Genomic DNA, 72089 nt, shown 5'->3' on the forward strand with positions numbered 1-72089 from the left:
ATCCAGCCTTTTTCTTGGGACCTCAGTCTCCTCTGTCACATCAGCAGCCTAGGTTGGCACAGTGAGTTTTCAAAATGTGCTTTCAGAAACATTAAGGTTTGCACCAAGGTGCCAAGGGGACAAAGCTAAGTATATCCCATGACCTGGGTAGTGGGACCCTCCCCTTGTAAGGGAGAGAGGGATTTCCTGTTCTTATATGGTGTCTTAGTCCATTTTCTGTTGCTATCACTGAATACCAAAGACTAGGTACTTTATAAAGAATAGAGGTTTATTTAGTTCCTAGTTCTGGAAGCTGGGAAGTTCAAGAGCAAGGTGCCAGCATCTGGCAAGGCCCTCTTTGCTATAACATAACATGGCAGAAGACATCACATTGTGAGACAGAGCCAGTGTGCCAGCTCAGCTCTCTCTTCTTCTTCTTATGAAGTCACTAATGCCATCGTGAGGGCCCTACCCTCATGGTTCCATCTAATCCTAATTACCTCCCAGAGGCCCCCTCCAGACACCATCAACATGAATTTGGAGATTAAGTTTCCAACACATGAACTTTTGGGGGAATACCTTCAAACCATAGCATAGCGTTTTTCTATACTGGGCTTCTATATAAAATTTCATTTGCAGAAATTATTCAATTGCTTTTAACACTTGAAGAAACATCGAATGAGATTATTTCCAAGAACTTTTGGGGACCAAATACTGAGTAAGTCAGAAGTTTGCTTTTATATAAGATCTTGCCACAAAGACACAGGATATGCTTGTGACCAAAGTCCCCAAGGGCTTCTCAGGGAGCTGTGGAACATGCCTATGTGTGACTGGTCCTCAGAGTGAGGACAGGACAGGCCTTTGTTGTTCAAGACAATTCATTTGGAGGACCACCCCTGGCGGGTTCTCAGTCAGGTCCTGCTAGGCTCAGACTTGGTTTCATCCATGAGATGGGGAGGGCTTGGAGCAAGCCTTCTGCTGTGGAACAGAAGTGAAGACTTTTTGGAAATTATTTTAGAAAGCTGTGTGTTTGTGTCAGGATGCATGTGGATTTATCCCAGTATTCATCTCATCCTGCCTGTCAATATGCAGATGTCTGAGGACATGCACACTCTCAAGGGGCTGGGGAGCCTTGCAGATGGACAGTTCAGCCCAGAGGCCCTGCCCAGGCATGCAGCACCAGCCTCCTCCTGTGTGGTCACCTCCCAGAGGCCTCTCCCTCTGTCTCCTCCCTGTGTCCTGACACCTCTTTCTCTTTACCTGACTCAGAAGAGCACAGCGAGGGTGTGAGGACCCAGGAACACAGCTCTGATCAGAATTCCACCTCATGCCTTACATGCAACATTTCATCACATTCACACTACAGCCCTCTTAGATGGAGACCGTTTACCTCCAGGCTACAAATGAGAAAAAGGCACCTGAATGGTTCAGTGAAGTGACCCGGATCAGCCAGCTGCAGCTGGATGAGTGTGGCTCCTTTTGAGTTCCTAATAAGAGCACAATAGAGAGTGGGTCCTTGGGGCTTTGCAGGTGGGTGCTCATGCATCCCTGAACTCCCCAGCATCCTATGGGTCCACAGCCTCTCTTCAAAAGTACGAGATCCATCCCAGACTTTGCAGGAAGTGACGGGCAGTATAAAATGACACTTTATGATCCATTGACCTCCCATTTTATTGATATCGGGAAAGCACACCTGAGTGAGCCCTGGCCATGCGACTGTCTCTTCTTTGACGGGAACAGTTGGGGGTCTACCACAGTGCCCCAGCCACTGGCTGTCCGGCTGCTTCAGTTTCCTGGCTCTGATGATCACAGCAGCCTGCCACCCTTACCATTCTCTGTCCACTTTCTCAGTCACACGACTTTTGTTAAAGATCCCAGGGGGCCCCTTGAGCCTGCAGATACCAGCGGGGACCCAGCGAGTCAGCCTCCCCATCTCTCACCTGAGTGGAATCTTGTCTTCACACTTAAAGATTAAGGTTTTTTTTTTTTTTCCTTCTTCCCTCTGTTTCTCCAATCCTTCCTCCCTCCCTTTGCTTTGTACTATTTCTGTGACCTCGGGCTGGGCCAGATTCTGGTCCTTTGCAGCAGCCTCTGCAGCTGTCTGAGGGACGGCAGGGAGGACTCTCCCCCCGCAGGTCTGTGCTTGGTGCTCGCAGCATCCTGAGATGGGATTGACTGAGGAACTACACTCGAGTCAGGAACCATGAAACCAGGATGTAAAATATGGAAAATATGCCGCTCTTTTCATGGAAAATGACTCCAAAACGGTTGCCTTGTCCAACTGAAGCTGAGGATTTTCCCGAATGAGGGTATAAAGAGGAGAAAAGGGAGCAGCCTGTTCTGAGCCCCAGCCAGGCTGGGTCCCCACCAGATGGGGGCCTCCCTGCTGGGCCACCCACTTCCCAGGGGCCATCACATCTCTCCATTTCATATTTTAAGTTTTCTTCTTTGCTTCCATTGCTGGATTATCTGAATCTGCATTGTTCATAGAAGCATCTCTAAACCCTCCGCTCGTTCTGTGGTTTAGGACTGGCTGTAGCTAATAAGATCCTTAAAACTGCACTTGGTGCTGTTGCGCGGCACAACAGGAAAGATTCCTTTCCTCTCTGTTTCTTTAGAAGGCCTTAGGTGGAGAGTTCGTCTCCTGCCCCTGGATGACCACCATGGCAGACTTGCCCTTCTCTTGCTGTTCTTTTGAACTCTTGATGGCTGTATTTTGGTTATTCTCAAGCCACCAAAAGTCTTAGAACACAGTCTCAACTTATAATTCGTGCATCCTAAATTCATTTGCAGCAAATGAGAGACTGGACTTCCTTCTCCCTGAGGCCCAGTGTGGGTAGCCAGCCAGTGTGGGGTGAGTTTCTCTTCTCCAGGACCTTTTCCCACCTGCTACTGAGTCCTGAGTGAGAGTCTGGAGAGGGACAGCTGGCCTGGGGCACCTCCGGTTGGCTTCCACTCCAGCTTCTGGTTGGACAGAGCTCAGCTGGCCTCCGTGCCACTGCCTCCAACATCAGGCCCACCTCTGTCCAGGGGCCTCTGCATGCTGAGCTGCAGCAGGTGCTGGTGGGTCCATCTGCCTGGCTCAGTGAGCCTCTGATTCCCTAACTGCCCTGGTGGCCAGCACCTGGTTCAAGTTCCTGCTCTTACCTGGCCGTGGGCAGGGTCGGCTCTCCACCAGCTCTCAGGAAGCCTCCTGGGCTTGAGGTCAAAGGGGAAACACCCTCCACCCTGCCAAGGGGCTGGGTCCACCACCCAGATGATCCCCCTTCCAATGACCTTCCAGCTGAGGTGGTCCAGCAGTCCTCAAGTGTAAGATGGCTCTCTGACGAGTTTCTTTGTAAGTTCTGTGTCAGATCCAGCCCTGCATTTGAAATTCAGTCATTAAATCACCTGGCTTTTTCGGGAGTGGCTGGCGGTTTCATTCTGACATCTCTAGAAAAGAATTGTTTTCAACTGAAGGAGAAGCAGTGGGATTTATCATTCTTTTTAACCAGCATGACAATGAGAGCACAGGACCCTCTGGAAGGATTATGTGGGGTTTCTCCACACTGAGCCCAGCTGGAGCCCAGGGCACTCATCTCACCCTGACCAAGGACAGAGCCTCCAGGTCCCCAAAGTGACTTCGTTGTCCTATGCCAACAGTCCTCTGTGTGAGGGCACTTTCAGGCAACCTATCGAACGTATCCTTTTAAAAGGTGGATCGGCTTTTAGATTTAGTTGAAAAATCTAGAAAACGAGCCACGAGAAAAAGCAGTCTGCAAATGGGTGATCTGAGACCCTCTGAAAGTGTGATACATCTTGAGGGCTGAGAGGAAGTCTAAATCACTCTCCCTGCCCCCACGGTTCCTTCCCTGCAAATGTGGTTTTAATCCAGAGCAATGAATTCTGCAAACTCACGTCTCAGGCCTGTCCCTAATAATAGACGGCTCCCCGCCCCCACACTTGCAGTCCAATGTGGCAGGTCCCCAGGAGCGCTCCGGCATGATGCAATTTGCTTGTCAGGCCTGGTCCCCGCAGCAGCTGCAACTGATTAAGGCCCGGCTGTGGGCTCTGTTTTATTTATGACCCATGTCCTCCGCCCCCTCAAAATCCATCAGGCACACTCATGGAAGTAAAATTAGAGGCCCTGGATAGGGATCGAGCTTGGGAATTGCACTTTACCCTCCTTCTTTCCAGGACAGCCCTGTCCAGGGAAGCCAGCAGAGGGGCCAGGCGCAGGAGAAGGCCCATCCTGGCCCCATATGTGTCTCCATGGCACGCTAACACTGAGAAAAAAAATATTCTCTGAGACTTACAATCCTTGCTTTTCCCCGCTGAAATTGACGGCCTTCTTTACCCTCTTTTCTGCGCCGACTAGACCCCCAGTTCTTGGCAGATTTTTCAGTTCTTGCCTTCACCTTCTGACCTTGCTTATTTCTGTTTGGGGGTGTTTGCAGGCAAGAGCAGGTCCTTCCAAGCTGTGGGCTATCTCAACGTGCCTTTAGTCACTGCCCCCATTTCTGCCGTTTTTTTCTAATAGATGAGCATCATCCTTGTCTATCATGTGACCCCCTGGCCTGCTGTCTTGGGGGTGTCCCTTAGCTGGCTCCCTGTCCTCTGATTGCTTCTTGGATGATCTGTCATTTTGACTTCCCAACATGACATTTGCATGAGCTAAGCGTCCTTTTTCCCTCTCTGGAGCTCAATATTTATTTTCAAGAGCTTTTGGCTCCCAATTAAAATAAAGAGAGTGGTTTGGTTAAGGACTTTATGGAAAAGACATTATTAGCTGAAGTATTCTGTTCCCCATGGAGGCAGAGAAACTACTTTCTAATTAGGGCTCCGTCTCCAACCCTCGCCTTCATTCACATTGAAGAGGCCTGTACCGGATGCTCACACATACCTCAAAATGTGCTCATACGCATTCAAAGGAGGGAGAGCCAGGCCGATCAGCAGCAAATTAGAGAAAGAACTGGAGGAAAATTGAGAAATGAGAGCATTCGGATGCCAGCACAGAAAAATGACAGAATGATGTAGTGATAGTATCTGCCTCGAAGCCTGAATTTGTGCATAAGGATACTCACCGCAGCAGGAGGTAATATGTTTGCTCCAGTGCGTGCTTTTTATGGATTAATATAAAACTGGTTGTTCTAACAAGAATTTAACAAGCATTTCCTGCAGGTCACTCAAGGGAGAGAGGACTCTGTAGCCTTCCTGGCCCAGCGTCTTGCTGGGTGTCCCAGAGAGAGAGCCTTTCTGATCTGCTTGCTCCAAGTTCAGGATAATCCCAGAGCCTTGTGCTATTTCTTTTCTCAGGTGATACCTCTTGAAGACAGCACTCACAAAGGAGCTGCTGGGCCAGCTGCATCTAAATACCATGCACCTTCCGTACCTGCCATGGCCAGAGAAATCTAGGCAAGATCTCTTCCTTCCTTCCCTACCCTCCTACCAGTTATTTTGAGTGTGCTGCTCCCAAGGTACAGACCGTGCATAGGAAGAGTGAGACCAGCCAGCTTCTTCCCAAAGGTTACATGGGACTGGACGTTGGTGCCTTCCTAGTTTGATGGAGTGCTTCACAGACTTCTCTGGTTTCTCTGCCTATCTCTTTGGCTGAGATCTGCACTTCACGACAGATGTTCAGCCTTGCTGGTGGGTCCCTGGAGGCAGTTCCTGGGTTGGGTTGGGGCAGATGTGCAAGCCCATCTTTAACAGAGGGTGGCCTGACTCTGGAATTTCCCTCTGTTAGTCTCTGAAGCAGGAGTAATGGCCGCTGGGTTGGAAGAGTTAGATAACAACCAAGTCTGAAAAGGGAAGTGCGGATGGGATCCAGCTCCAGGGCCTTCAAGCTGTGATCTTTCTGGAGCTGAGAGGTGGTCGTGGTGTGTGAGACTAAGGTCTTACAATTAAGTGTGAAAAGCAATGCATTAGATAACTTTTCTGTGTTTGGGTTGCCTTTTGAGTCCCTGCTGGTTCCAGGAAAAGTGTATCTGCTCCACCAGCTCACCTTCTGAATGGGCAGTTCCGTGGGACAAATCCCCGTGCCAGGTGTGCCAGGGTCAGGAGGTATTAGCACTGTGTGGCTGGAAATGCACTTTATTTTCCTTTGAAATACAAAATTTGTTCTCATCTCATACCCAAAATGTTTCTTTTTTGTTGTTCTTCTAGTTAGTTGCACATGACAGTGGATTGCATTTATACATTTTGATGAATCACATACAAATGGAGTATAATTTCTCATTTTTTTTGATTGTACATATTGTAGGGTCACATCAGTCATGCAGTCACACATGTACATAAGGTAATCATGTCTGTTTCACTCTACTATTCTTCCTACCCCCAGACCCCTCCCCTCCTTTCACTACCCTCTACCTAATCAAAAGTAACTTTATTGCTCCCAACCTACCCTGCCCCATTGTGAATTAGCATCCACATTATCAGAGAAAACATTCAATTTTGTTTTTTTTGGGATTGGCTTATTTCACTTAGCATGGTATTCTCCAGCTCCATCCATTTACTGGCAAATGGAGGAAAAAAATATTTTATAGTTTTTCTTTTGCAAAAAGAAAAACAAAACTATCCATAACTCCCCATTCAGGAATAACCACTTTAAATACTTTGATGTAGGTCTTTCAACATTTTCTTGGTGTACGAACACAAAGATGTGTATGAATACAAATGCCTACACTTTCTAACTATAGGGATCACCCAACCTCAACACCTGTCAGTCAGATAACCTGGTATTGCCAACGTCTTTCTGTGTCACTGAGTGCATTCTTATGATATCATCTTCAATGGCATTTGGGGATAGTATTATGAATGTACATAATAATGCACAAAAAAATAATGAATGTACAAAAACTTTTTCAACTAAATTCTTGGTTTTGAACTTTTCAATTATTCCTCTACATATTGATAGACTTTGCAAGGTTAAGAAGACAAGCTGCTGGATCATCGTTTTTGTATTTTTGCTACCAGGGTTTGAACCAGAGGCCCTGAACCACATAGTGGTTGCTGAGGCTGGCTTTGAACTCACGGTCCTCCTGCCTCAACCTCCCAAGTTGCTGGGATTACAGGTGTGTGCCACCACGCCGGCTGGCTCATTGTTTTAATTTGCACATTTGTGTGTGGATCGCCCTTTCATTTCCTTTCCATCGGTGTCTGAGTATTAGGCCTTCAGTTTTAGGGCATAAATGCTTCATCATGGAGAGTGAAAAACATGGTTCCTTTTTCCTCGTTAGCTTGGTGCTCAAGCACCACACCATTTCTACTCAGGTGTGTTTTGGGTGGGAGGAAGGTTGGGTCCATTATTCTTTAACCTCTGGTCTCTGCCTTTGAGGCCCTGTTTCCATGACCACTTTCATATTGAGATGTATCTACAGGCTCATCTAGAGATTCTTTTATTACTTTTACTTTTTAAAAATAAAGTCCTTCATCCATTTGCAATTTATTTATTTGTACAGTATATGGTCTTCACCATTTTTTAAAATGGGTTAGCAAATTTTCTCAATTCTTTTTTAAAAATTAATAAAAAATTGGAATGCTTCCTTTCTTGTATGTTACATTCTTATTTTCCAAGATCTGTTCCTAGAATTTATGTTCTGTTTTGTCTACCTATCCATTCATGAGCCATTATCACAGTTTTAAATTATCATAGTTTTTAAATATGATTCCATTTCTTGTATATTAGGTGATTCCATATATATATATGAACATTTTTTTTTTCCTCCCAGGTAAAATTTCATGTGAAAGAAAAGCATTGTGGACAGTGTTTCCAGCAAACCCCTACTGTGCTCCCAGCGGGGGATGTGGAGGGAAGGCATTGATCCTGTATTGCTGTCACAGTGCCTATCACAGGTACAAATGGCAGGTCCTCCCTGCTCTTTTGGGTGGGTGCTTCCCTTCCTCCACTTGCAGAATTGGAAGAAAAGAAGAGCAGACTGTGCCTCGCATCACCCAGAGCGACCCCTGGCCTGTGAGCCAGCTCAGAGCGCAATCACAGCTTGGTAGAAGGCAGCCCACAGGGACTTTCTGTGCACACAGAGCTATCAGCAGCCAAGCAAAGACAACTTCCCCAAAATGCCATCCACAGGAGGGACATTGCCCAAGGGTCAGAAGGACAGATCCTCTGTGGGGACTTGTCAAAATTCTTCCCAGGTCTGAAGGCAGGAAGTTGAGCTCTGTGGGTCAGGAGGTGAATTCAACAGGAGAGACTTTGGAGGTGCTGCCAGGGGCACACAGAGTGGAAGCCCCAGTGTGGAGACGGAGGCGTCCACTCCCCTCAGCTCACAGGTACCTGGTTCTTCCTCGTGCTGCAATAGCGATGACCATTTCCTGGGGCTCAAAATAGAGCTTGCAGAGACAACCCACTTATTATATGAGAACAATCAGCACTAAGAGCAGGAAAAAAATAGAGAAGAGTCTGTTTTATGGGTTATGGTTTGAATATGAGGTGTCGTCCTCAAATCTCCTGCTGATGCAAGAATATTCAGGGGTGAGATGATCAGCTTATGAGAGGTGTAACCTAAGCAGTCCATCCTAGTTTTTGTGGGCTGACTGAAGGCAGATGGGGCATGGCTGGAGGAGGTGGGCCACTGGGGGCATGTCCCGGAAGGGTTCCTCTTCCTCAGGCCCCTTCCCCACTCTCTCTTCCTCTGTTCTCGATCAGCCATGAGTCAGCAGCTTTCTTTTGCTGGGGCTCCCTCTCAGTGTGCTGCCTCTCCTTGGGCCCAGAGCAATGGAGTCGGCTATCTATGAACTGAGACCTCTGAAATTGTGAACTTCAAATAAACTCTTCTACCTGTAAGTCGTTCCTGTGGGTATTTGGGTCCCAGTGATGCAAAAGTTGGTTAAAACAGTTGGTGACCTACGTGGGCACCCAGAACTCTGCATTCAGAAGGGCCCATAGTTGGTTCAATGCTCTGCCATCACTGTCTTGAAATTCTCAATAATTTTGAGCAAGGGGCCTGCTCTTTTGTTTCGCGTGAAGTCTACAAATTATTATTAGATTATTATCTGACTCTCATGAACAGCATAGGAAAAAAAAATAGGGAACCAATCCCTCTCAGATACCAGGGGACGATTGTTTTCTTATAATTATCCTGTGTTATTAATTCTTTGATTCTAGCCAACCTGCTGGAGTCTTATCAAATTCAGCTCCTTTCCCTTATATATCAAGAGATGGAGTCTATACTTTAGCAACATGACCTTGGCTATTTTTATTCAGAGAGTTAGTCTGCCATTCCTAGTATTAATGAGACTCTGAGACCTGCCGTAGAATTGGTCTAATCAGTTGTACAGTAGTCCTCCACTTATCCTCAGTTTTACTTTCCACAGTTTGAGTTACCAATGGAATTCTGATAAAATTCCAGATATAAATAATTCATAAGTTTTAAACTGCATGCCATTCATCTAGTGGTGAAATCTCACAATGTCTCACTGCATCCCACCTGGGATGTGAATCAACCCTGTATCCAGTGTATCCATGATATATATGCTACCCTCCCATTAGTTACCTAATAGTCATCTCAATTGTCATATTGAACAGAATGCTTGTGTTCAAGTAAGTTTTTTAAAAATTTGGCAATAGCCCAAAAGCACAAGAATAATGATGCTAGTAATTGGACATGTCAAGAGAAGCCATAAAGTGCTTCCTTTAAATAAAAGAAACTACAATAAGATATTTGGAGGGAGTGAGGAAGAGAGAGTGTAAGAGAATATACAGCTGACCATCCACATATGAGGGTTCCATTCATATACACCCATGGATGGAAAATATATTTTAAAGAATTACATCTACACTGAACATATACAGACTTTTTTCTTGTCATTAATCCCTAAACAATAAAATATAACAATTATTTGCATAGCATTTATATTGTTCCAGGTGTTGTAAGTAATCTAGAAATGATTGCAAGTGTATGGGGGAATGTGCACAGGTTACATGCAAACTCTACACCATTGTGTCCAAGAGACTCAAACTTCCATGAATTGTGGAACTCCACAGTGAGTTCTGGTACCAGTCCCTCTTAGCTATCAAGGGATGACTGTAGTGTTATAATTTTTCTATTTTATTATTAGTTATAACTGTTAATTTTTCTATGCCTAATGTATAAATTAAACTTTATCATAGATACATGTGCAGAAAATAGCATAATACCTGTAGGGTTCATTACTATCCGTGGTTTCAGGTATCCACTGGGGTTCTGGAACATATTCTCCAATGGATGAAGGGGGACGCTGTATAATTTGTAAAGACTGAAACAAGGAGCATCTGAGTTTAGATTTAACATTTTTATTTCATTTTAATTCAACTAACAGAACTAACAAAGTTCTAATGTAGTCCTGTGGAGATTCTCATAAGGACAGTAGATTTTCCTTCTTCCCTCACTCTTCTGCTCTTTCTTTTCTTTCTTTTTCTTTTTTTTTGTTGTTGTTGTTGTTTACCTTCTGTCCTTCTTTGGCTCCTTTACTACCTTCTCTCCTTTTCTTCCTTGATGTCCTCATCCATTTAAGATCTTTGTGTTGCCCCCCCACACCCATGTGCACCATAGCCTCGGATTTACACAAACACATGGGACCCTGACATTTCCTCAGTGACGTGTCAGTATAGCGGCAGGGAGAGGGTGGCCTGCCCCAAGAGACCCCTGGTCCTTAGACACAAGTCTTGTTGCTCAGAGCTGGAGGTTTAGCCAGTGCCTAGATCTTGGATTTAGAGCCTCCATAAGTGTGAGAAATTTCCTTGGTTTACAAGTCATCCAGTACATTGCAGAGTCATAAGCCACATAACGACTTTTGGTCAATGATAGCATGTATGATGGTGGTCCTGTAAGAGTACACAGGGGTTGAAATTTTCCTGTCACCCAGTGACACTGTAGCTATAGCGATGTCATAGTGCAATGTGTCACTGTGTGGTGATGCTAGTATAGACCAACCTCCTGCATTGCCAGTCACACACTAAAAGGTATAGCACCTATAATCATGTTCAGCACATAATATTTGGATGATGCAAATAAACAACAATGCTACAGGTTTCTATTTACTATCCTACTTTTTAAAAAAATCATTTGAGTGTACTCCTTCTATTTATTGAAAAAAAAAGGTGTGTCAGGTGGGGTGGAGACTGTGCCACTCTAACAAATACCTAAAGATGCTGAAGTGGCTTTGGAACAGGGTAACAGGTAGAGGCTGAAAGAGTTTGGAGAACATGCTAGAAAAGGTCTTAATGGAGTGTTATGGGTGATTTCAGTGAAGGCTCAGAAGAAAAGGAAAAGAGGTCTAGAGAAAGTCTCCATTTTGTCAGAGAATAGCTCAATAGTCATGAACAAACAGCAGAAATTTGAACAGTGAGGGCCATTCTGATGTCATCTCAGACAGAAATAAGGACCACATTAGTGGACAGTGAAAGAAGGGTCATCCTTCCACACGCTGAGGAGGAACTTGGCTGGATCTCGTTCCCGTCCTAGAGTTCTGTGGAAGGTAGAACTTGTGAGCAATGAATGCGAACATTTGGATAAAGATTCAGTTATCTGGAAATTTCTAAGCAGAATGTTGAAGGGGGGGTTGCTTCGCTTCTCTTGAGAACTCATTAAAATGTGAGAAGAAGTGACTTAAAGGTGGACTTGTTAAGCAAAAGAGAAGCAGAACTTAAAGATTTTGGAAGGTTCACATCCTCCTATCCATATTGTAAAGAATGAGAGAGCAGGTCCTGGACAGAACAGCAGGGTGTGGTCAGGCAACCACTGGAAGAGACTGGGGGGGACTGGCCGGCTCCCTGGAAGTCAGTGCCAGCCACCAGGACAATGGGAGAATGACCCACTGTCAGTCACTGGGGCTGCGCTTCCATGGCAGGCCTAGAGGTCAGGGTCCTGGCGGGCAGGACCACACAGCGGAACTCACAGTGTGGGCTCCCACTCTGCACTCCCCTGCTGAGACCCTCAGCCCCTCCAGGCCCAGGAGCATTCTGCTGGCTCCAGTACAGTGCGCACATGCTCAGTAATGAGGTGTGCGGGGTGCGGCTGCCTCCACCTAGATTCCACAGGAACCCCAGCAAGCCGCGGGGCCCAGGCAGGCAACTGCCTCAGGGTCTGCACTGCCCAAAGCCCGGGTGGCAAGGTCACCACACAGTGCACCCAGAGGGCAGAGCACCCGGTCACAGATGATTAATATGGGGCTTATTTGGAAACTGTTACCCCTTTTCCTTTTCTTTCCCCTTTGAAATGGAAATGTCTATGCTAAACCTACAATAGAATTGTATTTTGGAGGCACATAACTTATTTGACTTCACAGGGTCACAGCTGGAGGGCAATTTGTCTCAGGATGCAATATACCTTTGAGTCTCACCCCTGTCTGATTTAGCTTTTTAGATGAGACTCTGGACTTGATAGACTGTTCAGTTGATGCTAGAATGAGTTAAGACTCTGGGGGTTATTGGGAGGGAGGGGATATATTTTGCATTTGAAAAGGGCATGTGTTTTGGCAGCAGGGTCAGAATGCTAAGTCTGAATGTGTCCTCCAGTGCAGTATTTTGATTCCTAACTCCTGGTAGGGTGGTACTAGAAGGTGGAGCCTTCAGCAGGTTAAGTTGGGAGGGTGGAGCCCTCATGAATGAGATTAGTGCCCTTATGAGAGAGACCTCAGAGAGCTCTCTCATTGATCCAGCACACAGACAGAAGGTGTAACCTATGAACCAGGAAGAGGACCCTCCGAAGACCTTGACCTTGGGTGTCTTGACCTTGGACTTGCAGCCTCCAGAACTGGGGGAAATAAATTTCTGTGATCACTCAGCCAGTTTGTGGCATTCTGTGTTGGCAGCCCAAGCAGACATAAGACAATGGACAGACTTTTTGGAAATAAGGGTTGTAAGATTTGAAACCTCTGATGTGCATATATAATTAGATAATATAGTTATGAAAAAACAAAGAAGCAAAACAAAGCAAAGCAGCCTTTACAGGAATATGAGCTCGGTTGGTGGGGTGGGAAGCTGCCTGCCTTGGTCCCAGGCTACCCCCTGCTCACCACAGGCCTGTCCTCCCAAGAAACAGATGGGAAGTCTCATCCCCAGCAGAGACTGCCAATCAGGCCTCTGCTAAAACTCTTCGTTCTCTTTCTGTATTTCCTGTTAGACAAACAGTAAGGGCAAAAAAAAAATTGTGTAAGTAATGATTAGGTCACTTGCTGTGGTTACTTCTGTTTGTTTGTTTTTCAGAAAAATATATGTTGACAAAGTCAGGATTTGGGAACTGCAATGGAGGAGAGAGATCATGGTTTCTTCATGGTCTGAGTCTGCCTGGAGGTGCTTGGACCCACTGGTAGTCTGTGGGGGCACAGGCCCAGGAACCCCTGATTTTTAATGGTTAAAGTCTCTTCAACATGGGTATGCTGGGGGTAAAATTTTAAAACTCTCCTTGAGACAAGAAACCCAGGGCCTTCAGGCCTGCTAGAAATTTTCCCAGCTGTCTTTTAAGTCACTTGTGTTGGGCTATGACCTGTTTGGCCTCCTCAGCAGAAGCAGCCTTGTTTCAACACTATTAGCAAATGGACACTTTTGTAGATGTGGATATTGATGGAAGGACTTGAGGGATGTACGTGACCACATCCAAGCGTTTGTGTGTAAAACAAGGAAATTTGTTCACACTCATATTTAATTCCATCTGCTTGCTTGGGTGTTTCACGATGCTTAGAATAATCAATGCCTCATAATACAGTATTTAATATCTATAGACACAAGTAAAAACAAACATATATTTCTCATAAATTAGTATACTAGCTTACAAACATCTATCAATTGATGTATATATGTATAAAAATCCCCAAAACAAAATACATTAAGAAACAATGAATAAAAGAAACTCTTGTTATTTATTTCTTCTAAGCAATGGACTTCCATAAGGAACAGACCTACAACTGGAGGAAGTAGTCACAGTCTTTAGAGACAAGGCCAGAAAGAATGAACTACCCACCTGGCCTAGGAATGTTGGTTAAGAAAATATCTTCCCTTCTTCATTCATTCGGAAAACATTTCCTGGGTTGAGCCCACACATGGTCCTGGCTCTGTCAAGGACTGGAGTCCAGGAAGATTAGCCTGCAGCTGTGGTTTGAACTGGTAGGCAGGGAAAGATGAGCAGATGGACTTGGGGGGTTTCCAGCTTCTCATGCTGGGACTGTGATGCTCAGGGAGCTAACGAAGGGACCCAAGCCCTCTTCGACCTGGAGGAGGCCAGGGAGGCTCAGGGGCTTTTCCAGGGTCAGTGAGACTGTCCACAGTGGATGGAGAGAAGGGCCTGGGGGCCATATTCAGGAGGAGCAGGCCCGTAGGGGATGGAGACCCAGAAGTGAGAGACCACACATATGGAGGGTCCCCATGGCCATGAGTATCCCATTTTCAGCAAGTGGGTACTTAAGAGCCAGGATGAGGAGAGTGTGCAGAGGCCAGGAGATGACATGAGAGCCATGCTGAGGACCAGGTGTGAAGTGATGGGACTTGAGTGTGTCCCCAATGGTTTACATGCTGGAAGCTGGTCCCAGTGTGATGACATTGAGGTGGTGGGACCTTTAAGAGGTGGGATCTAATTGGAGGTAGTTAGGTCACTGGGTGAGCTGCCCTTAGAGGGAATTCATGTAATTTTTGAAGGACCCTTGTGAGATCAAGTTATTATTAAAAGATCAAGCCTGGCCCCTGAATCCCTCTGGCTTCCTGTATCATCCTCTGATACGGTTCTGAACCTCCAGAACTGTGAGCCAAATAATCCTTTTTTGTTTATAACAAGACTCTGGCATTTTGTTATAGCAACAGAAAATGGACTAGTGTGGAGGAGTCTGAGTATGAGATTTGACTCAGACAAGAACAAGGGGTGAATAAAAGGGAGGGACTGGTGGGCACTGAGGGCAAGCTGCTTCACATGCCCTCAGTGTACTTTGGCATACACCTGGGTTAGCCAAGACCCTATCCTGGAGCACTTGAAGTCTTAAATACAAGTGACACTCACCAAAGAGGGTGGAGGGAGATAAGAAACCAGGCAAAAACTTGGCCTCTGAGAGCAGTACTCTCCCCACATGTGGGGGAAGAAGTAGCTTGAGAGGCAGGGGCAGAACATCCATGCAGATGGCGGCGAGCCCATTCAGGCCTCCAGGTAGTGTGACTGAATGAGAGGAGATGGCCATTGCTCCCATGGAACTGAGTTCCATGAATTGTGTGCTAAAGCTGGAGGACCAGTCAGGGGTAGGAGGGTGGCTTCAGAGCAATGGGAGGAGAGAAGTGAGAGAGGATGGGATTCAAAATTTAGGAATGCAAACTTCCCCAGGGCAGAAGGTGGTTGGCGAGCACCACTCTGAAGTTCTTGCTGAGATGGAAGACAAGCCAGCGGCCAGGACAGCTGGAGAGGTTTCCAAGTGCACCAGAGTGCCACCCCTGCAGAAGGCAGTGTGAGCTCACGTCGTGTTACCATCCAGGGGACCTCTTCCTCTTCTGCACACAGGTGCTGCATGGGTCAGGAGTCCAGGGATTCTACCCCGTGGGAAGGGAGGGGGCAGGTGGAATCTTCAAGGAAGAGGTTGATAAAACCTGGGAACTAACTTGAAAGAGATGGAGAAAGGAAACATTGAAAAACTGTCAACAGCTCTCTCCCTTTTTCCCTTTTCCCAAGTGATAACAGGATGTGCTTGAGATTGGTATCATCCCAGAGTATTATCCAAGAGTCCAAGTTCCCTGGGGACAGGGAGGAACTAACAAGAAACCTTGATTTGAACCTGTGCTATTTTTATAAAACCTGACAGGCCAGACAGAGCTTCATTCTTCTAAAAATCATCAACACAAAGTATTCAATTCCCTGGTTATTCCAAAATACTCAGCAAACCTATTTCCTTTTATACCTGTGAGATTTTTTTTTTTTTTTTTTTTAAGTCCTGAGGAAATGTAGGACTTTTGTCAACTTCTGTTTAATCCAAGCCCAGAAGGAAGAACCAGCAGCTTGCAGCAGGTGGCTGATGCAGGACGCGGAAGGCCATCTGATGGTCGAGTCATCAGGTTCATCTGTCTAGTCAGCAGCCCTCCATCCTGCTGGGGATTCCAGCACCCATCTGTGCTCATCCTGGTCTGACGTGGGAAAGGCAATGGCAACGCGTGTTTGTTGGCTTCCACTGAAATCCAACATGGCAGCAGGGAGCCATGTGCATTGTTTCCCATGTAGGCTCCTCAGGACAGATGTGGCTGCATAGCCGATTTCTCTTCTTTGTTTCTCATGAGATAAAGGAGGGATGCAAGCCTTGTAAGCTGGTCTCCCAGGTCAGTGACCATTACCACTCGCTCTTCTTTAGCATTTCCTCAGATGTCATGTGATTATTATGTGAAAGAAAAAGAGCCTTCTGATCCCAGGTCGTGGCTGAGGCACGGCAGGTCTTGCCACAGTTCCCGGGCACGGCGAGGTCCCCCCGCCTCCGATGGGGTTTAGTGCTATACATGACTCCCCAGGCTGCAGCAGAGTGAGCTGAGACCCTGTGCCCCATGGAACCACATCTAGGGCAGGACGCGAGCTCATGCTTCAGAGGCGTGGCAACTGGGGCTTATTAGATCACATTCCTCTGGTTCCACTGAGTGTCAGGGGATGAGACACCTAGAACACCGTTACCATGGGAACCACAGGAACAGGAGCCAACCACACAGCAGACAAGCCTATGCCCTGCTTCCCTGGGAAGCCCCCCCAAGCAGAATCCCCTCCCCTGAAGCTGGAGTTCTGGGACAGGGACTCTGTAATCTCCTGCATCCACTGACTCATCCAGTTGCTCAGAATCAATGTGGGGACCCCAGATTTCTTTCCTGCCACCCCTACTGTGGATGACCCAGGAGAAGGACTCATGAATGCTGGGCCATCACTATGCCAAGGTCTATTCCTCTGGGGCAGTGAACCACAAGACCCAGCCTCTCTGTGGGGAGGAAGGGCACAGAAACAGGCAAAGTGGAGTAGACCGTGTGACCTGGGGATCGTGAGAGACAGAAAGTTTGCTGGTCCATTTTCAGAATATAGTATTGAGCCTGAATTGGGTGTTAAGAGCCAATCCTGGTCATTTTGTGATCCAGTTGGAGCCCTTCCCTTTGCCCACCCCAACTTTAAATGTAGCCAGCTGCATAGGTTGTGACCCTGAGCCCCTCCTAGCAGAACCAGGCCGGTGCTGCCCAGGGGTGAACACATGGACCGCCTGCCCCAGGGTGCTGGCTTGCCAGACTTTGTTGGGTAGCACGCCCTTCTGCAGAAGTCAAGTTTGCCTGGCTGAGCTGTTTCTGAGCCCCTGTTTGATTCCCTGTGGCACCCCAGTATGTCTAACAGTACTTCCTGTTCCGCCCTCACCGCTTCTGGAGGGCACCCAGTGCTGCACTGTCCCCAGGCCCTCGAGGGCTGGGACACAGTGTTTCCCATCTTTCTTCTTATCCTCAGGGGCTGACATCTGCTCCCCACTTCCGCTCTCTCCAACCTGACCTCTTCCTGCCTCAGACTCTTCCTCATGCAAATGCCCTCTGGGCCCTGTTCTCGCTGTCCACATGGAACACACCTCCTGTCCTCTCTCCTCCAGTGGGCCCCCTGAGTCTCCTCTGCCTACCTCTGTCTGAGACCACCACCCTCATTATTGTACAACAAAGCCCTTTATACATCGAAAAGACTGGGATGTGGAGGTCTGGCTGGGCTGTGCATCCCATTTCTGTGACTCTGTCATGGTCTTTGAGACCCTTGTTCATTAGGGTTTTGCCACACTGATCTCAGAGTTTAAGTGCATGATTCTATCTCCATTCCACAGATGAGGAAACCAGCATGGTTTTGCAGGCTGGCCCAACCTGTGGAGCTGTATGGGTGAAGTTCAGACCCAGACTTCTGAGCTTCTAGACAGGCTTCTCTAGGACATGGGTGATATTTATGGCCTTGGCTCTTCCTGAATGAGGTGGGGGTAATAATTACTGCCTTTCAGAGCTGTTATGAGGAGCGAATGAGACTTATACCCTACCAAGCTGTGGTGTGTAGGAGGAATACATGTCTCATCCACTGCAGTTTCCCTAGCACCCCAAACTGGGGTGATGCATAGAGTAAGTACTAAATAAATATTTATTTGAGGGTACCACATAAACAAGCTCCTAGCTCAGTACCTGGCTAAAGGTATTCTGTAAACCATAGTCATAGGAGGAGGAATTTATGATATTATAAATTTATATATATAAATTACATATTCAACCACGTTATTCATCATCTGTTTTCATCGACATCACCACCTTTGTGGTCAGAGACCCCCAGTGCTCTGTATGGGATCTGACTCACCTCTGTCACTTACTGGCGTTGCTGATAAGGATGGGGTGGCCACATGGACTATAAGAAGGGCAGGCTAGCCCTAACCCTCAGCAGTGCTGGACAAAGACCCACACAAGGGACATCCAGGCATCCGACGGGTGTTCTTTGTGAACTTATTTTTTTTCTGATTCATTTAATTCTCTTAAAAACAAAGGCCTTGGTACTCTTGCCAGGCCCATTGTGTAGAGGAAGAAACCGTCACCCTGAGCATGACCACAGGCATGAGGATTCACTGAATCACAGAACAACAGTTTTGCAATACCTGACGCAAAGAGCACATTCAACAAACGTTTTGATTTTCCTTGTGTGGAAAAGTGTGTTTGCTCCCCTTCACTCCCCCATGTATCCACCGAGGAAGCAAAGGGACAGGGACACCACTCCCATGTGTAGACAGAAGGCCATGTCCCCAGGAGACCTTCTCCCAGCTTCTCTCCTGCACACGAAGAAATATCCCATGAACAGCTTAAAGGAGGCTGTATCTGCTGCACTGAAGCCCAGAACGAACAACAGCTGGGATTCTTCCTCCTTTTCCAAGCACAACAGAGACTGCAATTTCTCTTTCTTTCTCTTTTTTTAAGTTAATAAGAGGGAGAAAAAAAATCCTATCAATTCTTAGGGGAAATCCAAAGACAGTTATTCCCATCATGTTTTGAGGAAATCTTGAAGCCTTTACCAGATGACACCAGATTCTCAGAAAGCCGCTGACCTGCAGAAGCCGTTCTACAGCCTCCTCTGGACGTGGGTCTCAAGAATGAACCACTGTAGCCCCACTGGCCACTGGAGCCTTGGATAGGGACCTCACGGAGTCCACACAGACGGAGGGCAGGTCCTGAGGCCTCTCCACGCTCCCCTGGAGGGTCCTGGGTTCTGGAAAGCCGTGCACTCCCGTGCAGCAGGCCAAGGTGAAGCCCAGAGGGATGTCTAATTTCCTGAATGGGACACTTCCTTTCTAATGGGAGGAGGCCCCTGCTGGAATACGCTTCTAGGCGCTTTCACTAAAGTAAGATTTCTCCTTAATAATTGCAAGATAATGAACTCACCTTTGCCAATTTTTCTGGATCATTTTTTTTTACGACATTCTTAGCATTATTTACAACTGTGGGAAATAAGATGTGGAGAGATAAGGAACTTGTCCAGGTCCACCGAAGGAATAGGTGGAACCTGAACGAGGACTCAAATCCACCCTGAAGCCCAGGTCTTTCACCCCCGGCCACGTGGCCCACACTGATACAATGCCCTGCCAACATCATGGGCAGGTACTGTGTCATCTACTGACAAAATGTCACATTGATATTTTGGAAACTCACATCTGATTTTGCTACTTCCTTGCTGAGACACTTCCGTCCCTGTGAACCCAGATAAAGTCTGAGCATCTTCTGTGGCTTATGGGTTCTGAACTGGGAACACACACACCACTCAGAGCAAGTGATAAAGGATAGTCCACTTTGTGTGTGACATTTTGAAGCCTGGGTCCTAGCCCTGTCCTCAACCCAAAGGAACCTTCTTTGTGTCCAGGCATTCAGTACTCAGGTACCCAGGCACTCGGGCCAATGCATGTGGACATGCGGCGTGGAGAGCCAACCTCTGTCTACGCACACGTGCTTAGCCACCCCTGGGGTACATATCAGACGGGTGGTCAGCCTTGGGAAGATGCATAGTGGAAGTGAGCTTGGTAGGCTTGGGAAAGGAATTCTGGGGTCCAAGCATCTGTAGGAGGAGGAATCCAGACACCACATGGGTGCATCCTTTTGAGCCTGTGGATGTCCCCACAGGAGAGCCTGTGGACCCAGGAGGGCAAACCTGTGTGGACCCTCCAAAGACCAGGCCTCCCCTTCCTGGCTGAGGGCCTAAGGGCCAGGCCCATGTCTGCTGGCCCAGCCTCATGTGCTACCATGATGGCACCCTGGGCAGGCCACTTTGCCATTCCCAAGAGCCACCTCTGCTTGGTATTCCTGTGATCCTCCTGCCCAGCATCCCCTGCCCCTGTTCCTCTGCTGCAACCCCAACCCCTAAAGTTCCAGTCTGGCTCCTCCCACATTGATGCACAGCATCACTATACATCAAACCTTCCAGACCAGGGATGTCCTCAGTCCAAGCCAACACCCAGCACAGGGCTCGTGTTTAGTCGACACACTGTCCAAATGGATGCCTTTGCTTTACTCACACGTTACAAAAAATGAGAGCTCAGCTTTTCTTCAGAGTCACAGATGTCTGGGGAAAAGAAGGAAGACGAGAGCAACGGCTGCTTAGATTGCCCTCTTCCCAGCAGGCTTCAGGCAGAGGGACCACAAGCTCAATACTGGGTTTTCTAATCTGGGAGAAATGTGTAAATTTCATTTATCGTCATCCAACAAATAGATATTGAGCACTTTCTACTTGGTCTGGATACATGAGTGCCAGGTGCAGACAATGGGCACAAATCCTCCCTCGGGACTTGCCTGGGAAGGAGCAGGCACCGACACCACCCAGGCATATGCACCGTGTGACCACACCGACGGATGCTGTCCAGGGATGGATCCATAGTCGGATAGGGCAGGGCTGGCTGGAGGCCAGGGTGAGGAGGTAACGCTCACATGCAGCCCCAGTAGAAATAGCCACACACACACAGGAAGTGGAAAGAGCCAGTGCTGCATGTGGTGTTGAAGCACAGTCCCAAGAACAAATCGAAACTTCATGGGAACAGGGAGGCAGAGAGCTCAAAGAAGTGACCAGTGGCCAGTGGCCAGCTGCTGTATGTGTGGAAACAGGTAAAGAAACTGTGCCTTATCTTTGATCAGAGCTGGTGCAGGAACTGGAGAGGGGAGCAATAGCAAAGGAATCATGTTTCCAAATAGCTGTCCTGGCCAAATGACCTGAAGCTCATTCCAAGGCGACTCAAGAGTTCAGAGACTTCACTGGGATAGTTGAAATGAAAATACCATAGAGGTGGGTTGGTTTTGAAATACCTCATCAGCAAGACTCAGTGGTGGGCTTTTGAGAAGGGCAAGGGCAGAAGTCATCAAAGGGAACCTGTGAATGTGACTTGAACACCAGGCCCTGGAGCCACTGACTGAGATGGGACAGCGAAGGACAGGGTCCAGTTCCTGGGATTCCAGGTTTGGGGAAAGCCAGATAATGAGGCATTCTGGGTGGCTGGACATAGAGGCGAAAAGATGCTTTCTGAATTTTCATGCTTTCTGAATCATCTGTCATTCGGAATTTGAAACGCATTTTCCTTTTAGTATGATAAAAGCCATGAGGGTCTCAAGCCAGGCCATAAACTCCAGTTTAATCCACAGTGCACGGATCCCAGGACTGATGAGCCCAGGACCATGGAGATCCAGGGTGGGGGGCTGGTCATGGTTCCCTCCTGCCCAGGGCCCCCTCTCTTCTGAGGCCTGGATTCACAGGCAGGGGAGGGCTGGAGCCCCAGAGAGCAGGGCTGGAATTCCTCCCTGGAGGAGAGAGGCTGAGCTAACCCCTCAATGATCAGCAGTTAAATAATAATAATGATAATACTAATAATAAAAACAATAGAAACTATTTAGAGTTATGGAGATCATTACTCAGATAGCTAAAAAAAAGATTAAAAATTGGTTGTCAGTGGGAAATCTGATACATTTTTTTGGGCAAGACTTGTTTTTTAAATCTCTGTGTGAACATATTTTAAAAATCTCTATGATATCACTTTGATAGGAATACTTTGAATTTATTTTTAAATACAATTTAACTTGGATCCTTTTCGTATTCTATTTCAGAAATGAAGCTATAGCTGCCTTACCTGAATGGACCACATGAATCTACAAAAAGACCTGGGCAGTTTGCCTGAGCTTCATCAAATGAAGCTGTTTTACTTTCTAAATCCAATTATTCCATCTCTAAATTGCTCCCTGCCCATTTCCTTTTTGCCATGATCTCTTCATACGACTTAGCCTTTCTTTCCCTTCGTGGCCTCTTGGTCCAAACCATCAGTCCCTGGGTACTTAGCTCAACATCCTGTGATCTCATTCATGACTTTGAGTGCAGAGAGCTACAGCTTCTTCCTGTAGGTTAGGAGTTCTCAACATTTTTTTCTTTTTTCTTTCAGAAAAAAGTAAGTAGGAGGAAATAAGGCAAATGAGGACCAGAAGGAAATAATTTCCTTTGGAAAATTCCAAACATCAGGAAAGTTTTCTGAAGCCTAAATATTCTCTGCAACTCTTTCCCCCATCCACCCACTCATCGTCCATCCACTGAACACTGAGCCTCAAACACGTGACGTGCTCTCTGTTGACATCAGAGTGACAACGGGAAGAGGGAATGGGAACAACTTGACAGGGCCCTTTCCTGGGGGCTCATGGGAAAGCCCACCCGGGTCTCTTCATGGTAGTCACCTTGTTCAGACTCACAGACCTCCTTATACACACACCCCTTTTTGGAGAGTGACTTTTGCATTAAGGTTTTGAATTTCTAAATTCTCAATATGGTTTCCTTCCTACTTGAGACTTAATAAGTTCACTGTAGGAAAAAACTAGAAATAAACTGTTTACTTATTAATAAATAAAATTTTATTTATTTATTGACTTGCTAATTTACTTAATAATAAATAAACTTATTACTTACTAGTGGTTTTTCCTAGGTCCATTAAAAATGAAGGAAAATGGAAATTATTGAAATGCTTCAAATTCTATACGATTAACCAAGCAGGAGTTAATCTAGGTAGCTGTTAGGGAGAAAAAAATCACAACAAATCTTGAGCTGAATCCCTGATTTCACCAATGTATAAAGAGTTTAGAATTCATTAATTTAAAAAAAAATCAAATATTTATTGATGAGAAAGTGGATGACCCTGGCCCAAATATTTTGGTGATGGTTGCCATTTCTCTTCTTTTTAGGTGAAAACTGAGTTTCTTGACACATTCGAAGCTTCTCGATCTTTTCACTTCAACTTTTGAAAATGGACTCCCAACCCCTGTAACCCTCCAGAATGTCAGAGCTGAAATGCAGGGAACAATGATTCATTTACGAATTCACGCAAGCCTTGAAGTCTTGGGAAGAAAGCTGTATAAGCGTCAAAGCCGTCATAGCCGTGCAGTGGACGGCGGGGGCTGAGGTATTTGCAAATGCAGTGACTTACATAGTTCACCAGCAACCATCATGTCCATGCCCATAAGTGCTTAAGGGAGACAGAGCCAGCGACTATGGGGGCGACTGCCTGGTTCAAAGGGAAAGACTGCTGCAAAATTAGGCCACCCCTTTTATGGGAAGAACCTCCCAATGCACTTTTTGCTCCAGCCATTCTTATCACCTCCAGGAGGAGGATTCTAGCCCATGATAATTAGGTTTAAACCCCAGCACTGGGAGTGGGATTCATTCCCTAGGCGTTGCTCCATGCTAGCTGATGTCAGCATGGACAGCCATGACATCCAATAGCCATACAAAAGGACAAAATTCTATTTTGAGATCATTAAGATGTTATTTCTCTCCTCTTGGCTTTTCCCTTTCTCCTGGCATGAAGAATGTTTGGAATTTTGAAAAGCAAGGGAACAAAGAGCAGTAATCTCAGCTTCCTTTCCTTCACTTATTCATTCACTGAATAAAGTGATTATTAAGTGCATCCCATGTGCCAGCAGGCTCAGGAGGAAGAGAGAAAGCTGGGCAAATAGGGAAATGGGCCTCTGGGCAACTTCTTAAGTGGCAGAACACACACAGCTGCTACCTGTTTTTGCTTAGAAACTTGCAAAAAGGTTATTTTTAAATTGGGACATACATGACCTGGAGTCTACAGCCTCTCCAAAGAAGGAAAAATGCCTGATCAATATTTTGATTGGACTAAAGTCTGCATAAAGGCCTTGTGGACACTGAGTGCCTTCCCCAGGACTGGGCAGGGGGCGGGGGGCTGGCTTCCTTAAATCTATAGATTCACATAAACTCCTACACAACAGGCATTTGCTGGCAATCCCCAGCCACAGGAGCTTTGCTTTAATGAATTCCTACACTTCGCTTGCACTCTCTACTGTCCATGAATCTCATTCTTTGAATTCATGGGACAAAGAACTCACCCAACTCCACACACCAGGATTGCACCAGGATTGATGCACGAAGCTGGGAAGATCCTGGCGAGCAATGCAATCTTGATATTAAGTCGTTTGCTGTCTCAGATGCTTTCCTATTGCTCACCTGTGCTTCCTGGTTTGAAAAAAAAAAATGTGCAAATATGCCAGTAAGTGACAGGCAGCTACTAGAAAAATGTTCCAAACACAGGTCCTTGTGAATTATATTAAGGAAAGGAGATACTGAAAGTTCTAGTGTTATGAGTGCTCACCCTTCCACCTGCTGTTTGTTTAAACCCTTCAGATTCTTTTTAAAAATTTTTTAATTATTTATTTATTTATTTTATATTTTACAGACTGCATTTTGATCCATTGTACACAAATGGTGTATATCACTTTGTTTCTGTGGTTGTGCACCATGTAGGTTCATACCATTTGTGTAATCGAACATGTACATAGGGTAATGATGTCTGTCTCAATTAAAGGGATATGAATAGGAAAAGAAGAACTCGATCTGTCACTATTTGCTGATGACATGATTCTATATCTAGAGGATACAAAAAACTCCACTAGAAAACTTCCATAACTAATAAATGAATTCAGCAAAGTAGCAGGATATAAAATCAATATGCATAAATCTAAAGCATTTCTATTCATAAGTGATGAATCCTCTGAAAGAGAAATTAGGAAAACCAGTCCATTCACAATAGCCTCAAAAAAAGAAAACTTGGGAATCAATCTAACAAAAGAGGTGAAAGACCTCTACAATGAAAACTACAGATCACTAAAGAAAGAAATTGAAGAAAACCTTAGAAGATGGAAGGATCTCCCATGTTCTTGGATAGGCAGAGTTAATATTGTCAAAATGGCCATACTACCAAACGCACTACACAGATTTAATGCAATTCCAATTAAAATCCCAATGACATTCCTCATAGAAATAGAGAAAGCAATCATGAACTTCATCTGAAAGAATAAGAGACCTTGAATAGCCAAAACAATCCTGAGCAGATTTTTTTTATATGCCAACTGTTTACTAGCAGGTCAGAAGATAAATTTATGTTTCTTTGGCTACTATTGTTACTGCTACGAAATTATAGACAGGGAGAAGAAATCTCCTGAAACTTATCTTCCATTTTTATTGATTTATAGATCATTTATAATCTAAATTCCCGGGGAAGAACTTTGAAGCATTACACAAAATCTCAAGGTAAAAACATATATATACTTGTCTTAAGGTTCCAGGGCTTCTTAGGAACTCCAGAGTTCCCCATAAGATTGTCCACTAAGAGGAGGTCTCTCAGCGGGACACTTAGGAAAGAGCAGCATTCGCACACAAGACGATTCCTAGGAAATCATCAAGAAAGATCACCTGGAATTGCCAACAAGATAGACGATCCTTGAAGAGGAATCATCTTGGTAAAGATGCTGTGCACCTTCAGAATCATAAAAAGTTAGGGCCTCCTGAGTGTGTGGAAATTGTAACTGAACACAATAGTTGGGCCCTTGAGTGCAAAACCAGGAAGCACCATCAGGAGACAAGGGTGAAGAAGGGGTCATTGCAGCAAGTAAGGAGAGCAGCACTGGGGACATTTCCCAAAGCATCATCTCTCTGAACACAGAAGGCAAGGGGATTTTTTTGGAGGGGGATAGACTCCTGCATATTCATCCTGGAAAGGCATGGTCACAATCAGAGGTGAGCAGGTTCCTGTGCGTACTCAGTGCAACGTCACCCTTCTTTATACATTGTGTGTGCAAAGGCGATGGACAGGAACATCCCAGGGGGAGAATTTAGCATCATAATGAGATTATAAGGAACACAATTTACTCTAGGTCACTGAGAAGAGTGACTCAGCAATTCGGACTGCTTTAAACTGGTTTCTTGTGGTTTTCTCCAGAAAGTCTTATCTAAAACAAAAACTAAACAAAAACTTGAAAAGATGTTCGCAGTCCTTCAAAGGGATAGGAGCTTGCTCCATCAGCACAGGTGCGTGCCTTTAGAAGTTCCTGTCCAGCAGCTGACTAACACAACCAACTGGATTTAAACAGACACCTAGTTTTTCTTTTCCTTCCTTCCTTCCTTCCTTTCTCTCTCTCTCTCTCTCTCTCTCTCTCTCTCTCTCTCTCTCTCTCTCTCTCTCTCTCTCTCTCTCTCTCTCTCTCTCTCTCTCTCTCTCTCTCTCTCTCTCTCTCTCTCTCTCTCTCTCTCTCTCTCTCTCTCTCTCTCTCTCTCTCTCTCTCTCTCTCTCTCTTTCTTTCTTTTCTTTCTTGTCCTAGAGCAGTTTACCTAAGTTGTGGAAGCCAGAAGGCAGGAAGAATGATTTAGCTAATCTTGCTCCCCAATGCTTGCCATGTTGCAAGTGTCCAAAAAATTAAAGGAAGAGATTCAAAGATGGGGAAAAATATTATGTGTATAACTTTCTTCTTTCCCTACACTCTCTGGGAGTTTTTTTTTTTTTTTTTCCCTCATCTTCTAGATTGCCAAGGGGATACCTGAATTGAAGTCTGGCAAGAGAATGAAAGCTTCTAGTGAGAAACAGCTTGGTGTTCCCTGGGGGAGAACAGGAGATGCTGTGGACTGAAGGAGGAGGTCATGGTCCCTGTGCTGGGGTCGGGAATCTGGGCCAGCTGTGCCTGAGGGAAGGATAAAAACCTGGGGCTTTGTGAGAAGTCTACAAAGATTTCTGGATGATCTGCCGAGTTCTGTGCACTTACCATCCTCTCAGGAAAAGCTGATAGTGAAGACCCTGTGTCAGGGCTGTGTGGGTGACAGTGTGCAGCCGTGTGGGGTGTGTGGCTGTGTGGGTGCTAATGTGGGGCTGGGTGGTCAGAGGGACTGTCCTAGTAATGGGAGCAGACGGCCCCAGGATTGTGCAGATTCCAGGTATTTTGATCTTGCAGTGCTTCTCATTTGCCGTCCCCTAGATCCCGGGGCCTGTCATGACCACGGCGTACACACTGTCAGCCAACCATTGAGTGTTCATGGAAAAAATCTAGAGTCCAATAGTAGCATATCTCTTTACTTCCATGCATCCGTATGATGATCAATTAAGTGCACCAGGAAATCATTCCTCACCCATAGAATAAAATGACGTTTCATTCAGAATTGAATTCTTCTGAATAAATAACCAAAGAAGTCCAGTTATTTCCCTGTCTTTATAGAAGGGATTACCAGAAAGAGCAGCCAAGGCTCACCATAGCCAAGAAGTCATTTAGCAGAAAGTGTGATCCAGATGCACGTAGATACCAGACCTCGCTTTGATACCTATGGCAACCTGGAGAAGATTGGTCAGTAGCTTGACTTTTAAGCAAAACCAACTTCCAGCCAACTCCGCAGGCCTTGTTTTGACCTCTTTTGAAGACCCTGGATCCTGCATTTTACAGTCATTTTTCTATACAATGACAGGCAAAGGAAAGCTTATTTTAATTTCTTTGAATACGTGAAGGCTTCTCTTGATTTCCTATACATCATGGGTGTCTGGGCCTCTCAGTTGCACTCAGACTTCTCAGATCATGTTGACAATGAACGTGGGCTTGAGGAGTTCTTTCCCCAGAAAAAACCAAGGCTACGCTACGGAGAGCCAGCCCCTACTGAAGCACCCATTTGGTACTTCTTATCTGAAAGGGATTTTCACCTGCCCCAGAACCAGCGTTCCTTCCCAAACACCTGCTTCCAGGCAGCCAGGGAGTGTTCCACAAAAGCGTTCTTGGTTCTGCGGTCCCTTGAGCAAGCAGATATAAAATGCTGTATCTTTCTTTTCCCAGAGATAAATGGGTCCTAGCCTGACCAGGGTTTTTTCTCCATTTACACATTAAGCTATTGACAATTCCTGCCTCCAGTGATGCTATCAGTAGTTCATAAGCAAATCAAGAATTATTTTAAAGCCTCCAACTCCTTGCCTTAGAGGAACACAGACAACCGGCATTCAGTTTGACTTCAAAATTCTACCACAAAGCTTCCAATGCAGGGAAAATAGCAAGCTCCTTAATGGCTCCTATTATTGATATATTTATCATGACTCTGTTTCTGTGTGTTGTGTTTGCATAATCATGCCAACACGAATTCTGCAGGATAAACTCCTAAGAAAGTGACTGGGTCAGAGGACACACTTAGGATTTTGAAAGGTGTGACAGTGCCTTTCCAAAGAAGATTATATCAACCTACACTCCGATCAAAAAGATTAGGCTGCTGGTGCTGGTTAGTACAAACCTTCTGATATGAGAGGTAAGAAATGGAATCTGATTACTGTTTAGATAGGTATTTAACATTAGTGATGAAGTTGAGGCTCTGTTTACTTATTTACTGTCAGTGCTCTTTCTTTGTGAACATTTTTCTTTTCAGTACTGGTAATCTAACCCAGAGAAACTTTACCACTGAGCTAAGCCCTCCTTTATTTATTTATTTAGACAGTCTTACTAAGTTGCCGAGGCTGGACTTGAACTTGTGATCCTCCTGTCTCAGCCTCCTGAGTTGCCAGGATTACAGGTGTGTACCATTGTGCTCTGGGCAAACTCCTTTATCAAGTCCTTTGCAGTTCATGTTCAATGGCATGACACGTTTTTTTCTTATTGATTTGTATACATATTAAGCAATTCTCTCTTTGCTTTTTGTAAGACTTTTTGTAAGACAAGCAATTTTTACTCCATGGTGGCATGGTGTTTGTCTATTTCCTTTTTACTATGTACATTATTTTATGAAGTCAAATTCATCAATCTTTCCCTTTGTAATGTCTGGGATTTATAGTATTTTTAGGAAATATTTTCATAATTTGGTAAGATCTATAAAATTCACCTGCTTATCTATTTAAAATGCTATTAGTGCATTAGACTTAGACATAACAGTGGAATTCATTTTGACATATTCATAAATGCATATAACAGTTTGCTTAATTTTCACCTGTTTATATTTGTAATGCTTTTCTGGCCTAAGTTTTCCATGCATTATTTTATCTATTTAAAGTTTATTTTGGAATAAGGTAGGTAATGAGCATTTTTATGATTTTTTTCCCTCTAAAAGATAAGCTATCTTCCTCTACACCACCATACTTTAATCTGAAATGCCAGTTTTTACATACTGAGTTTTCACACGCACATGAGCCAGTTTCTGGGCTTGCAGACTGTGGTACTGCGCAGAAGGAGAACTTCTTCCACTCTCCATTGGTCCATTTCTGCAAGCACTATGCTATCCTATGATACTAACATCATCACACATCATCATTAACAGTTAAGGCTGACTTCACATCGTTCCTTTCTTTTCCTTAAGATTCTCTTGCCAATCCTACGCATCTATTTTCCTCAGGTTACTTTTAAAATTCCTTCCACCAGGTGAATTTTTAAATTGTGTGGATCATTAATTAATTTCAGAATTATTGTTTTAAGTCTGTTCTTCCTCAAGCACAGAGGATGCATGTTTTCCTTTTATTTGGCATTTCTTTCATATTCCTTTGTACATTTTATTTTTACCAAACCACTTGGGCACAGAGTAGCCATCCTGGTTTTCTAGGTGTAGGATCATATCGACTAATCATATTAATTAATCTTTTATATTGATGGTATGCCTTCTCTTAGTGCCTTTGCCTGAGTATTTAGAATGACGCCAAGCAGCAGGAGGTCCAAGTGGGTGCTTCTTCTACCTGATTGCAAAGGGAATACTTTAATTTTCACTATTGAAGAGAGCAATTGTGATTGGTTTAGAAATTGCTTTACTTGGATTCAACTATGAACTCAATCTTTGACCTGATATCTGACTTGGAAAAACAATTAACATCTGTTGAATGGGAATATTAGTAGTGCTAGACTCTCTGCCTTCATTTTTTCCTGTTCTCTTTGTTAAGTATCTTTTTAAAATAATTTCTTGGTTGTCAATGGACCTTTATTTTACTTATTTATATGAGGTGCTGAGAATCAAACCCAGTGCCTCACACATGCTAGGCAAGTGCTCTTCCACTGAGCCACAACCCCAGCCCCTCTTTGTTAAGTATTGAAATCACTGTTATGCCAGTTTCATAATTTTAGTTTGGAAGAGCACTATCTTCAAACTATATAGATATCCTCAGAATTATATTTTCTTTGAAAGTAGGAAAAAAACTTGAACTTGCAATTTAGGCAACAATGCTTCAAGAATTTTTGCAATTTCTTTTGCTTTTAGTGGTTTCTTTAAATTTTATTTTCATTTTCCTAGAAAATCCTCTATTAATAAAGCTTTCAAATTTTTATAGGTGCAAGTCAATCAATGTGTTCTGTTACACATTTACATTGGTGGATGTGTTCCTACACACACAGCTCAGTGTCTGTGTTTATGCTTTTCTGTACTGTTTTTATTTATTAATAAGACAGTTGGTGCAGGCCTTCCCTGAGCTCCACAACAAACAGGCACTAAAATTGTCCAGTTTCATCATTTCCTGTATTTATTCTTTTATTGATTCATTTTTGTCATTGTTTATTTCCTTAGTTCTGAAAATTAATTGTTCTACTAATTTATTATTATTTCTCATTTAGCCATGTAAAGATTTAAGTCTATGAGTTTAACTTTGGGAACAACTCTATTGATATCTCATAGACTTTAAAAAATCAGTTTTACTAAGAGGTAACAGAGTACTGACAGACAGTGAAAAAAAATGGTATACTTAAAGCAAAAAGTTTGTTTTGACATATTCACCCACAAACCATCACAACTGTCAAGACAGCGGAGATATTTATGACCCCAAAATTTTTCTTGGGCCCATTTCTAATTCCTCTTCTTGCCCTTCTTTACCTACCTCCATTTGCCAAAGGAAGCACTAATTTGTTTTCTGTCACAGTACGTTAATTTGCCTATTGCAGAATATTGCTTAATTATTATTACATGCTATGTACTTCTTTCACTCATCTTTACTGTTCTGAAATTCATCAGTGTTGCGGGATTTATTAATAGTTAATTTTTTTATCATTCAGTGATTTTTCTCTGTGCACTTATAGAATTTATTATCAGCAGCTTGGAGATAAAATAGTCTATGAATGTTAATGAGGTCAAGTTGGTTGACTGTGATGTTAAGTCTCTTATATATTATATTAATGATTTTTAGTCTACTCATTCTATTGAATATTGAAAAGAGGGTATTAAAGATTCAAACATAATTGTGAATTTATCTATTTCTCTTTGTGTTTTTTTTTTCATTTTTTAAAGTTCTGTTATTAGATACACACATGTATAGGATTATCATGTCCTCCTGATGAATTGAACTTTTTATTACTCTGAAATGACCTCGTTACCCCTGATAATGCTCTTCACTCTGAAATCTACTTAGGCTGATATTTTGTTTAGGGCTATTGGACTATCTTTTCAACCCTTTTGCTCTTAACCTATATTTAAAGTCTTCTTATTTTTGGTCAATATTTAAAGATTTATATTTAAAGTATATTTCTTGGAAGCATTATAGACATGTAGTTGAGTCCTGTTCTTCTTACCTGGTCTGTTAGTCTCTATTTTCTGACTTGATCATTCACATTTACTGTAATAGATACAGTTAGATTTAAACATACCATTTTCCTATGTGTTCTCAAGTTCTTGTGTATGCCCTGTCTCCCCTTCTCTCTTTTTTTCTGCCATCTGCCTTTTGGACTAATTGAAAATTTGTGATATTTCCATTTTATCTCCTTGTAGGTTCATTACCTATGATAGAATGTTGTTTTAGTGGTTGCTTTAGGGCTTATAATATGCATTTTTAATTCATCACAGACTACTTTCAAGTGATATTATTCCACTTCACAAATAGTATAAGAATCTTACAACAGAATACTTCTATTTCTATTTTCACTACCTGTTGTGTCATTCCTATCATTAGATAGGAATATTTATTCCTATCCTATCATTAGATAGGAATATTTCAGTTGTATGTATTATAAACCTGTTTTAGTCAGTTTTGCATCATTATGACCACATGACCTAACGAGAATAACATAGAAGAAGAAAAATTTATTTTGGCTGATCATTGAATGATTTCAGCAGTTCAATCCATGGTCAGCTGACTCCATGGTTCTGTGCCCATTGTGAGGCAAAACATCATGGTGGAAGGCAGGTAAAACATCATGGAGGAAATCAGCTCAGGGCATGGCAACCAAGAAGCAGAGTGAGCTCTGCTCTCCAGGGACAAAATATGAACCCAAAAGGCATACCCCCTGACCTACTTCCTCCAGCCATATCCTACCTGCCTATAGTTAGCGCTCAGGTAATCCATATTGGTGAATCAATTCACTATGAGATTATAGTTCTCATAATGTAATCATATCACCTCTGAACATTCTTGCATTGTCTCACCCATGAGCTTGTGGAGGACCCTTCATACCGAAATCATAGCCAAACTCATAGCATATTGTTATTATTTTTGTTCAAGTGTGCCATTATCCTTAGAGTCACTTAAATAATAAGTAAGATACATTGCATCTTTCCAACCATAACAACCATTTCTGGTGCTTTTCATTCCCTGTGTAGATCCATACTTCCACCTGGTATCATCTTCCTTCTGTGGGAAGGACTTTCTTTAACAATTCTTCCTGTGTAGGTCTGTGGGCAATGAATCCCTTCCACTATTGTATGTCTAACAACTGGTCTTATTTTGCCTTAATTTAAAGAAAAATATATTCTCCAGTGGGTTTAGAGTGCTAATTTGACAGGTTTCCTTTCAGTTATTCCCTGTACTTTCAAGATGTAATTTCACTGTACTGTCACTTGCATTGAGATGAAAACTATGCTGTCATCTCTACTGGTTCCTCTCTACCTAGCATGTCTGTCCACACCCTCTCCCCACTAATTTTGAGCAGTGTGAATATGATGTGACTTAGGGTAGTTTTTCTTGGCAGGCTTTGTTCTCAGGGTTCATTGGAATTCTTGGACTTGAGTGTTTATAGCTTTTAGCAAAATTGAAATTTTCTGGCTCTTATTTCTTCAGCTATTTTCCCCCCTGCTTCCCACAGAGTCTCCAGTTCCATGCCTGATAGGCCACTTGAAATTGCTCCACAGTTCAGTTGCAATCCATTTATTTTATTTTACTCTTTCCCCCTCTGGTTTGGTCATTGATAGTTTCTACTGTTATTTCTTCGAATTCATTAATCTTTTCTTTTGCAATGTCAAATATGTCATTAATCCCATCTAGCACTATTGTTTCCAGTCATAGAAGTTTTACTTGCCTTTTTTATATCTTCTATGTCTCTATTTAACTTTTTGAATATATGCAATACAATTATAATTATTTTAATGTTCTTATCTGATCATTCTAACATCCCCATCAGTCCTGGGTTTGTTGTGATTGATTGATGTCCATGTATTATGAATCATACTTTCTTGCTTCTTTTATTGTTGACAATTTTAAATTAGATATGAGACATTGTGAATTTTACCTGAGAGGCCGAATGTCTAAAAATTCTTAATATTTCCAAGATTTGCTTTGGGACACAATTAAGTTACTTTGGATAGTTTTATCCTTTGGGGTCTTTTAAGATTAATGAAAAAGCAGGATGCATATATAATTTTAGACAAATGATTCTGCATTATTAAGTTGTACCCCTCTGAGAATTTTTTTCAGTGTTTCATAAATTATGGTATTATTTTCAAGCAGGAAAAGATGTTCTATATCTTCCCTGTTCCCTCTTTTTTTTCAGACAAAATTTTCCCTGGGATTGGGTGATTTCCTCGCATACATGCGTATATGCACTGGTCAGTACTTAGCTCAGTATTCCGAGGGGAGCCTCCCAGGCCTCTGGCACTTCACATTGTGCAAGCCATCTTTTCCTCTGCACTGTCCTGTGTATTCCAGCTGCCCTGTCTCCCCAGACTTTGAGCTCTTTCATTCTCTTGGATATATACCTGGAGGTGGAATTGCTAGGTATGGTAATTCTATATTTGACCTACTGTGAAAATATTTTGTGCAATGATTCTGTCACTTTACATTCCCCCCAGTAGTGCTTGAGAGTTCCAGTATCGAGATATCTTTGTTAACACTTGTTATTTTCCAATTTATCAGTTACAGACCTTCTAGCGGGTATAAAGTGTTATCTAATTATGGTTTTGATTGGCATATCTCTAAAGACTATTGCTATGAAGCATTTATTCATATACTTAATGTCACCATTTGTACATATTCTTTGGAGAAATGTCTAGTTAAGTCCTTTGCCCATTTTTTTAAGCTGGATTTTTGTTATGGTCTCGGGGTATAGATCAGTGGCAGTGTGCTTGCTTACCATACACGAGGCCCTGGATTTGAGCTCCAGCACAGCAAAAAATTTTAAAATATAATAAGCAAAAATATCAGTTTGTCCTTTTGGTATAGAGTTCTGTGAGTTCTTTTTTTATTTTGGATTTTAATCCCTTATCAGAAATGGGATTTGAAAATAATTCTGTTCTGGAGATTCTTTTTATTTTTGTGATGGTGTCCTTTGATGCTTAAAAATCTCTACTTTTTGCAAAATCCCATTTGTTTATCTTTCTCCTTTCCCTGTACTTTCAGTGTCATATCTAAAAATCCTTTGCCAAATCCAAGTTCATGAAAATGCACCCTTCTATTTTCTTTTGAGAGTTTTATAAATTTAATCCTTATATTTATGCTGAACTCATTAATTCCGTGTCCATTTTTGTTTTGGATTTGAGTTAGCATCCAACGTCATTCTCCTGCATGTGGATATAGTTGTCCCGGCACCATTTGTTAAAGAAGCCAGTTTTTCTCCTAAGGAATTTTCTTGGTACCCTCTTTTTTAAAAATTATCCATTTCTTGTTATTGTTTTCTTTTAAATGGTGACAGCTCCATTTCTCTGATTATTTAAAAATGTTTAATGGTCAATTTTTATAAATACGGAATGGATGTTTAAAAGTAGATATGCTTGTTTGTGACATTTGTAAATTCATATTGTGTACAACCTTGTATCACATATAATGAAACAGTATTAATCACAAAGTTTAAATTCTCTAGATTCCGGGGTTCAGTGTCCACACAGGCTGAGGATAATATCTCTCCTGACTGCTTAGACAGAAAACATGGACTCACATGACAGTGAGTAGCTTGCACAGAAAGGTCTTAACAAAATGGTGGGCATATTTATCCCCACACTGAGCACCGTATGATCTACAATGACAGTATATTATAACTAAGAGGGGTTTATTTCAGGACTGAAAGATTGAGTTAACATTCACAAACCAGTAAGTACACTTCCATTTCCAGAAAATGAAGCGAATGTTCTTTTCCTCATTTTCCAACACACACACACACACACACACACACACACACACCAAAAAAAAAAAAAAAAAAAAAATACTTTCAAAGGTGGAGAAGAAAAAAGGGAGGACCAGCTAGAGACCTCAAACTAAGGGACAGCATGGAAATGAATCCCTTGGGTTTTCCTTTGCCTCTTATGACCCAGAATGGGTTTTGGAAAATTTGGCAACCCAAATGTGCCAACAGTTTCAAAGAGACATAACTCAAACAAAAGCCTACCTTCGGCTTCCCAAAACACAAATGTGTAGACAATAACTTCTCTACTCCAGTCAAATAACCCAGAAAATGCTGTGTTTCCATTCCTACCTGCAGCAGCAAAGGCCAAGTAAGGACCCTAGACCCCCAACCTTAGGAGTTGGTAAAACTCCAAACTTCTCCTTAACCCACAATTCTGCACACCCATTGGTACCACAGAAACCTGAGTGGAGAGCCCAGACTTTCATTCCCACCCACAATAAGAAGCCTCCTGCTTTCCTGCTGTCAGTGGAGACCATGTGAGGAGGCTGGGTCTCTACCCACTGATGGTGATAAGAGGGGGAGAACGGGAAGCCTGCAAGAAAGGAGAGGTGGCAGGGCCAAAAATGTGCTCCAATAAATAATGGTTCAGTGTCTCCCAAACGTGGCAAAAGGCCTAAACCTACAGATTTAAGATGCTGAGGAAACCACAGACATGATCCACCAAAGAAATCCACACTAAGACACACTATAATAAAACTTTTGAAAACTGAAAACAGAAAAATATTGAAAATAGCAGGAGAGAAATACTTCCTCTTACCTCTAGGGAGAAAACACGTTGAATGAAAATAAAATTTCCATTATAAACCAAGGAAGCCTGAAGGATTTAGCATAACAGTTGTATGCACTTAAAGAGAGAACTGTCCACGAAGAATCTTAGGTTCTTCAGGAATGAAGGAGGCATCAAGACATTCTCAGATGAAGAAAAACTGCAAGAATTTGTCAACAGGAGATAAATTCTGAAAGAATAGCTCACGGAAGTTTTTTCAACATACAGAGAAAGATAAGCTAAGGAATCTTAGAATGTCAGGATGGAAGAAAGAATGTAATAAAGATAGGAGTAAATGCAATAGAATTTCCTTCTTTGATTTTCTAGATTCTATTTGATGGCTGAAGCAAAAGTATAATGCTTGCTGATGTGGCCCTAAGTGTTTGTGAAAAATATTTAATACAATTATAAATGGGGAAGACAAAGGACATAATGGGAGACAAGATTTCTACATTTTATTCAAATTGGTAAAACTATGGCAACAGGAGACTGATAAATTATGCATGTGCAGTTCAATACCTAAAGCAATCATTTAAAAAGCTGTACAGAGAAATACAGCCTGCAACACTATAGATAAATAAAAATGGAATTCTAAAAAAAGTTCAAGTACCTCACAGCACTGCAAAAAAAGAGAGCGAAAAGAGAAAAAAACCCAGAAATTCAAAGGGCTGACTTAAACCTAACATATTTGCAATTACATGAAAATGTAAATGGTTTATAAAGACCCATTTAGAAACACAGAAATTGGCAGAATAGACTAAAACACTAGAGTCTTGATGGTTACAAGGAGTGTACCATAAATAGAATGATACAGTGATACAGGTGATAAGCAGACGTATAAAGAAATATATATCAGGCAGACAATCAAGAGGAAAAAAGAATGACAATGTTAAGATCAGATAAAGTCGACTTCAATATCAAGAAATTTGCCTCAGGGAGGGATATTCTCCCATCAAGGATCAGTTACCAAGAAGGCATACCAATCCTAAATATGTACACACTGAACACGATAGCAGCAAAATATGCAAGGAAAACTAAAAAATGGGAAAACTGAGGAAGAGCTGAAATAAGAAACAAATCCACAGTGATAATTGGAGAGTTCAACACACTTTCTTAACTATTAATACAAAAACTAGACAGAGACTGACCGGAAGTGTAGAGGAACTCAGCCCCACCATCGACCAGCCAGATCTAACTGGGAACTCCCCATTCAGTAACACAGAACCCATGTTCTATTCAAAGAACCATGGGACATATTCTACAGCAGATCATATCCTGAACAATAAACTCAACCTCGAGCCATTTAAAATATTGAAATCACACTGCGTGTGCATCCTTCCCACAGTGGAAGCAAAGAAGTCAATAACAGAGAGACAACAGGAAAATATTCAACCACTTGGAACCTGACCACACTCTTTAGTGCACTGTCAAAGTGGAGGTCTGAAGGGAAATTTAAAAAAATATATATTGAACTGGATGAAAATGAAGATACAATAGAAAATCAGGGTCACAGTGAAAGTAGTGTGCAATGAGAGGGAAATTGCTTGGTCTAAATGTTATTTATTAGGAGAGAGGAAAAAATTCCTACCTCAAGGACATGGAAAGAGAACAACCAAATAAACTCAAAGAAAGCAGAAGAAACACATAACAGCAGAAATCAGTGAAATTGAAAATGGTAAAGCAGTGGAGACAATCAATAAAACCAAAAGCAGGTTTTTAGAAGATCAATATATTTGAATAACTTCTAATCAAATAGACAAAAAGAAAGAGAAGACACACATTGCCAATATCAGAAATAAATAAAACAGGGAACATCACCACAGACATTAAAAGGATACTTTGAAAGTATGATGAGCAAATCTGTACACACGTGAGGACTTTTATAAAATGGGCCAACTCCGACCACACTGAGGCTGTGTGGAAATGGCAGTTTGAATAGCCCTGTAACTAGTAAAGCAATGGAATTTGAAATTTAATGACTCACAAAAAAGAAATCTCTGGTTCCAGATGGTTTCACTGGAGAATTCTTTCAAAGGTTTAAAGATCAATTATATATAATCTCTTCCAGAAAGTAGAAAAGGATGGAATGCTTCTCAATTCATTTTGGGAAGTTTGTCTTAGCCTACTAAAACTAGACAAAGGCAGCACAAAAGAGAAAACCATATGACAACATCCCTCAGGAATACAACTGCAAAAAATTCTTAACAAAATATTGGCAAATAGAATTCAGTGAATATAAAACTAAATAGACAATACGACCAACTGTGATTCATTCCAGGGATGTGATACTAATTGAATACTCAAAAATCAATTAACATAAACCACAATACTAACAGATTAAATAATAAAAATCACATAATCATACCAGTCATTACAGAAAAAAAAAAAAAAAACATTTCACCAAATTCAACATCTATTCATGATAAAAACTGAAGGACATAATGGGAATAAAGAGAACCTTTATCGACTCGATAAAGAACATCTACAAAAACTGTATGACCAACAGTATACTTAAAGATGAAAGACTGAATATTTTCCCCTAGGATGGGGAACAAGGCAAAGGTATTTACTCTCCCTGGTACTCTACAACATAGTATTGGGATTTCTAGACAGTAAAATGAGGAAAAGAAAGGAAATAAAAGGCATATAGATCAAAAAGAAAGAAAACTGCCCCATTATCAAATGGTTTAGTTTTCCACATAGAAAATCCCAAAGAATTTTTAAAAACAACAAATAAACTACAACTAATAAGTGATTTCAGGAAGGGCTAGGGTTGGAGCTCAGTGGTAGAGCGCTTGCCTGACATGTGTGAGGCACTGGGTTTGATCCTCAGCACCATATAAAAATAAAGATAAAAAATAAAATAAAGGTCCATTGACAAATAAAACATAATTTTTAAAAAGTAAGGTCTTATAAGATCAACTTCAAAAATGAATTATAATTCTATATATTAGCAATGAACATGGATACCATAATTAAAAATATAATACATTTATAACTGCTTAAAAAGAAAGGGAGTGCTTAGTATAACTCTATCTAACATGTGCAGGATTTGTAGGCTGGAAATTTTAGAGGGTTGATGCAGGAAATCAAAGGAGGGATAAATGAATGGAGAGCCATACCATGTTCATAGATTGGAAGACTCAACATAGTAAAAATGCCAGTTCTCTCCAAATTGTTATTCAGATTTAATGCAATTACTCTTGAAATCAAATCATGATGTTTTTATAGATATAGGCAAGATAATCTAAGTTAGCATGAAAAGGCAAAATAACTAGAATAGTTAAACAATTTTGAAAAAAGAAAAGTGAGGAGGATCCAAGATGGTGGACTAGATTGAGACTGCCTTTCTCGTTGCTCCATAACTCAGGTGTCAAGCAGAGGATATCTGTTTCTTGATGAGGCAGTTTTTGCAGCTAATCTATCCCCTGCTGTTTACCCCATTTGTCTACTGTGATCACCTGCAGTCTGCAAGCATATCGACTACTCTTTGAGTGCAGATTGCTCACTATCTGGCACCTTCCATCTGCCATTTGCCTGCCACTTGCCTGTCCATTGCCTGGCTTTCACCTACCCATCACCCACTGCCCGAGGTTTACCTCTTGATTGTCCACAGCAGTCAACAGACTGACCACCAGCTGCCTGCTGTTGCCTGGAAGTTCACTGTCACAGTATCTGCAGGTTTGGTTACACGTGGCTGCTGCCATTTTGAGACAACAGCCAGGACTTCTAGGATCCCTGGCTGGACTGACTGAGCCCTGTCTGCAGGATCCCTCAGCCCGACCAATCACTCCCTGCCTCCAGAGCCCTCACATAGACTGACTGCTCCTTGCCACCAGGACCCCCAGACCGACTGACTGAGCCCTACCACAAGGACCCCCAGACTGGCTGATTGCACCCTGCCTCCAGGACCCCTGCCCGACGAATTGCACCCCGCCTCCAGGACCTCTAGCTGACCATGCCCACACCGCCGAGCGGCAGCTCCCCATTTGCCAACACATTTGGAAGCCAGAGCGGCCATCTTGGATCATCCTGGAAGCCGTATCTCCCATCTTTTTTTTTAAATTGTAATTGATATATATTTTGTCCGATTATCTTAAGAATCATCAAAATAATTTCATGACAGAGAAATGTTATTTATTATTTAAATGCTATATAAACAAGAACTTATCAAAAGCATAATCAAAAGCCTATTAAAGATTAAGTAATTGACCTAACAAGTAGTTTCTTCGATTTACAGCATCTTTTCCATACATGCACAGTGGAAACACATTACATATGTGAGTCAATATATGAGAAGTCAGAACAAAGTTAACATATGACTAAAACATATAGCTAAATGTTTAAGAGTATAGGCTTTGGAATTCAAAGTATCTGATTTCAAATCTAGGTTCTCACACTGTTACCATAAACGAAATATTTGGTCAACATCTCAAATCTGTTTTCCCCTCAGTGATATGGGGATTCTAATATACTTCCCTCTAGGATGTTAAGAGTGTTGACTGAGTTACTGCATATATAATACTTGGTCTGAACACTAAATTTATTTAAGGAGTTTCACATAAACATGAGCTATTATTGTTACTGTTATTGCAAATTCTGCAGTTGATTTTCAAGTTCTCACTTGAACTTAAAGAAACTAAACTGGTAATTGTTTGCCTTGTGCGTGTGATTTTTAATACAGAAAATAATGCAAATATCTAGTGACATGAAAAGGAAAGGTGTAGACATTGTATTGAAGATTGCCAAAAATATTAAATTTATATTTTCAAGTTAAAATCAGTGCTCTATATTTGCGTTTTTTTAAAATTAAACAAATGGGATAAACATGTTGTTTCTCTATTTGTACATGGAGTCAAGGCATACCATTTGTGTAATCATAAATTTACATAGGGCAATGTTATTTGATTCATTCTGTTATTTCTTTTCCTTCCCCCCACCCCGCCCACCCCCTTTTCCCTCTATACAGTCCTTCCTTCCTCCATTCTTACCACCCTCCTTATCCCTAACTCTAAACCTAACCCTAACCCTAATGCTAACCCCTCCTACCCCCCATTATATGTCCTCATCCACTTATCAGCAAGATCATTCGTCCTTTAGTTTTTTGAGATTGGCTTATCTCACTTAGCATGATATTCTCCAAGTTCATCCAATTGCCTGCAAATGCCATAATTTTATCATTCTTCATGGCAGAGTAATATTCCATTGTATATATATGCCACAGTTTCTTGATCCATTCATCAACTGAAGGGCATCTAGGTTGGTTCCACAATCTGGCTATGGTGAATTGAGGAGCTATGAACATTGATGTGGCTGTATCTCTGTAGTATGCTGATTTTAAGTCCTTTGGGGATAGGCCAAGGAGTGGGATAGCTGGGTCAAATGGTGGTTCCATTCCAAGCTTTCTGAGGAATCTCCATACTGCTTTCCAGAGTGGCTGAACTAATTTGCAACCCCACCACCAATGTATGAGTGTACCTTTTTCCCCACATCCTCACCAACACCTATTGTTGCTTGTGTTCTTGATAATTGCCATTCTAATTGGGGTGAGATGGAATCTTAGGGTGGTTTTGATTTGCATTTCTCTAATTACTAGAGATGTTGAACATTTTTTCATATATCTGTTGATTGCTTGTACATCTTCTGTGAAGTGTCTGTTCATTTCCTTAGCCCATTTGTTGATTGGATTATTTGTGTTCTTGGTGTAGAGTTTTTTGAGTTCTTTATGGATTCTGGAAATTAGCGCTCTATCTGATGTATGATTGGCAAAGATATTCTTCCACTCTGTAGGTTCTCTCTTCACATTACTGATAGGTTCCTTTGCTGAGAGATAGCTTTTTAGTTTGAATCTATCCCAGTTGTTGATTCTTGCTTTTATTTCTTGTGCTATGGGAGTCCTGTTAAGGAAGTCTGATCCTAAGCCAACAAGTTGAAGGTTTGGACCTACTTTTTCTTCTATAAGATGCAGGGTCTCTGGTCTGATTCTGAGGTTCTTGATCCATTTTGAGTTGAGTTTTGTGCACGGTGAGAGATAGGGATTTAGTTTCATTCTGTTGCACGTGGATTTCCAGTTTTCCCAACACCATTTGTTGAAGAGGCTATCTTTTCTCCATTGCATATTTTTGGCACCTTTGTCTGGTATGAGAAAATTGTTTTATTTGGGTTTATGTCCATGTCCTCTATTCTGTACCATTGATCTACCCGTCTATTTTGGTACCAATACCATGCCGTTTTTGTTACTATTGCTTTGTAATAGAGTTGAAGATCTGGTATTGTGATACCCCCTGCTTCACTCTTTCTACTGAGGATTGCTTTAGCTATTCTGGGTTTCTTATTCTTCCAGATGAATTTCATAATTGCTTGCTCTATTTCTGTAAGGTACACCATTGGGATTTTAATTGGAATTGCACTGAATCTGTATAGCACTTTAGGTAGTATGGCCATTTTGACAATATTAATTCTGCCTATCCAAGAACATGGGAGATCATTCCATCTTCTAAGGTTTTCTTTAATTTCTTTCTTTAGTGTTCTGTAGTTCTCATTGTAGAGGTCTTTCACCTCTTTTGTGAGATTGATTCCCAAGTATTTTTTTTTTTTTGAGGCTAGTGTGAATGGGGTAGTTTTCCTAATTTTTCTTTCTGAAGATTCATCACTTATGTATAAAAATGCATTGGATTTCTGAGCATTGATCTTGTAACCTGCTACGTTACTGAATTCACTTATGAGTTCTAAGAGTTTTCTGGTGGAATTTCTGGGTTCCTGTAAATATATAATCATGTCATCAGTGAACAGGGATAGTTTGAGTTCTTCTTTTCCAATTCATATCCCTTTAATTTCTTTGGTTTGTCTAATTGCTCTGGCTAGAGTCTCAAGGATGATGTTGAATAGAAGTGGTGAAAGAGGGCATCCCTGCCTTGTTCCAGTTTTTAGGGGGAATGCTTTCAGTTTTTCACCATTTTGAATGATATTGGCCATGGGCTTAGCATAGGTGGCCTTTACAATGTTAAGGAATGTTCCTACTACCCCGATTTTTTCTAGTGTTTTGAGCATGAAGGGATGCTGTATTTTACCAAATGCTTTTTCTGCATCTATTGAAATAATCATGTGATTCTTAACTTTTAGTCTGTTGTTATGGTGAATGACATTTATTGATTTCTGGATGTTGAACCAACCTTGCATCCCTGGGATAAAACCACTGGATCGTGGTGCACTATCTTTTTAATATACTTTTGTATGCAATTTGGTAAAATTTTGTTGAGAATTTTTGCGTCGATGTTCATTAAGGATATTGGTCTGAAATTTTCTTTCCTCGATGTGTCTCTGTCTGGTTTAGGTATCAGGGTGATATTGGCTTCATAGAATGAGTTTGGGAGGGTTCCCTCCTCTTCTATTCCATGGAATACTTTGAGTAGTATTGGAATGAGCTCTTCTTTAAAGGTTTTGTAGAACTCGGCTGAGAACCCATGTGGTCCCGGACTTTTCTTTCTCGGTAGGCTTTTCTATTTCATTTCTTGAAATTGATTTATTTAAGTTGTGTATGTCCTCCTCATTCAGTTTAGACAATACATATGTCTCTAGAAACTTGTTGATGTCTTCGAGGTTTCCTGTTTTGTTGGAGTATAGATTTTCAAAATAGCTTCTAATTATGTTTTATATTTCACTCGTGTCTGTTGTGATATTTCCTTGTTCATTCCGAATTTTAGTAATTTGAGTTTTCTCCCTCTTTCTCTTTGTTAGTGTGGCTAAGCGTTTATCAATTTTGTTTATTTTTTCAAAGAACCAACTATTCATTTTGTTAATTTTTCTGACTGTTTCTTTTGTTTCATTTTCGTTGATTTAGGCTCTGATTTTAACTATTTCCTGTCTTCTACTACTTTTGGTGTTGGTTTGCTCTTCTTTTTCTAGGGCTTTGAGTTGTAGTGTTAAGTCGTTTATTTGTTGATTTCTACTTCTTTTGTTGAATGTGCCCCATGAAATAAATCTTCCTCTAAGTACTGCTTTCATAGTGTCCCAGAGGTTTTGATATGATGTGTCTTTGTTCTTGTTTATTTCTAAGAATTTTTAAATTTCCCTCCTGATGTCTTCTGTTAGCCATTCATCATATAATAGTGTATTATTTAATCTCCAGTATTGAAGAAGCTTCTGTTCTTTATTCTGTCATTTATTTCTAATTTCAATCCGTTATGATCTGATAGAGTACAAGGTAGTATCTCTATCTTCTTGTATTTGCTAACATTCGCTTTGTGGCATAAAACATGGTCTATTTTAGAGAAGGATCCATGTGCTGCTGAGAAGAAAGTGTATTCGTTCTCTGTTGGATGGTATATTCTATATATGTTGGTTAAGTCTAACTTGTTGAATGTGTTATTGAGATCTATGGTTTCTTTGTTCAATTTTTGTTTGGAAGATCTATCCAGTGGTGAGAGAGGCGTGTTAAAATCGCCTAGTATTATTGTGCTGTGGTCTATTTGATTTCTGGAATTGAGAAGGATTTGTTTGACGTACATGGATGAGCCAATGTTTGGGGCATAGATATTTATGATTGTTATGTCTGGCTGATTTATACTTCCCTTAAGCAGTATGTAATGTCCTTCTTTATCCCTTCTGACTAGTTTTGGCTTGAAGTCCACATTATCTGAAATGAAGATGGATACTCCGCTTTTTTGCTGGGTCCATGTGCATGGTATGTTTTTTCCCATCCTTTCACCTTTAGTCTATGGGTATCTCTTTCTATGAGATGAGTCTCTTGCAGGCAGCATATTGCTGGATTTTTCTTTTTAATCCAATCTGCCAATCTATGTCTTTTGATTGATGAGTTCAGGCCATTAACATTCAGGGTTATTATTGTGATATGATTTGTATTCCCAGTCATTTGACTCATTTTTGTTTTTTGACATGATTTAGTTTCTCCTTTATTTGGCTATTCCTTTAAGCTAGTTCCTCCCGTTGCTGATTTGCATCATTGTTTTTCATCTCTTCCTCATGGAATATTTTGCTGAGAATGTTCTGTAATGCCGGCTTTCTTTTTGTTAATTCCTTTAGCTTTTGTTTATCATGGAAGGATCTTATTTCATCATCAAATCTGGGTATAAGATTCTTGGTTGGCATCCATTTTCTTTCAGGGCTTGGTAAATGTTGTTCCAGGCCCTTCTAGCTTTTAGGGTCTGGATTGAAAAATCTGCTGATATTCTTATTGGTTTCCCCCTGAATGTAATTTGATTCTTTTCTTTCACGGCCTTTAAAATTCTGTCTTTATTTTGTATGTTAGGTATTTTCATAATAATGTGCCTTGGTGTGGGTCTGTTGTAATTTTGTACATTTGCAGTCCTATAAGCCTCTTGTACTTTGTTTTCCATTTCATTCTTCAGATTTGGGAAACTTTCTGATATTATTTCATTGAATGGATTGTTCATTCCTTTGGTTTGTTTCTCTAAGCCTTCCTCAATCCCAATAATTCTTAAATTTGGCCTTTTCATGATATCCCATAATTCTTGTAGATTCTGTTCATGATTTCTTACCATCTTTTCTGTTTGGTCAACTTAGTTTTCAAGATTAAATATTTTGTCCTCAGTGTCTGAGGTTCTGTCTTCCAGGTGTTCTATCCTATTGGTTATTCGTTCTATGGAGTTTTTAACTTGGTTTATTGTTTCCTTCATTTCAAGGATTTCTGTTTGTTTTTTTTTTTTTCAGTATCTCTAACTCTTTATTGAAATGATCTCTTGCTTCCCGTATTTGCTCTTTTAACTGTTGATTGGTGCAATCATTTATTGCCTGCATTTGCTCTTTCATCTCCTCGTTTGCTTCCCTGATTGTTTTAATTATGCACATTCTGAACTCCCTTTCTGACATTTCTTCTGCTGTGCTGTCATTGGGTTTTATTGATATAGTATCTAGGTTTGTTTGGGACATTTTCTTCCCTTGTTTTCTCATATTGGTCAGATGTCAGTGGGACTCTGTGATATTGCAGATTTCCTCTATTGGCTTATAGTGTCCCTGTAGATTTCCAGTGTATCACCTCCCAGCCTTCAGTATCCTGAAGTCTTGGAGTAACTTGATAATGCAGTGCTTCTGAAGAAAGCTGTCCCTAGCCTGCTACTGGTTCCAGGATTTGGAGCTGGCTCTGTGTGAAAAGGCTCTCACTGGGGGGCCTGGCTCTGAGAAGCTGGCCATGTGGGAGGAGCCCACCGCTGGAGGGAGCAGAGCTATCTAGAGAAGAGTCTAGCTGCCGTGCCCTGCTCTGATAAGCCACCCCCATCCGGGCCTACCGCCCAGGCCGAGCCTCACCGGGTGGGGGAGACTCACCCCGTGGCTCTCTTTTAGTCTGAGTCTCTCAATGCCTCCCCTTCTTGAATCCTGGGTTCTGGAGTGACTGGAGATGCAGTCACCCTCTAGTCCAGCATCTTGGATCTCCCATATCTCCCATCTTTAGGTGGGGCAAATCCCATCATGAGATGCCTGCTGGAGACTGGAAGCTCATTGTCAGGTACCTCTCATAAATCAGGCTACTGAAGCCTGGGAGGTTTGAATAATATATGACTGTTATAGTGTAGATTTTCTTTTTTCTCCTTATTGAAAAATGTAAAGTTTTTATTTCTTTACTCGCTCTCATTTCCTTTTGTTTACTTGTTCCCTCAGAGTCTCTTTCTCCCTTTTGCCATGGTAACAACCAACTTCTTTTGATTTCACTCCACTCTTTTTATGATCTAGAACATCTGTATATTCTTTTCTTATTCCATTAACAGCTACATCCTACACCCCTGCACATCCTCTTTGTCCTTCATTAGAAACTGCAGACCTTTATTGCAAATCTATTTGTTATAATGAAGATAATAATTAAACCCATTCTGCTTATTATGACAATATTGTTAATGTCCTTATAGGGACTATTTGGTTTTGGGTTGCATACTGTCTGAACTGGACACTGCTAATATTGATATCCCCCTTAAAGAAAGGTTTTGGAAACTTATAGGGTCACTATAAGCCTATAGGGAGAAACAGCAATACCCCAGATCTGCACTGCTAGAGGAGAAGATACATGAACAACATGGAAAAAAGTAGGGAAGAAAATGATGCAAATAAATCTGGATTCTATATTAATGGAATCCAGTGACAGTATGGTAGAAGAAATGTGAGAAGAGGGGTTCAGTTTGGTTTGCTCCTCCCAAACTGAACCAGGAGGACATACACAATTTAAACAGATCAATTGCAAGCAATGAAATAGAAGATGCCATTAAAAACCTACCATCCAAGAAAAGCCCAGGAATAGATGGATTCTCAGCCGAGTTCTATAAGACCTTCAAAGAAGAACTCTTTCCAATACTTCTCAAAGTATTCCAGGAAATAGAAAAGGAGGGAACCCTACCAAACTCATTCTATGAAGCTAATATCACCCTCGTACCCAAACCAGGCAAAGACACATCAAGGAAAGAAAATTTTAGACCGATATCTTTGATGAATATAAATGCAAAGATTCTTAACAAAATACTGGTAAACTGTATCCCAAAAGATATTAAGACGATAGTGCACCACAATCAAGTGGGGTTCATCCCAGGAATGCAAGATTGGTTCAACATCCGTAAATCAAAAAATGTAATCCATCATGTCAATAGACTTAAGGATAAGAATCATATGGTTATTTTAATTGACACAGAAAAAGCATTCTACAAAATACAACACCCTTTCATGCTCAAAACACTAGAAAAAATAGGGATAGTAGGAACATATCTGAACATTGTAAAGGCTATTTATGCTAAGCCCATGGCCAACATCATTCTTAATGGAGAAAAACTGAAACCATTCCCTTTAAAAATGGGAACAAGACAGGGATGCTCTCTTTCACCACTTCTATTCGACATCATACTTGAAACTCTAGCCAGAGCAATTAGACAAACTAAAGAAATTAAAGGGATACAAATAGAAAAAGAGGAACTTAAGCTGTTACTATTTGCTGATGACATGATTCTATATTTAGAGGATCCAAAAACCTCCTCCAGAAAACTTCTAGACCTCATCAAAGAATTCAGCAAATAGCAGGTTTTAAAATCAACATGCATAAATCTACAGCATTTTTATACATAAGGGCTGAAACATCTGAAAGGGAAATGAGGAAAACAACTCCATTCACAATAGCCTCAAAAAAAAAAAAAAAAATACTTGGGAAGCAATCTAACCAAAGAGGTGAAAGATCTCTACAATGAAAACTACAAAACATTGAAGAAAGAAATTGAGGGAGACCTTAGAAGATGGAAAGATCTCCCTTGTTCTTGGATAGGCAGAATTAATATTATCAAAGTGGCCATACTTCCAAAGGCGCTATACAGATTTAATGCAATTCCAATTAAAATCCTTATGACATTTCTCATAGAAACAGAAAAAGCCATCATGAAATTCATCTGGAAGAACAAAAGACCCAGAATAGCCAAAGCAATCCTGGGCAGGAAGAATGATGCAGGAGGTATCACAATACCAGACCTTAAACTCTACTATAGAGCAATAGTAACAAAAACAGCATGGTACTGGCACCAAAATAGACAGGTAGACCAATGGTACAGGATAGAAGACACAGAGACATATCCACATAAGTACCGTAACCTTATACTAGACAAAGGTGCCAAAAACTTACAATGCAGAAAAGATAGCCTCTTCAACAAATGGTGCTGGGAAAACTGGAAATTCATATGCAGTAAAATAAAACTAAACCCCTATCTCTCACCCTGTACAAAGCTGAACTCAAAATGGATCAAGGATCTAGTAATTAGACCTGAGATCCTTCACCAAATAGAAGAAAAAGTTGGCCTGAATCTCCATCACGTTGGAATAGGACCAGACTTCCTTAACAAGACTCCCATAGCGCAAGAAATAAAAGCAAGAATCAATAAATGGGATAGATTCAAACTAAACAGTTTTTTCTCAGCACAGGAAACAATTAATAATGTGAAAAGAGAGCCTACAGAGTGAGAGAAAATCTTTCCACACACATACTTCAGACAGAGCACTCATCTCCAAAGTTTATAAAGAACTTAAAAAATTTTATACCCAAAATACAAAGAACCCAATCAATAAGTGGTCTAAGGAAATGGGTAGACATTTCACAGAAGAAGATATACAGGTGGTCAACAAATATGTGAAAAAGTGCTCATCATCCCTAGTAATTAGAGAAATGTGAATTAAAACCACCCTAATATTTCATTTAACTCCCATTAGAATGACTGTCATCAAGAACACAAGCAATAATAAGTGTTGGCATGGATGTGGGGAAAAAGGCACACTCATACATTGCTGGTAGAGTTGCAAATTGGTACAGCCACTCTGGAAAGCAGTATGGAGATTCCTCAGAAAACTTGGAATGGACCCACCATTTGACCCAGCTATCCCACACCTTGGTTTATACCCAAATGACTTAAAATCAGCATAGTACAGTGATACAGCCACATCAATGTTCACAGCAGCTCAATGCACAATAGCTAGATTGTGGAACCAACCTAGATGCCCTTCAATTGACAAATGGATAAAGAAACTGTGGTATATATACACAATGGAATATTACTCAGCTATAAAGAAGAATAAAATTATGGCATTTGCTGGTAAATGGATGAAGTTGGAAAATATCATGCTAAGTGAAATAGTCCAAGCCCCCCAAACCAAAAAGGCCGAATGTTTTCTCTGATAAGTGCATGACAATATATAACGAGGGGGGATAATGGGGGGAAGAGAAGAATGAAGGAACTTTGGATGGTGTAGAGGAAAAAGGGGTGGAAGTGGATGGGGATGGAAAAACAATGAAATAGACAGTATCACCCTATATATATGTATGATTACATGAATGATGTGAATCTACATTGTGTACAACCAGAGAAATGAAAAGTTGTACCCCATTTGTGTACAATGAATCAAAATGTGTCTGTAAAAATAAAAAAAATATTTTAATAAAAAAATTTCTTTAAAAAGAAATTCTGAGACTTAGCATGGGGCTACAATGATGAAGAGGATGCGGGGCTGGCAGAGGGAAAGACAGCACACTGAACACAGAACTCAAAAATAGGGGGAGCAAAATGTGGGTGTCTGGGAAGCCTTGGTGGCAAGAATCCTTTAGATGGTGGCAATATTCTGTGTCTTGATTCTGTCGGTGCCAACCTCGTGGTTGTGAAACTGTACAACGGTGTTGTGAGGCCGTACAACGGTATCGCGAGACGTCATCCTTAGGGGAAACTGGGTGAAGGGTACGTGGACTTGGTGTTGCTTCCTACAACTGCATCGGAAGCTACAAGTGTCCCAAACTCAACATCTAATGAAATTTGATGATCTTGATAGATGCAGAGCAAGCATTTGACAGAATACATAGATTCAAGGTAGAAAGCTCAGCGAACTGTGACGGGAACTTCCTCAACCTGGTGAAGGACACCTGTGGAAGACGAGGTTATGTAACGGTGAGCAGTGGAAGGCCTTCCACCCAGGATCGGAGGCTCTTTCCTACCCCTCCCCCGCACTACCATCAGCACAGGACTCCGCCTCTCTGCGGCCAGTGACTCTGGTCCGTGGTCGCAGTCCACACGGCAGAACCATTCAGATCGGGGAGTTCTGTTCTCCTCTTCTTTTTCCTCTATATTCAGGTAATGGAGTCTCACAATGGTCTCTCATAAGCCTTTACTAAAGGCAGACTATTTCCATAATTAATTGTCCCCGTCGTGAAACTATGCAGAGTTGGAGACGTGCCCCTGCAAAACATGATCTTCATAAAAGTTTTTAGGTCCAGGAGAATGATGGATTTGAATATATAAAATACACAAATCAAGAGATTTGGGAAATATTAAATAGAGGAATCATTTTATTTCTGGCTCATCTTAAATCTAAACAAGGTAACAGGCCATTTTCTTTTGCTATGTCTGAGATTACTACTCTTTAGCATTCTGGGAGGCAAGATATAGCTTGTGATTGTCACCAAAATCACCGAAAATGAGGAAAAATGACAAAAGGGTAAATGTTATCATTCAATCTTGTCAAACAGCCCCCCCTGAGGATTATTTGTTGTTTTGGGGAAGAGTAACTGGTGGGCTCACTGTTCACTATTACTTTTTTTTTTTGGTACAGGAGATTGAACTCAGGGGCACTCAAGCCCTGAGCCACCTCCCCAGCCCTACTTTGTGTTTTACTTACAGACAGGGTCTCACGGAGCTGCTTAGCGCCTTGCTAAATTGCTGAGGCTGCTTTGAACTAGTGGTCCTCTTGCCTCAGCCTCCCAAGCCACTAGGATTACAGGCGTGTGTCACTGCGCCCGGCTCACTGTTCACTATGATTTACTGCCAGAATTTTTGGGGTTAGATGTTAATTTAATACAGGATTAATAAGTTGCCAATGACTTTCATCCACTATGCAGAAAATCATGGCATAACATATTACAATCCTGTTGTTCAGTATCACAACCAGGACATTGGCACTGATAGAACCAAGACACAGAACATTCCCTCCTCTGAAGGATCCTTCCAGCTGCGTCTGTCCAGACAGCCACGCTTCCCTCCCAGCTAATTTGAAGTTCTCTTTTCTGTGCTGCAGTTTCTCCATCTGCCTGTCCCACATCCTCTTGATGACTTTAGCTATGTAATAAGTCTCAGAATTGGATAGACGGATCTCCCCTCTTTATTCCTTTTCAAAATAGTTTATTCTGGTTATTTTGCCTTTGTAGATTCATAGATAAACTCTGGATCATCTTATTTCTATCTATGAAAATCTTGCTTTGATGTCTATAGGAGTTGCATTAAACCTGAATGATGATTTGGAGACCACACAGCGCTGCTGCCTTCTGAGCGGGGACATGTAATTTCCGTGGCAGAAAATGTCGCCTCTCAGTGGCTTTGTGTTCCCACTGGACGTGCGCCTGGGCCGTCATGTGTGTCCTCACGCCTTCTTTGAACTGGATTCGCCGTGATTGCTGTTTGTTTTCTCACTCCCGAATTAAATAAAGGTGGTGATCATTTGACACAAGTCTTGCTACATGACAATGGGGTGGGTGCTCAACTGCTTGAAAATTATGCTTTGACACAAAGGAAAAGGAAAAAAAAAAAAAAAAATCCAGGCCCCATTTGGGGCCTGGGACCATCACGCAGGGCCAGTGGGAGAGGGCAGGCCTCAGGCTGGCCTATGGCGATCGTGGGGCTGTGCGCAGGGCGGTGCGCGGGGCGCAGCCTCAGGCCACATGCCGGCTCACTCTCACTTAGGTCTGGCCGGTGCCTGGTGTCCACAGTGGTACTTGCAGCTCTGACACTCATTTTGGTTATTTCAATGCGAATGCATTAGGTTGGAGGGTTCCTTTCCTTTGCTTCTCTCAGATGCCACCTCCTGAGTCTCCTGGGTTAAAATGATCCTAGTTTGCAAATATCCCAGGGGATGAGGAACAGTTATTAGGCCAGGCCGTTCCAGGAATTCCCTGGTGTCTACATCCGATGAAAATGGTACACCGTCTACATCCCAAGGAGGAGAAATACTGAGACCGGCAGAGGGCCATTTCTTTCCTTCTTTGAAAATAGATTGCTAGAACAGAGCTACCTGCTCAGGAACGAGGGTCTCTAAGCCCAAACCTAAGAACCTGAGAATTTAAAAAATAAATAACACACTCTATGAGCTTTGCTAAACAAAATTGTTACTGTTCTAAACAGAATTAAGCTGAGATGAAGGACAGCCTCAGTATTGGGAACTGATGGCGTTGTTTCTACTATGCAAGTTAGACACAGAAAACGGCAAGTTCCATATCTTGTATCGTAGAAGTAGTATTTAAGTCCTGGAATCCTATGGAGACAGTTTTTCCTGACTAATCTTTTGCTTATAGACTTGAATCAACATCCAATGAACAGAGCTTTCTAATCAGTGTTTATCAGACAGGATTCTTGGAAAGTTCAAGATTTACTGAAGGGCAGGAACTTCTGAAAGAAAATGAACCCTTAGCCATTTGTATGATACGACTAGGGCCAGATATTTATGCCCTCAATATCCTATAACCATCAGGTGACTACCAGAACTGCACAGAACTCTCCTATCAGATTTTTTTTTTTAAGTCCAAATACAGACCTTTAAAAGACACTTTTACGTTGCTGGTGGAGTTGCAAATTAGTGCAGCCACTCTGGAAAGCAGTGTGAAGATTCCTCAGAAAACTTGGAATGGACTCACCTTTTGACCAGCTATTCCACTTCTCAGTTTATACCCAAAGGACTTGAAATCAGCACATTACAGTAACACAGCCACATCAATGTTCATAGCACCTCAATTCACAATAGCTAGATTGTGGAACCAACCTACATGCTCTTCAACAGATGACTGGATAAAGAAACTGTGGTATATATACACAATGGAATCTTATGCAGCAATGAAGAAGAATAAAATTGTGGCATTTGCAGGTAAATGGATGGAGTTGGAGAATATCTTGCTAAGTGAAATAAGTCAATTCCAAAAAACCCAAGGAATGTTTTCCCTGATAAGTGGATGATGATATATAATGGGGGTGGGGGTTGGGGCATGAGAGAAGAATGGAGAAACTTTAGATTACATAGAGGGAAATGGGGGGTTATAAAAATGGCAGAAAGAGACAGACATCATTACCCCATGTACATGTATGCTTACACGAATCATATGAATCTACATCGTGCACAACCATAGAAATGAAAAGATGTACCCCATTTGTGTACAATGAATCAAAATGCGGCCTGTAGAAAAAAAGAAAAAAAAAAAAAGACAAATGTCATCTCTTGGGGCCTGATGTGGCCATTAATCTCTGTTGTCATATGTAGCCTAGAGCCTCACCTGCACGTCCTTCTGTGTAGAATAACCTTTATTTGGCAGAGGAACTTCAAGAGCCTGGTTGAGAATCTTCTTCTATGTGCTTCATTAAATTCATAATTCAATAAAATAGCAGATCCATGTGTCTAATAGAACATAAATGGGATGATTCGTTTCAATGCATGGAATGCATCCCCATGGGACCTGCCCTGGTTCCTGCCATCCTGGGGAGCCACCTCCGGGTGTGTGGGTGAAGGCTGCCTCCTCTCGCTCCATCAGGTAGGAACAGGGGCCAGGGAGCCACGAGGCTGCCTCTCCATCCACACCGAGGGCAGCAGACTCACCTTGGCCTTTGTGGAAAGACACAGAATGCATCCTTATGGAGCACATCTGTTTTTTTCCAGAGGACCACCATGATTCTGAATTCAGAATGTCAGAATTTAGCAAAATGCACAATGTGATATCAGTTCTTTAAAGGTCTGAGTCAATACATTAGGGAAAGACTTCCCAATTTCCAACTTCACCTTCTGTGTGAGACTTTTTAATATAAAATACAACACATATTTTATAGATAATTCACACATTTATATTTAAATTTTATACAAAGAAAACTGGAGAGTGCATGTACGTACACCATCTAATAATATGTTGAGTTGGATGATTCTGAGGTGTTACAGTTTGCTTCATCCTTTTTAAAGGTACTTGGTCTTTCTCCCAACACTTAGTGCAGTGGGAGACCAAGGCATAGACCGTAGTCCCGCCTTGCCCGCTTTGCCTTTTGTAGATTTAGCTATTCAAAACATTAAATGGAAAATTCCAGAAGTAAGCAATTCATGAGTTTTAAATGATTTTATTATGGTATATTCTGATAATTGTTCTATTTCATTGTTAGTTATGGTTAATCTCTTTAAATTAAACTTCATCATAGTACGTATGTGTAGGAAAAGACACCCAGGGTCAGTGCCCCCAGAACTTTCAGGCATCCTTGGAACATCTCCGCAGACATCCCCGCCCCCAGATACTGAGGGACCATTGTGTTGTCCCTTCTGCCTTCATAGAGTGTGGCCCACAGCAGGAGACACAGTGGACGCCTGTTGATAATCGTGGTGATGGAGTAAATGTACATATCTTTAAAATGACCCTTCTCAGTTGAAGTTGCACATCTTTTTCTTTCTTCCAGAAGTTTTAAAGTTTTGCCCTTATAAACATTTTATTTTCATCCTTTATTAATGAATTAATTTTTCATAGAATGGGGTTTGGTGTGATATTTCAATGCATGTGTAAAGACACAATAGTTAAATCCAGCCTCCCTTTGTCCACTCTTAGCCTCTAGCAATCACTTATTCTATCTTCAAGTCACTATTTATAGCTTCCACCTATGAGAGGGAACAGGTGGTACTTGTCTTTCTGCATCTGACTTATTTAATGTCCCTTGGTGCATCCTTTTCATTGTAAATGACAGAATTTCGTTCTTCTTCATAGTGGAATCATGCTCCCTGTGCATTTTAGCCACATCTTTATCCTTTCAGTCACTGATGGGCACCTCGGTTGATCTCTTGTCTCAGTCATTGTCAACAGTGCGCACAGGTATCTTGGCTGTGCTGCTACTTTCATTTCCTTTGGCCATAGATCCGGAAGTGGGATAGCTGGATCATAGCCTGATTCTATTTTTAATATTTTTTGAGGGACCTCCACACTGTTCTCATCATGACTGTCACGGATCTTAGTGTTTGCCACCAGGTGGAGAAGCTGGGACCCATGCCATGCAGCCTCTTAACGTGATTGGCCACTGGAAGACCAAGTCCCTTCTCTGCAGTCTGCCGAGCACCATGCAACTCTCCAGGGCCACTGAGCAGGGGTCTGAGGAGGACATCACCTCATGTATGCAAACAGCCTGGGTAACATCGCTCAGTTGCAAGTTGTGCTCTCCTGAATCCAGAGACAGGTCACCAAACTGCCCTGGTCCCCTTGGTGGACAGGAAGGTGAGTTCCACCTCCTCTCCGGCCTTCTGTTCCAGGAACCATCCTCGCTTGACCTGTTCCTGCCTCCTTGTCCCCACACCTCTCTCTAGCCAAGTCACTAAATTAAGCCTTATTTGAAGGAAGAACAGGTCCACTCAACTCCCAGCCTGTTCTTAGCCACTGATCTTGATCAAAATGCAGTCATGTTCATGAAACCAGGAATTTGATTAAAAAAAAAATATCTGCAGTGAGATACAAAGAGCTGCCTCTTTGTCTACCACACTTTCTCACTGTTGACATTTGCTTCTGCTTAGAGATGTCAGGGCCAGAAAATTCATGAGGCCAAATAAGAGGCGGGGGAAATTCCTCGGAGGGCTATGAATTGAATGTAAATCCTGCTCTGATGTGGAAAACGAGATTGTTGCTCAGTCATTACGCCTGTCAGCATTCCGCAGCCAGTCCTCCTCCTGAGGGCTGCCCTGGAATTCTGTCCCCTCCCTGTCCGCAGGCTCAGGCAATGCAGAAGGAAGGGACGGGGCAGGCACACCTCCCTCTGAGCTGCTTTTATTTTTTATAAGGGGGAGGGTGCTCAACTTTGGGGAAACCACGTGTTTAGGTCAAGCAAAGAAGTTGGAAGTATGAGAAATGTCTGTCTGCGTCTTCCTTCTCCCCATCTCACCCGACCTGGATCCATCCACCTTTCAAACTGCAGCCCTTGTTTCCTGTCACCAGCCTCCTGAGAAGACGTATGACATTCTCAGGCCTTTCAGAGCTGGTTCTGCTCTGTGACCTGTGTAAGCTTTCAGGACTTTCTCCTACACCCCTGCTCTAAGCTGTCCACGTCTGAAGGGAGCGTCTAGTTCCCAGAATGCAGGAGAGAGAGACAGGCGGGGTGAGAGAGCAAAGGAGACAGAGAGAGCCAAAAAGAGAGATGAAGGGAGGGAGGGAAGAATGGAGATTGATTGATGGATGGACTGACTGATTGATTACATGCTTCAACAAATACTAGTCTCAGATGGGAGAGGAGAAAACAAAAAAGAGGAGTCAGATTAGAGTCCAGAAAAGTCCAGAGCTGATGCGTCCAGAATCACTCTTCCTTTCTCAATGGTGATCTTCCTTACTGGTTTGATTGGGAAAGCTACAAGACGGTCACCTAAGAAAGCCACTTCCTGGGCATAATTCCAGCTCTTGGGTCTGGGACTCCTGCCCCCAGCACTTCTTTATCCAGAGCATCCTTTGCTGTCGTGGGGACCTGTCCTACCTCCTCATTCTGCCCCAAGAACCCCTGAGGCTTGAACCCTCGTGGGCTGTGGATTCCACCCGACTCCTGCCGGAGTTGGGACCCATGGTCCCTGATTCTTCTGGTTCTTGCTGTGTCCCAGTGTCCCTTCTTGTTCCTGCAAGTACCACCTCCATCAGGGGTCGGGGTGACCAGGCTCTGAGGGCTTTCGTGGAGCCCCCTGGGGAGTTTCTGAGACTCACAAAGAAAAAAGAGAGTTTTGGGGATGGCTGACTGGTGGCTGGGTTCTTTTGTTTTGTTTTGTTTTAATTTTAAGGCTTTTTTTGATGTTCCAGTTATGCTTTTCATTCTTTAGTATACAATTCAAAAAATGAATAACAAGGATAAATAGAGTTGCCCCTCAGTGTCTGTGGGGGGTGGTTCCAGAACCCTGTGGATGCAGTCTTTATGTAAAATGATGTAGTATCTGCAGAGAAGCTATGAGCATGAACTTGAAATCATCTCCAGATTATAACATTTCACATAATGTAAATGCTATGTCGATAATTATTTTACTGTGATAGTAAGGAAGAAGGACAAGAAGAACATCTGTGCATGTTCAGTACAGATGTGCCCTGGCTGTTAGGATTCTCCCTTGGTGGCTGGTTGAACCTGTGCATGTGCAACCCGTAGATGAAGGGCTGATGCACATGTGCTGCTGCCTTTACTCTGTGGGTGACACAGGAGCTTCAGAGTTAAGCACAGGGAATGGACCCGAAACTCTCCTTTTGTTTACTTATTTTTTATTATTTGGACAAGGGAAGTACTTTTTGAATTGACTTTCTGTTTCTTCCAGAGCTGACACACAAAATGTGAAGTGGTCAGACTCGGGTGTGTCGCTCTCCTGCCTGGACCTTGACCAACCTCAGCACTGGTTCTGTTGGGTGCCATGCTAACCTGGCCAGGTCACCATGACAGGTCAACTACATCTCAGGCTATCACAATAGAAGTGTAGGTTTAGGGTATGTGGAAGGATCATCCCTGTAAGGACAACTCTCTTTCCTGGGCAGCAGAGCAGGAAGTGTGTGTTACTGATGATGAGTTGATATCCTTGTGTCTAAGTGTGTGGCCACCACCAAGGATAGGATGGGTAAATCTTCAAGGAGTGTCTGTTGACTGGTCAGTCTCCTTGGAGAGTATAGTTCATGGCATCTTTCTCTTTTTGGGAGGGGACCAGATGGGCTTTCTGTCTTATAGTAAACTTGTGCTGAAAATAATTTCTGTCAAAGGCTAAAGCCTATTAATGGTCTTATATCATTCTATTGTGTGTTACTATGACAAAATGCTTGAGGCTGGGTAACTTATAAAGTAAAGATTTTATTTAGCTCACTCTTTTGAGAAGGCTGAAAGTCCACCAGTAAGTGTTTGGCCTCCAGCAAGGGCTCCTAGATCCTATAACAACATGGTAGATAGAGACGCAGAAAGGGCAACAGTCAATGCAGAAAGGACAGAGCACATAGGTTGACCTTACTTCATATCAATCTGCTTTTAAGAATTAGTTCACTCTGTGAGATCAGTATTGATCCCTTTTGAGGGTGGTGTCCCCATGACCCAATATTCTTCCATTCTTAAAGATCCCACCATCTCACCACCACCACACTGGGGACCAAGCGTCCATCATATGAACCCTTGGAGGACAAGCCACATCCAAATCAGAGCAGGCCTGAAATTCTTTCTGCCTCACAGAATCGGTGTGGATTTCTCCATAGTCCTAAAGGTGCCCTGAGAACCAGGACTGCTTGCTTCACATCCTCAGCATCCACTCCAGACAAGGCCCCATTCCCAATTTCACCTAAAAGGTAAGAGACCCCCTAATGCTGTTTACCCTTTTGGGTTAAGCAGGTGCCTGGAACAATTTTTAAAATCATCTTTCCTATGGGAGTTTCCATTTATATGCAATATCTTGCACATCTTTCAAGTGTAGAGTCCAGTAAGTTCTGATAGCTGTGCACACCACAAGAAAGATTCGGAGAGTTTCCACCAATCCCAAAGGATTCCTTGCACCTCTTGAGTTCCGTCCCTCCTTCTGGCAACTACTGACCTGCTTTTCGTGACTAAAAATTGTTCGCATTTCCTGGAATTTTATGAATGAAATCATTCAGGGTCTAGTCTGTATGCCTGGCTACTGTCACTCAGCATAATGATTTTGAGATTCATCCACAATGTTGCATATGCCAGTAGTGTGTTCCTGTCACATTGAGGGCTCACTATGTGGAGTGACATCGATTCAATAGAGAAAAATAAGTGATTTAATTTTCTGGGAAGAAGCATTTCCGACAAAACGTTTTTGTCTTGTGGTCAAATTGTAATCCTCAAAATAAACCATTTCCCCCCCAGATTTGAAACACAACTTTTCACATGTTTTTTTCCATTTTATTTTGAGTTTTATTTGTCAATTAGTTACTAATTACCCATTTTAAAAGTAACTTGTTGCTCCAGTTTCATCATTGACATGAAAATAATGTGTCTTTAGAGATATCTGTACTGATTCTAATACAATCTTTCCATTGAATCTGCTCTTTTTTTTTTTTTTTTTGGTGTGGGATACTGGGGATTGAGCTCAGGGGGCACTCAACCACTGAGCCATATCCCAGCCATATTTTGTATTTTATTCAGAGTCAGGATCTCACTGAATTGCTTAGCGCCTTGCTAAGTTTCTGAGGCTGGCTTTGAACTTGTGATCCTCCTGCCTCAGCCTCCAGAGGCACTGGGATTACAGGCATGTGCCACCAAGTCTGGCCAGCATCTCTTTTATTGGGCAAATTATTTAATTTCATTACATGTTATTTAAAATACTTGGGCACTTTTATTCATAAAGGCTAAAAATTATTTCCACAACCCTTGGCTGTAATATCAATTTATGCAAAAACTGATATATATATATACACTCAGAACTCTATTGCAGGTGAAATCTAAGTTACTGTAACATTCTGAATTCAAAGTATTCAAATCCAGTAGTGTTGCAAACCAGAGCAGCCCTCTTTCCCTGTAATTCAGAATGGGGCAGGGTTGTGACAGGTGTTGGCAGAGAAATATTTGTATTTCGATTACGAGTGTTCATTTTTTTACAGTGCAATTGTAAATGAAAACCTCTAATGAGTTTTAGGAAGTAAAACTTGTCCGTTTGCCCTTTTGAAAGGAGTTGTTCTGCTCACTGAATATTAACTTCTTTCATTTCAAAAACAATCCAGATGGTAAATGGAAAGTTTTGAAATATGTTCTTAACTCAGGCAGGGTTTCAAATGGAGACCCATCGTGTGCCAAGACCTGACGCAGACAGACATACCAGGAAAAGCAGGAGGTTCCACCATCTTGGGACTCTGATTTAACTAGAGTGAGAAAATGAAGGTTCTTCACATTTTTCTCCTGAAGATGTTATAAATTTTTGTCTTGCAGATAAAAAGATTTTCCATCATTAAAAGATTATAATGGATCAAATCCATGTATGAAATTTTCAGGGGTATTTTCCCTGTCAATCAATCTTTTTTTTTTTTTTTTTTTTTTTTTTTTTAACCTAACCCTATAGCCCTTCTGTCATGATCAAGGGAATAAAGTTTGTCACCCAGGAAAAGAGAAGGAAGGGGAGTCAGAGATGTCCTCAGGGCTAAGGAGGTAAGGGGATATAGCCTAGAGGAAGTCCCACCAGACAGGGATGGAAAGGAGAGAAAACTAGAGACTTACCTTGAGTCCCTAAGAAGCAACATAGGGTCTTCTCCTGGGTGCCGGTGGGTGGTGAGGTAAGCGCCTGTGGAAGTCTAAGTGGCCTGGGGTGGCTTTCCTGCCCTGCAAAGCTGGAAAAGTGGCAGTTGGTAAGGAGATGTTCAGAAAGATGGGCGTGAGAAAATCACGGGGTCCCCTGAAGGCATCCCTGTTGAGTGCACGTGATCCAAGTTTCCCAAGTGCCCTGGACAAGGGGCAGAAGGAAATGAAGGGACCCCTAGACTGTCAGAGGCTTGAAGTAGGGATGTGGAGGCCACAGGACATGAGGCTGTCCATGACTGGAGAACACAATGTGAGTCACCTTGGACTTCAGCACCGAGTGTCCGCAGGATGCCCACAGGAAAGACAGACCTCGTTTGGGCTGACACAGGCGCTCAAGCCTCACTGAAGGATGGTCAGCACGCCCACCAGACACAGAGCAACTCCCAGGAGGAGGTGCAAACGCCCTCCATGCTCAGGGTGGCCTGGGGGAGGGGAGGATCCGGGGAGAGTCAGTTCTGAATTCCTATTACCCAGAGGGAGCCTCTACCCAGAGTGCGCTTCACGTCAAAAGACGCAAGCTGGAGGCTGGGGTTGAGTGCAAGTGTGCTCGCCCGGCCCGCGTGAGGCCCTGGGTTCAGTCCTCAGCGCCACATAAAAATAAAATGAAGTTATTGTGTCCACCTACAACTGCCCTTTAGTTAATGACAACAGCTGACACACACCTGCGGGCTGCAGGCAGGTTCCTGTTGGAAGAGTCCCCATGACAACTCGTTATGGTGGCTTCTCCTCTTTGCCCCATTTTCCAGACAAGACAACGCAATGGAGGCTCCGAGAGAGGACCACTGGGTTTCCTTCACTGAACAGAGTCATCTTCCCATGAGTCCCTCCATAGCGAGCAATCCTTGACTTTGAGTATGATCTTTTTAAATTTTAATTATTTAATATTTATTATTTTTTAAATTTTATTTATGCTATTTTTGATTGACAAATCATAACCGTATAAGTCATAAAGAGAAAAATGTGATATGTTGATATGTGTATGCAATGTGGCATAATTAAATCAAGATAATTAGCATATCAATCACCTTACTTACCCATTATTTTCTATGGTGAGACATTTGAAATTTACTCTCAGTTACTTTGAGATATACAATGCTTTTTTATTGTACCCTGTGGTACAATAGATATAAATACCCTTTTCCTTCTGTCTTTCTGAAACATCATAGCTTTTGATCAGGAACTTCTCCTGGCCTCCCTGCCCTACCCCCAGCCTCTGGATACCATTGTTCTACTCTCTACTTCTATGAGAACAACTTTATTAGATTCCACAGAATTCATGAGATCATGTGGTATTTGGTTTTCTGTGCCTGTGTTATTTCACTTAGCACAATATCCTCTAGAGTTATTCATGCTGTTATAAATGACAGGATTTCTCCCTTTATAAGGCTACTTAGTATTCCATTGTGGCTATGTATGTTCCACATTTTCTTTAGCCATTCATCAGTTTTTTGTATCTTAGGCTGTTTCCATTCCTTGGCTGTTGTAAATAGTGCTTCAGTGAACAAGGGAGTTCAGATGTCTCCTTGACATACTGACTTCCTTTCCTTTGGATATATAACCAGTAGTGGGATTGCTGGGTCATATAGTAGTTCTGTTTTTAATTTTCTGAGTACTCTCCATTCTGTTTTCCACAATAACTATACCAACTTACATTCCTACCAACATAGTGCAAGCCTCCATTTTTCTCTATACCTTTACCAACACTTATCTTTCAGGTTTTTATTAAAAGCCATTGTCACAGGAGTGACGTGATAGCTCATTGTGGTTTTAATTTTCATTTCCTTAGTGATTTATCAGGCTGAGCATTTATTTATACAACTATTGGACTTTTGCACATATTCTTTTTTTTATTTTTATTTTTATTAAAAATCATAAATTTACATAGGGCAATGTTGTTTGATTCATTCTGTTATTTTTTCCCTTCCCCCCACCCCCTCCCAACCCTCTTCTCCCTCTTTACAGTCCTTCCTTCCTTCATTCTTACCACCCTCCTTATCCCTAACCTTAAATCTAACCCTAACCCTAACGCTAAACCCTCCTACCCCCCATTATATGTTCTCATCCGCTTATCAGCGAGATCATTCGTCCTTTAGTTTTTTGAGATTGGCTTATCTCACTTAGCATGATATTCTCCAATTTCATCCATTTGCCTGCAAATGCCATAATTTTATCATTCTTCATGGTGGAGTAATATTCCATTGTATATATATGCCACAGTTTCTTTATCCATTCAACTGAAGGGCATCTAGGTTGATTCCACAATCTAGCTATGAATATTGATGTGGCTGTATCTCTGTAGTATGCTGATTTTAAGTCCTTTGGGGATAGGCCAAGGAGTGGGATAGCTGGGTCAAATGGTGGTTCCATTCCAAGCTTTCTGAGGAATCTCCATACTGCTTTCCAGAGTGGCTGCACTAATTTGCAACCCCACCACCAATGTATGAGTGTACCTTTTTCCCCACATCCTCGCCAACACCTATTGTTGCTTGTATTCTTGATAATCGCCATTCTAATTGGGGTGAGATGGAATCTTAGGGTAGTTTTGATTTGCATTTCTCTTATTACTAGAGATGTTGAACATTTTTTCATATATCTGTTCATTGCTTGTACACCTTCTTCTGTGAAGTGTCTGTTCATTTCCTTAGCCCATTTGTTGATCGGATTATTTGTGTTCTTGGTGTAGAGTTTTTTGACTTCTTTATAGATTCTGGAAATTAGCGCTCTATCTGAAGTATGAGTGGCAAAGTTATTCTCCCACTCTGTAGGCTCTCTCTTCACATTACTGATAGTTTCCTTTGCTGAGAGAAAGCTTTTTAGTTTGAATCTATCCCAGTGGTTGATTCTAGCTTTTATTTCTTGTGCTATGGGAGTCCTGTTAAGGAAGTCTGATCCTAAGCCAACAAGTTGAAGGTTTGGACCTACTTTTTCTTCTATAAGATGCAGGGTCTCTGGTCTGATTCCGAGGTCCTTGATCCATTTTGAGTTGAGTTTTGTGCAGGGTGAGAGATAGGGGTTTGATTTCATTCTGTTGCATATGGATTTCCAATTCTCCCAGCACCATTTGTTGAAGAGGCTATCTTTTCTCCATTGCATATTTTTGGCACCTTTGTCTAGTATGAGAAAATTGTATTTATTTGGGTTTGTGTCCGTGTCCTCTATTCTGTACCATTGATCTACCTGTCTATTTTGGTACCAATACCATGCCGTTTTTGTTACTATTGCTTTGTAATAGAGTTGAAGATCTGGTATTGCGATACTCCCTGCATCGCTCTTTCTACTGAGGATTGCTTTAGCTATTCTGGGTTTCTTATTCTTCCAGATGAATTTCATAATTGCTTGCTCTATTTCTGTAAGGTACATCATTGGGATTTTAACTGAAATTGCATTGAATCTGTATAGCACTTTAGGTAGTATGGCCATTTTGACAATATTAATTCTTCCTATCCAAGAACATGGGAGATCATTCCATCTTCTAAGGTTTTCTTTAATTTCTTTCTTTAGTGTTCTGTAGTTCTCATTGTAGAGGTCTTTCACCTCTTTTGTGAGATTGATTCCCAAGTATTTTTTTTTTTTTTGAGGCTAATGTGAATGGGGTAGTTTTTTTAATTTCTCTTTCTGAAGATTCATCACTTATGTATAAAAATGCATTGGATTCTGAGCATTGATCTTGTAACCTGCTACTTTACTGAATTCACTTTTGAGTTCTAAAAGTTTTCTGGTGGAATTTCTGGGTTCCTGTAAATATATAATCACGTCATCAGTGAACAGGGATAGTTTGAGTTCTTCTTTTCCAATTCATATCCGTTTAATTTCTTTGGTTTGTCTAATTGCTCTGGCTAGAGTCTCAAGGATGATGTTGAATAGAAGTGGTGAAAGAGGGCATCCCTGCCTTGTTCCAGTTTTTAGGGGGAATGCTTTCAGTTTTTCACCATTTAGAATGATATTGGCCATGGGCTTAGCATAGGTGGCCTTTACAATGTTAAGGAATGTTCCTACTACCCCGATTTTTTCTAGTGTTTTTGAGCATGAAGGGATGCTGTATTTTACCAAATGCTTTTTCTGCATCTATTGAAATAATCATGTGATTCTTAACTTTTAGTCTGTTGATATGGTGAATGACATTTATTGATTTCCGGATGTTGAACCAACCTTGCATGCCTGGGATAAAACCCACTTGATCGTGGTGCACTATCTTATTAATATACTTTTGTATGCGATTTACTAAAATTTTGTTGAGAATTTTTGCATCAATGTTCATTAAGGATACTGGTCTGAAATTTTCTTTCCTTGATGTGTCTCTGTCTCTTTTAGGAATCAGGGCGATATTGGCTTCATAGAATGAGTTTGGGAGGGTTCCTTCCTCTTCTATTTTATGGAATACTTTGAGGAGTATTGGAATGAGCTCTGCTTTTAAAGGTTTTGTAGAACTCGGCTGAGAACCCATCTGGTCCCGAACTTTTCTTTGTTGGTCGGCTTTTGATGACCTCTTCTATTTCATTGCTTGAAATTGATTTATTTAAGTTGTGTATGTCCTCCTCGTTCAGTTTAAGTAATTCATATGTCTCTAGAAACTTGTTGATGTCTTCGAGGTTTCCTGTTTTGTTGGAGTATAGATTTTCAAAATTGCTTCTAATTATGTTTTGTATTTCACTCATGTCTGTTGTGATATTTCCTTGTTCATTCCGAATTTTATTAATTTAAGTTTTCTCCCTCTTTCTCTTTGTTTTGTGGCTAAGGGTTTATCAATTTTGTTTATTTTTTCAAAGAACCAACTATTCATTTTGTTAATTTTTCCAACTGTTTCTTTTGTTTCATTTTCATTGATTTAGGCTCTGATTTTAACTATTTCCTGTCTTCTACTACTTTTGGTGTTGGTTTGCTCTTCTTTTTCTAGGGCTTTGAGTTGTAGTGTTAAGTCATTTATTTGTTGATTTCTACTTCTTTTGTTGAACGTGCCCCATGAAATAAATCTTCCTCTAAGTACTGCTTTCATAGTGTCCCAGAGGTTTTGATATGATGTGTCTTTGTTCTCGTTTACTTCTAAGAATTTTTAAATTTCCCTCCTGATGTCTTCTGTTATCCATTCATCATATAATAGTGTATTATTTAATCTCCAAGTATTGGAGAAGTTTCTGTTTTTTATTTTGTCATTTATTTCTAATTTCAATCCATTATGATCTGATAGAGTACAAGGTAGTATCTCTATCTTCTTGTATTTGCTAACAGTAGCTTTGTGGCATAAGACATGGTCTATTTTAGAGAAGGATCCATGTGCTGCTGAGAAGAAAGTGTATTCGTTCTTTGTTGGATGGTATATTCTATATAAGTCAGTTAAGTCTAAATTGTTGAATGTGTTATTGAGATCTATGGTTTCTTTATTCAATTTTTGTTTGGAAGATCTATCCAGCAGTGAGAGAGGTGTGTTAAAATCGCCTAGTATTATTGTGCTGTGGTCTATTTGATTTCTGGAATTGAGAAGGATTTGTTTGACGTACATGGATGAGCCAATGTTCAGGGCGTAGATATTTATGATTGTTATGTCTTGCTGATTTATGCTTCCCTTAAGCAGTATGTAATGTCCTTCTTTATCCCTTCTGACTAGTTTTGGCTTGAAGTCCACATTATCTGAAATGAGGATGGATACTCTAGCTTTTTTGCTGTGTCCGTGTGCATGGTATGTTTTTTCCCATCCTTTCACCTTTAGTCTATGGGTATCTCTTTCTATGAGATGAGTCTCTTGCAGGCAGCATATTGTTGGATTTTTCTTTTTAATCCAATCTGCCAGTCTATGTCTTTTGATTGATGAGTTCAGGCCATTAACATTCAGGGTTATTATTGTGATATGATTTGTATTCCCAGTCATTTGACTCATTTTTGTTTTTTGACATGTTTTGGTTTCTCCTTTATTTGGCTATTCCTTTAGGCTAGTTCCTCCGGTTGTTGATTTGCATCGTTGTTTTTCATCTCTTCCTCATGGAATATTTTGCTGAGAATGTTCTGTAATGCCGGCTTTCATTTTGTAAATTCTTTTAGATTTTGTTTATCATGGAAGGATCTTATTTCATCGTCAAATCTGAAAGTAAGTTTTGCTGGGTATAAGATTCTTGGTTGGTATCCGTTTTCTTTCAGGGCTTGTTGTTCCAGGCCCTTCTAGCTTTTAGGGTCTGGATTGAAAAATCTGCTGATATTCTTATTGGTTTCCCCCTGAATGTAATTTGATTCTTTTCTTTTGCAGCCTTTAAAATTCTGTCTTTATTTTGTATGTTAGGTATTTTCATAATAATGTGCCTTGGTGTGGGTCTGTTGTAATTTTGTACATTTGCAGTCCTATAAGCCTCTTGTACTTTGTTTTCCATTTCATTCTTCAGATTTGGGAAATTTTCTGATATTATTTCATTGAATAGATTGTTCATTCCTTTGGTTTGTTTCTCTAAGCCTTCCTCAATCCCAATAATTCTTAAATTTGGCCTTTTCATGATATCCCATAATTCTTGTAGATTCTGTTCATGATTTCTTACCATCTTTTCTGTTTGGTCAACTTTGTTTTCAAGATCAAATATTTTGTCTTCAATATCTGAGGTTCTGTCTTCCAGGTGTTCTATCCTATTGGTTATGCTTTCTATGGAGTTTTTAACTTGGTTTATTGTTTCCTTCATTTCAAGGATTTTTGTGTTTTTTTTCAGTATCTCTAACTCTTTATTGAAATGATCTCTTGCTTCCCATATTTGCTCTTTTAACTGTTGATTGGTGTGATCATTTAATGCCTGCATTTGCTCTTTCATCTCCTTGTTTGCTTCTCTGATTGTTTTAATTATGTACATTCTGAACTCCCTTTCTGACATTTCTTCTGCTGTGCTGTCATTGGGTTTTATTGATATAGTATCTAGGTTTGTTTGGGACATTTTCTTCCCTTGTTTTCTCATATTGGTCAGATGTCAGTGGGACTCTGTGATATTGCAGATTTCCTCTATTGGCTTATAGTGTCCCTGTAGATTTCCAGTGTATCACCTCCCAGCCTTCAGTATCCTGAAGTCTTGGAGTAACTTGATAATGCAGTGCTTCTGAAGAATGCTGTCCCTAGCCTGCTACTGGTTCCAGGGCTTGGAGCTGGCTCTGTGTGGAAAGGCTCTCACTGGGGGGCCTGCTCCGAGAAGCTGGCCGTGTGGGAGGAGTCACTGCTGGAGTGCCCAGGGCTGCCTGGAGAAGACTCTAGCTTCTCTGCCCTACTCTAATAAGCTGCCGGAATCCGGGCCTGCAGCTGGGCCAAGCTTCACTGGGTTGGGGAGACTCACCCCATGGTTCTATTTTAGTCCGAGTCTCTCAATGCCTCCCCTTCTTGAATCCTGGGCTCTGGAGCAACTGGAGATGCAGTCACCCTCTAGTCCGCCATCTTGGATCACCCCGTGGAAAAAACCTGCGGCCAGAGGGGGGCAGGACTGCCTGGAGAGGTCTCTGGCTGCCCTGCCCTGTTCCCAGAGGCTGCTTGCGGGTTGGAGGTCTCCACTGTCTTAGGGACTGTGGCTGGCTCTGTGTAAAAAGGCTCTCACTGGGCGGGCTGCTCTGAGAGGCTAGCCTAGAAAGGCACTTCCCGCCGGAGGGAGCCGGCCTGCTTGGGGAAGTCCCTGGCTGCCCTGTCCTGGTCTCTGAAGCAAACTGTGGGTAGGCTGGAGCTCTCTGTGCGCTGGTTCAGGGACTTGGACCTGGTGTGCAGAAAGGCTCTCACTGGGGGGCCTGCTCCGAGAACCTGGCCGTGTGGGAGGAGCCCACCACCAGAGTGCTCAGGGCTGCCTGGGGGAGACTCTAGCTGCCCTGCCCTACTCTAAAAAGCAGCTGGAATCTGGGCCTGCCGCCCGGCCGAGCTTCACCAGGTGGGGGAGACTCACCCCATGGTTCTATTTCAGTCTGAGTCTCTCAATGCCTCCCCTTCTTGAATCCTGGGTTCTGGAGCAACTGGACATGCAGTCACCCTCTAGTCCGCCATCTTGGATCACCCTGCACATATTCTTTTGAGAAATGTCTGTTGAGGTCCTTTTCTTAGCTTTCAAGGCAAGAAATACCTGCTCTTGTCTTTCTTCAATAGCATCATGTTTCTAAGCACATCAGAGTGTTTGAAATAACCACAAACAATCGTTCCATCTGTACACATCCTGTCTGGGTGTGCCTCAGAGGCAGCAACAAGGTATGTAAGGCTTCCTGCATCCGGAGCCATATAAATCACGGGTCATAAAAATAGCCAGGTCTGTTCATGTTTTTCATCATTAATACTCGTAATACAATTTCTTCAGTGTTTATCAGAATCTTAGGAACAAGGAATTGACCTGAGCATTAAGATTGCCAATGAGCCCTACATCAAGCCATTTTTTCAGACCTTTGAAACTTCCATTTACAATAGTTTGGATTCAAGTTACCCCAAAAGAGCCTTAATGAATTTGTGTGTGTGTGTGTGCTTGCTTTCCATTTTTAAAAATTTTCATTAACACATAAAAATTGTACATATTTATGGGACATGGGACAGTTTGATACAGGTATACAATATGTAATAATCAAATCAGGGTAATTAGCATTTCTCTGCCCCTAAACATTTACAATTTTGTTGTTTTGGGAAATTTTGAACCCTTCTTTTCTAGTTCACAAAATATTGGATAAACTGTGTACTCCAGACACACTGTGATGCTGTAGGACATTAGAACTTACTTCTCCTGCAACCCTACTCTGGCAGCTGTTACTGATCTCCCTCTGTCCACTCCTGCAGGCTTCCTAGCCTCTGGTGACTACTTTTCTACTCTCTGATTCTCTGAAATCCACTTTTGGAGATTTTTCCCATGAGGGAGAGCCTGCCACCTGTATCTTTCTGTGCCTGGCTTGTTTCACTTAGCACAAGTTCTTCTAGTTCCATCCATGTTGCTGAGAATGACAGAATTTTATTCTTTTTGTGGAGGAATAGTATTCAATTGGTGTGTCTGAATTTTAGAAACGGGACCCCCACTACTTTGTGGAAGCAGAAATTGTGGTAAGAAGCGTCACTCAGACGTGGGGCAGGGGTTAGAATTAAGGTCCTCTGGCAGTTTATGGGAAATTTTGTTTCCAGGGCCTTCTAGACCCAGAGTTTCTGTCCCCAAAGAACATGGACACCCAATAAGTCTTAGGATACGTGGGAGAAGTGGTGACAAAACAGCAAGGTGGACCACCTGTGTGCTGGTCACCTCGCACAGCTTCTATAATAAGGATTAAATAACTACCTTCTCAACCATGATTATAGCTACCATTTCACATTCACTCACTTTGTCCTGGTGTCAAATTAAGTGACATACAGGCACCCTTTTATTTAATCCTCCCAACAATCTAGTGAATGTATACTTGTGTTATAAATTTTTTTGTTCCTGTTTTATAGGTGAAGCACGGGTTATGGGACAGGTTGAGCAATCTGCCAAAAGTCACATACAATGCTAATATACTGCAAGCCAGGATGACCCCAGGTCCCCGTGTGCCCTCCTCTCCTAAGGCCTTCCAAATGTGTCACTGGGCTACAGCCTGATTCTGCCCTGAAACTCCAGCTCTCTGCTCCCCTCTTCCCAGCCAGGGCTGCCCTGCCCTTCCCAGCCGTTGGGCAGCTCTTACCTGGGACAGCGCTCTGCAGAGTCGACTTTCTGGTCCTTATGGTGACCCAAGCCACAATTATGAGAGAAGCATTTCAAATAAGTCTTACTGAAGACATTGAAGGCGTTTTGGGAAGCCATAGCTTGAACATTCTCCCTAGAAATGCTTTTTCAAATAAATACAACTAAATCCATTGAAGATTTGAATACTTCCATGTTTGCTCGTGTTGCTCAAGATACATTCACACGCCTCAGCCTTTCCAGAGAGAATGAAACTTGTCCTGACTCTGGCATCTTGGGGACTTCTGTCCCAATGCAATAGGCAAGTGCCTGGATCAGGGGACATTCTGTGGGTTGCAAATGCTCTTGGGAAACAGAGCTCTTGTCTTCTGTTACTTTTCGATGCACCTCTCAGTGTGAAACCCTTGTTTTTTGCATCCTAACTACCAGTAACCTAGATAACCTTAAGAGGCAAATTGTAATTTGTGTTGTTCTAATACTTCTTTGGACTAGTAAATGGAAACAGAAACCTTCTGCAGAGATATCAACAAAATTACTTCACTGGTAAGTTTGCTGGAGATGCCTACAAATCATAAAACGGATGTTAGGTATTCAATAGAGTAAGATAGATTCTTCATGTGCTCATCTTTTTTTTTTTTTTTTTTTTTTTTTTTTTTGAGACCCTGGAGAGTCAGCCTTTTGCAAACTGACCTGAATCATCTCCCAGTGAGCTTTTCCTGTTGCCTGAGGCAGTCCCAGACCCCATGAGGTGTGGCAGGCCCCCTGGGGATAGGACGCATATCTCTCCCAGGGACTCAAAAAGGCAAACTCCAGCACCCAAGGCGGGGGAAGGGGGTGGGGCAGGATGAAGAGGCGCCTTCCAGTCTTAAACTCAGTGACTTTAATGACATTGTCTGGTGTAATGTGCAATTGTGCTGTGATTCACTGACTTCTAGGCTTGCCAGGGAGCAATATGTCCACACACAAGTGAATTTTCTGGGAAGAATGTCTATATCATCCATTATTAAGAAAGTCCTCGTCCTTAAATGAGTGCCCTGGGGGTCAAGAGTAAAAGCTTTGGGGAAGCACTTGTCAAGCTAGTCTGGTGGCTCAGAAACACCTAGTTTAAATAATGTTCCGAATGCCCCGAGCAGCTGGGAGTGCCACTTCATGCTCTGTGTTTGCAGGAGACCTCAGGGTTTTGCCTGGGCGCCCTCAGAAGACCCTTGGGGAGGAGGTCTGGTGGTTGCCAGGGTGCGGGCACAGCACACCTGTGGATCGTGAAGCCGAGAAGCCACAGTTCTCACGGGCATCCGTTTGGCATTGTCCTAAACCCACGTAGTGCCCATCCGACTACACAGATGGTAGCAAAACTGCTTGTGTCATAGACCAGGAAAATTCCA

This window comes from Sciurus vulgaris (genome assembly GCF_902686455.1).
Source record: "Sciurus vulgaris genome assembly, chromosome: 13".
Lineage (NCBI taxonomy): Eukaryota > Metazoa > Chordata > Mammalia > Rodentia > Sciuridae > Sciurus > Sciurus vulgaris.